This window comes from Euleptes europaea, chromosome 3, assembly GCF_029931775.1.
Source record: "Euleptes europaea isolate rEulEur1 chromosome 3, rEulEur1.hap1, whole genome shotgun sequence".
Lineage (NCBI taxonomy): Eukaryota > Metazoa > Chordata > Lepidosauria > Squamata > Sphaerodactylidae > Euleptes > Euleptes europaea.
The window spans coordinates 3890017-3961243 of NC_079314.1; the positions used below are offsets into that span (position 1 = coordinate 3890017).

General features: G+C 48.0%; 2 protein-coding genes across 2 annotated transcripts; both read right to left on the reverse strand.

Annotated features, from left to right (window-relative positions):
* Nucleotides 1-5736: 5736 nt before the first annotated feature.
* TGFB1 (transforming growth factor beta 1) lies at nt 5737-42899 on the reverse strand. Its single transcript, XM_056845735.1, has 7 exons — nt 42494-42899; nt 32417-32592; nt 31498-31633; nt 17557-17634; nt 14242-14392; nt 12874-13027; nt 5737-5912 (listed from the first exon to the last, which is right to left on the reverse strand). The coding sequence occupies exons 1-7, from the start codon at nt 42897-42899 to the stop codon at nt 5754-5756; spliced, it is 1260 nt and encodes a 419-aa protein (XP_056701713.1). The 3' UTR covers nt 5737-5753.
* Nucleotides 42900-57502: 14603 nt separating this feature from the next.
* Nucleotides 57503-67213, reverse strand: B9D2 (B9 domain containing 2). The gene is made up of 3 exons (XM_056845738.1): nt 67187-67213; nt 66744-66882; nt 57503-57816 (listed from the first exon to the last, which is right to left on the reverse strand). Exons 1-3 carry the CDS (start codon nt 67211-67213, stop codon nt 57503-57505), a joined length of 480 nt encoding a protein of 159 aa, XP_056701716.1.
* Nucleotides 67214-71227: the final 4014 nt, after the last annotated feature.

The following is a 71227-nucleotide window of genomic DNA, read 5'->3' on the forward strand; positions in this document are numbered from 1 at the left end:
TACATGGAAATGATGTAGAAGAGTTTAAAAAAGACTGGCATAAGGCCTTTGTATACTGGGCTAACACGGCAAAGATTGATTTTATGAAGATTGTGAAAGAGTTGTAAATAAAATATTGTAGTAAAGGGAAACTAAATATATAGTGGATGATATAAAGTTAAGGGGTACTTCTCCGGAAGTCACCATGAGGGAGGGAAGGGGACTTACTTTTAATTCTATATTATTTTTTGTTATTTCTGTTAACTTGTTTTAATTTTGCTTAAAATCTTCTTTCTTCCCCCCCCGCCCCCCGTAATTTCTTTATTTCAAAAAGTTAATAAAAAATTCTATTAAAAAAAGAAAAGAAAGAAAGCTGTGGGACTGAAGAAGACTCCAAAACGATCGTATCCCAGCATTCCACTTTGATCTTCTAGTGTACTCATATAATCCAGTGTTTGCTACGTTTGCCCCATTCCTGCCTTTGGGATTTTGTGCTCTGCTTTCCTGTGATACCATTAAAGTCATCCCTTTTGAACTGCTTCGTTTCCTGGCGTGACTGTGGTTTTCCTGGGAACAAGTGCCCACATCAGGCTCCACCCCGAAAACTTCCTGACGGTGGTGAAGAGGGACCTGGCAACCCTAGCGAGTGACCAGCCTAGGCAACTTCACCGCAGAGGGGGCATTTGGCTCAGTGACAGAGCTTTGGCTTCTCATACATAAGGCTGCAGGTTCAATCTGGTTAAAAATGTCTGGGAGCCAGTTTCAGATGAGAGCCTTCTCAGCCTGAGAGCCTGGAGAGCAACTGCAGGTCAGAATAGCCGGTGATCCCAGGCTAATGGCAAGACTTGTGGTCTGACAGAAGTAGTGATGCCAGCCTCCAGGTGGGACCTGGGGTTCCCCCAGAATTACAGCTCATCTCCAGACTACAGACTGCATTTTCTCCTCTAGAGAAAATAGATGCTTTGGAGGGTGGCCTCTATAGTATTGTATCCCCCCCCCCCCCCAAAGGTCCCTGTCCTCTCTAGGCTCCATCCTCAAATCTCCAGGAGTTTCCCAACCTGGATGTGGCCACCTTATCCCCCTATCCCCTACCAGTGGCCAGGGGGGACATGGCAATCCTAGACAGAGGGCAGCTTCATCCGTTCTTAAGAACCCATGTCTCCCTGCTCTATGCAGCACTCAAACCCTGACTGCCTACACGGTTACCACAAAGCTCCTCAACAAGAACACGCACAAAAAAAAGCTTCTGAATTCACCAGGCCTTCCCAGCCAAACCTCTGTTTACAGTTCAGAGACCTGAGCCGAAATCCATCCCTGGCAACAGTAGGAAACTCCCCATGTGTGTTTACAACCAGACGTGTTGGCAGGATCCACTCAGCCTGGGTCTTTCTAGCCAGCCTCAGTGCACATCAATGGATGTAAACAGCTCTTCCCTCCCCAGGAAAGAAAGAGTCCCTCTCAGGAGCTTCCCCTCCTCAGTATTTAATTGGACCCAGAACTCTGCTCTGGGTCATGTGAAATCATAAGAGAGAGGACATTGTCTCTGAGCAGGTTCAGAGTGGATTTCTCCCCACTTTCTTCCTTCAGGTCTTAAGAAAAGCTTCCTTTTAAACCTCAGGGCCTGGTGGCTTGAATACTCCTCTGCTTCCTTACCTTCTCTGGTCTGTGTCTTACGTATTTAGTTCAGTGTAGCACTTCCATTTTATCCTCACTACAACCCTGTGAGGTAGGTTGGGTTGAGCGAGAGAGAGAGTGACTGACAAATCTAAAGTCACTCAGCAAGCTTCATGGGAGCATGGAGATTTGAAACCAGATCTCCTTGCTCCTTAGCCCACTCCTATGCACCACTGCCCCTCTTGGTTCCAGCCAGGTCCACCCCCAAGCCCATTTTGTTTGGCTGCTGCTAGGCCGCTTGGAGAAACCAGGACCGGAGTAAGATCCCTCAGTTATCAAGGCGTGTTGGCAGCAGCTGGAAGCCAATGAACTCTCTTCTCTCTGTCTGGGGAGCATCCTGTGCGGGGGCTGCAGCCAACGAACATCGACTGTCTGAAGCAGCACCCAGCAGCCGTGGCTTTGGGGGCCGAGGAGAGATCCGGAGGCTAGACTCTCTCTGCTGCTCAGCACCTATCCAAACTGGTAGTTGCTGATGGAGTGCCTGTATTCATTTCTCTAACACCTTTCTCTTGGTCTGCGCATATTTTCTTTCCCCATGCTAGTCACTTTCGCTCATGTTTCCCCCTGCCTCAGCAACTGGTCACATAATCACAGTGGTTTTCAGACCAGGGAAACCTGGGGCTCTTTAAAAGTATGTCAGTCACGGGGAACCATCTTTACTGAAACTCAGCTGAGGCCCAGGGGGCAGACATCCAAGAAGCCTCCCCAGTTCCTGGGGGCTTCCTCTGCAAAAAAAGTTAATATGGAAAAAGAGTCTTTCAAAGTAAAATTTTATGCATGAAATCTCACTGAATCTGTCCTGAATACCTCAGCTCCACATCAGCAACACGGCTAGCTGTGCTCAGGAATTATACCCTCTTTTAAATGTCCCAGTTTCACCCTGCTTGCCATGTCACCCTCTGATTGTGACTCCCCCCCGCCCCGCCGGTTGACCGAAGGGCAGATCAACATGTGTGAATGGGCCATCGCTTGTCAATGCAGGTGCTTTGCACGCTGAGGCCACAAGCCCTGCCAATGTGTGCCTGTAAGAAACAAACCAAAGGAGGGACTTGTGTGTGTGGTCTAGTCTCCGCCCTGCTTCTAAAGTGTTGCCAAACCAACACAGGGTTGAGTAGATTCTCAGCCACCATTTCCTACAGTTCTTCTCAAGGGAGTCCCACCAGTATCTTACATATGGAAAGTTGCCAGGTCTAGGGTTGCTGACCTCTTGACTTCAAGGTGGTGCCTGGAGGTCTCCCGGAGAAAATGGCTGCTCTGGAGGGTGGATTCTATGCATTATACCCTGCTGAGGTCCCTCCCATCCCCAAATCTCCATGAATTGACCAACCTGGAGTTGGCAACCGTAGCTAGGTCTATAGTGAGAGACCTCCCACCTGGCAACCCCGACTCACTTTGCCACTCAGTAGGGGGGAGGGGGGAATGAAGAAAAATATGTTATCACATTGATGGCATGATGGCATTTCCAGCCCAAACCCAGAAGCAATATTACACAGCTCTAGTATACAGCAGTAGCTGTATAGTAAAACACTGGCAACTCTACCCCACCTCAGCCTAAAACTGTCATTTCAATCTTCCCATTTATCTGGCATAGGGTTGCCAGCTCCAGGTTAGGAAATGCCTGGAGATTTTTGGGGCAGAGCCTGAGGAGGGCAGGGTTTGGGGAAGGACTTCAATGCCATAGAGTCCAATTGCCAAAGCAGCCATTTTCTCCAGGGGAACTGATCTCTATTGGCTGGAGATCAGTTGTAATAGTGGGAGATCTCCAGCTACAACATGGAGGTTGGCAACCCTACTCTGGCAACTGTTCTCATGACCCCCAGTCTAGCCCTGGATGAGGCACCCATTATCCCATCCCCACCTAGGATTGCCAACCTCCAGGTACTAACTGGAGATCTCCTGCTATTACAACTGATCTCCAGTGGCTCAGTGGTAGAGCATCTGCATGCAGAAGGTCCCAGGTTCAATCCCCTGCACCTCTAGTTAAAGGGACTAGGCAGGTAGGTGATGTGAAAGACCCCTGCCTGAGACCCTGGAGAGCCGCTTCTGGTCTAAGTAGACAATACTGACTTTGATGGAACAAGGGTCTGATTCATGTGTTCACCTGGAGAATGGCCACTTTGGCAATTGGCCTCTATGGCACTGAAGTCCTTTCCCTCCCAAACCCCGTCCTCCTCAGACTCTGCCCCAGAAACCTCCCACCAATGGCAAAGAGGGTCCTGGGTTGGCAATCCTATTTCTGGTCCAGGCCAGGCCTCCCGATTGTTCCTATTTGCGCTGTCATGGTAACAAACAGGCAGCTTCTTGCAAGGTCTCCATCAAACACCTACAGCCTCCCACCCGCCCCCAAGAATCACAGCCTTCTGCCAAGAATGTGATGGTCATAAACATTTACTCTCTGGCATAAGCATTGTTGACTGGGATACCATAGGCCAGGATGGAGCCAACAAACCACTGGACTTCATGCTTGGTGGGAGGAGGCAATGTCCCCCACCTGCTTCCAAAAGCAGCCACCCCAAGGCCTCCAGGAAGCCCACAAGCATGGCAGAACGGCCAAAGTTCTCCTTGATTTTTGTCTGCAAGGTCTGGTATTTGGGGGAGGTGGGGTAAACTGCCTCTGGACCTGGGGGTTCCATTTGACTGGAAGCCATCACAATCTTGGGGCAGCAAATTCCCTAAGTTTAAATGCCGCGTAAAGATGACATTCCTTCAGCCTACTGCCAATCGACTTCATTAAGTGGCTCCCCAGCCAAGCCCCAGGATTACAAAAGAGGCAGAAAAATGTCTTTCTGCCTCCGCCCCCTTCATAACAATGAGTTATCACAAGGAGTCTAGCGAGTCTGAAAGCAAAGGAAAACCCTTGTCCTCAGCTCTGAGAAGAAACAAGCAGTTCTTACAGGTTATTGCATTTGGGGGCAGGAAAAAAAATCTTTAATGTTACAGACCAAAATGACAATAATTTCGTATTTCCCTGAGCCAGCATTGGCACAGCTTCTTATCCCTCCATTAACCCAACATTGAATGAATACAACCCCCTCCAACCCCATCCTACCCTCTTCCCTTACTTCCTTTTTTCTTTCCAGACTTTTCTGGAAGGCTAACAGTAGGTGGAGTCTCTGGTCAAGGAGGCAGGCTAAATGGCTGGCAAGCCAAGTCCAATAGTGGGACTAATCTCCTGCCCCGTAGGAGCTCATCTCTTCCATATGGCTGGGCGCACTACCGCACGTGTCACAAGAGGCCGCCACACATGTCGCAAGAGTTGGACTACAGTATACACGGCACAGGTAGTCATTGAGGAGGTGGAGTTAATCAAGATGGGTGGTGTCCTAGTTCTCACGCATGTGCAGACAGGGAACTTTCCGAATCCTCTATGTTCTTTGGGGGTAGTGTCCTTGGCACTGCCTTGGTACCAGCCAAGGTATCGTAACATCTAAGAGGTCAGCAATTTTGACCCACTGAAATCTTAACCTTGTTGCTCAAAACGCCGTTCCAATACCTTGACGTCCACCCAATCCTGCATTCCTTTCAGGTTCTTTGGCCTTAAAAAGCAGACTTTCCTGCCATTTTGCAGAAAGGGGACTTTGGTGTTCCATCACTGCTGATCTCAGCATGGGGCCATGATAAAAATTCAACTGCCAGCTTATCCTTTTGATTGGGGCCGAAAAGTGGGGAGGGGGGTTTCCATTTCCATTTCCCTCTTTTTTTTTTTTTTTTTTTTTGAAAAATTGAAAATAACTATTATTCTTGCGGGGGAAGGGAAGGAAGATAAACTCTTTAAATAACTCTTTCAATATCTGAAGCAAAATGATTAAAAAAGGACTCAATATGTGCAAAGAATATCCCCCCAAAAAAGATTTTTAAAAATCAAAATAATAATAATAATAATAATATAATAATAAAATTCACGGAAGGCTGATATTTTGTTTTTTAAAAAAGCTTTTTTCTTTTTAAAGCATGAGGTTTGGTTTTTTTAAGAAAAAAAATCAGGAGTTGCAGATAGGCACCCTGAAATGGTTTCAGTCCTGGCCCCTTCTCTGCCTAGATTCTGAAAAGATTCCAGCCTGCCCAGAGATTTGCTGGGTCCATGAATCGAGTCCTTGTCCTCAGCTGCACCGGCACGATTTGACAACCATGTTTGAGAGCTGTTCCACCTTGGCGCCACGGCCGACATAATACACGATCCCTAATGGCTCGAGTTGATCTGGAACACAGCAAGGCGAGGCGGAGGCAGACGGGTTGTGCTGGGTATAGAGAGAGAGAACCTAAAGAGGAAGGGGGGGGGAGAAGAACAGTCTATTGAGAAGAGGGACATTTTGGAAGTCTCTGGCAGCAACAGAGACTTATTTATTTACAAAATAAATCGGGCCACCAAGGCAGCCAACAAATGTAAATTGTACACAATGACACCGCATTTTAAAACCATTTAAAATCAACCGCTCCCCCACCAAAACAAACACATCAATAAAGCAATGAAAAACAGGGCTGAAATACTTACAAAGATATTAAAACAACAATTAAAATATTGGTCACGAAGGAGTGATCACTGAGGGAATGGCAAAAAAAAAAAGCCTTTACCCACTGGCGGAAGACCGGCTGTACAGAAGGGGACAGACAAATCTGAGTTTTGGTTCCACAACTGAAGAGGCCCTCTCCCAGGTTGCCACCCACCTAATCTCAGAAGGTGGGGGCACCTAAAGCAGGGCCTCCAAAGATGACTGTATCAGTTGGGCAATGTTCTTCTCTGGGCAGACCTGTCGAAGTTTATGCAGGTTTTATTCACAGGCTGGGTGTCCACAGACAGGAACAGTGGCAATCTCTTACAGGAACTCTCTGGATGTTAACGTCGGAGGATAATGATACTCGCTTAGATCTTCAAGACTTGGATCAATTACTGGACGATGCCCGGTTGGCAACTGAGGATTTACAAATATTAACTGGACTTTTGGATAATCTTATTTCTCGAGAAACTCTTTCTACCATGGCGGGAGCCCCGCCGGAGGGTTTTTCCCTGATCCCGGATGCAGCCAGCTGTCAGGCTGAGGCCAAGCGAGTCGCTATTAGCACCGCTCTTCTCCTTGTGGAATGTACAAAGGACACCCCGGTAGCCACCTTGGCTCAAGTTTTGACCTCGACTTTTGGAGCCGAGGCACCCGCACTGGCGGTTCGAGTACAACCTCTGCTGGGCGGGGAACCCGACCCCATACTCTCACTCCTGGAGACAGAACTTTTACCGCGCATTACGGCAGAGACTGCCCTAAGACTTGAGAACGCCAAAGTTCTTGCGGATCAGCAAGCCGCCGAAGTGGCTAAGGTCGCAAGAGAGAGAGAAGCTGCGGAAGCAGCCAGGGCGGCTGCAGCAAGGATTAGGGATCGAGCGAACGTGGACACGCGCCCCAAGGACAATGTACAAGGGCTATCAGGTCTGTCTTTTTCCCCGGCGTTTGTCCCGTTGCGCGCGACCCAACGCGCACGCCGTTTGGCTGACCGACGTCGAGACTCAGGAGAGTCTGAAGACGAGGATCTATATGGGGATAGCTCTCAATGGGCCACAAGCTTCCGGACCAGTAAACCTCATCTTACTGGTGGCCCAAGTGAGGAGGTTCATCTCTTACGAGCCCAGAATCGGGAGCTCTCCGACCGTGTTGATCAACTCCAGGAACTAATGGAACGTATGCTTCAGGAGAACAGGCAATTACAACAAACCCTGATAGCTCAGAGACAGCCCGTTCCGATACCGGGTCAGGGGGTACCCGTACAGCCACCCGCTAATGTGCCTGCTCCACCCTTGCCTCCTGGAGCTCCTGTTATTCCTCCGCCCGGACCACCCGTGCAACCACCCGCTAATGTGCCTGCTCCACCCTTGCCTCCTGGAGCTCCTGTTGTTCCTCCGCCCGGACCACCCGTGCAACCGGGCCAACCTGCGCCCGGCCCTTGGAAGCAACTCAAATTGAGGACTACGTATGACGGATCTCTCGAGACTTTGCCTTGTTTCTTGCATCAAGTGGACAGTTATATGCGAGAACAAGGACAACTTTTCCCCACGGAAGATAGCCGGGTGCGTTACGTAGCTTCCCTTCTGACAGGTAAAGCGGCTGACTGGATGGTCCTCCAGTTTGACACCCGCTCTCGTGCTATTCGTTCCCTCAACAACTTCATGACTGCCCTGAGAAGGAGGTTTGAGGACCCCTTCCTGGGGGAAAGAGCCAAAACGGAACTCTTACAATTAAAACAAGGCTCTGCTACAGTTCGAGAATTTGCCGATGAATTTCAACGACTGGCAAGTAAAATTGTAGGTTGGCCCGAAACCACCCTGATCCATCATTTCAGGGAAGCCTTGCATCCTGACATTCTGAACTGGTCTTACATGCGGGGCGATCCCGATACCCTCGAAGACTGGATCCTATTAGCCGAGGAAGTGGAAAGCCGCCGACGCTTTATTTCTCTCGTTCGTCAAAAGCACAAGGAAAAAGGCACCCAAAAGCCTCAACCCAAGGCACCACTGCTCGTCCCACGAAATCCCCCACGTCCCCCCCAGGAACGTGAAGCCCGATTTCAGAGGGGTGCCTGTCTTACTTGCGGAGAAATGGGCCACTTTGCAGCCGTTTGCCCGCGCCGCCAGGAATTATTTCGTCCCAGCACGACAACCCGCGCCCGAGGTCGTCCACCACGCAGAGGCACCGCGGCCACCCGCAGCGCAGCTCCGGGAAGACCCACACCCTCTGCACTCCATGCCGGGGACCCAGCCTCCCTGCCTACTACCAACGACCCCGCCGGGTCTCGGATTACAAGTGCCCCATTGGGGGACAGCTTTCCCTCTTCGGATGAGGAAAATCCTTGGATTTCTCCAGCCTTAAACCTGGAATCTCCCCTCGACTTGTCAAAAAACGGCTCCGGTCTGTGGTGAATGGAGCGTCTCCACAGACCTCTCAGGATCTTCCTATCAAACCGAATGCTCCTACCAAAATCAAAGAAGTGGACTCCACCGTCTACGTGGATGCAGTTTTACAACACCTTAACGGTGGTCCACAACTCCCCGTCAAAGCACTAATTGACTCCGGTTGCTGTCGCACTCTCATAAGCGAAGCCACTTTTGCTGCACTCAGAGCCGACTCTGAGGCTTTACCCGCCCCCGTCCAATTTGCCCAAATGGACGGAAGCCATTTCCAGGGGGGTCCAGTTGATCACCGCACCATAGGGGTGGCAATGGGAATTGGTTCCCACTGGGAACAAATAGACTTCACTATAGCCCCTATCCAATTTGAAGTGGTCTTGGGAATTAACTGGATTAAAGGACATAGTCCCAGTATTGATTGGGAAACAAACACTATCTCCTTCGCTAGTCCCACCTGCGACCAGCATCGGCAGAACTTTGCTCTGCTATATCCGCCCGTTCCAGCATTAACCTCTACTGCCCCAGCACCACCGGTTCTACCTGCTGTATACCGGGACTTTGAAGATGTCTTCGACCTTAGGGAATGTGATGCCTTACCCCCCCACCGGGCCTCAGACTGTGCGATTGAAGTGGTAAAGGACTGCACATTAACCAAGAGTAAGATTTACCCTATGAGCGCTTCCGAGCGCACTGTCCTCCGGGACTTTTTGGACAAAAACCTCGCCAGAGGGTTCATTCGCCCTTCGAATGCCCCAAACTCGGCCCCCGCGTTTTTCGTCCGGAAAAAAGAGGGCGACCTTCGCCTGTGCATTGACTTCAGAAAGCTCAATGCGGTTACCCAGACCAACGCCTATCCTATCCCATTAATATCGGATATTTTGGGACAATTACAGGAAGGCCGTGTGTTCTCTAAATTAGACTTGGTGGAAGCTTACTACCGAGTCCGTATCCGCGAAGGGGATGAGCACCTCACTGCCTTCTCTAGCTGTTTCGGAATGTATGAATTCCTAGTGATGCCGTTCGGATTAAAAGGGGCCCCGGGGGTCTTCATGCAACTCATCAATGAAATCCTACATGACCTTCTATATCGTGGGGTGGTGGTCTATTTAGATGACATTCTCATTTATTCGAAAACTATGAACGAGCATGTGGCTCTGGTCCGGGAAGTTCTGCAACGCCTGCGTGACCATCAACTTTTCGCAAAACTAGCTAAGTGCGAATTTCATCAAAGCAAACTCACGTTTTTGGGATACATCATCTCCCACCAAGGTCTTCGCATGGACCCCGCCAAAGTCCAAGCCGTCCTCGATTGGACTCCCCCCACCAACCGTAAGCAAGTACAACAATTTCTGGGATTTGCAAACTTCTATCGGGGATTCATCCCTAACTTCGCCCAGGTGGCTCTACCCATTACGGACCTACTGAAAACTAAGGGAAAAGTAAGCTCGGCTGCCTTGCCCTCCGCAAAAATCCTATGGACTGAACAATGCCAAGCCGCTTTTCTGGCCCTCAAACGCCTCTTCACTTCGGAGCCGGTGCTACGGCACCCAGACCCGAATCAAATGTTCATTGTGCAAGTCGATGCTTCTGATGTAGCCATGGGAGGGGCTCTCCTCCAGCAAGGACCGGATGGTCTTCTTCACCCTTGCGCTTACTTTTCAAAAAAATTTGCGCACGCTCAATTAAACTGGCCCATCTGGGAGAAAGAGGCCTCAGCAGTTCATCATGCACTGACTCTATGGCGACAATTCTTGGAAGGGTCTAAAGTCCCCTTTGAGGTTTGGACCGATCACAAAAATCTAGCTGCCCTCACGGGGTCCCATAAGCTATCGGCGAAACAACAACGGTGGGCGGAGTTCTTTGCTCAGTTCCGTTTCACCCTGAAGCACGTCCCTGGGAAGCAGAACGTTCTCGCGGATGCCCTCTCCCGTTTACCACAATATCCGGTAAAACTCGAGAGACCCACCAACTCTCTGTTCACCCCTATGCAACGTGGGACCCTACCTATGCTGGCTGTGCAAACTCGATCCCAGCATCAGCACGCCTCACCCAACCTACAAGCTCCGCCAGCCCAACCGGCTGCCCAGCCGCCACCGCAACAGACCGGCGTTCCCGCCCTTCCTACCCCTCCGGCCGCCCAGCCGCCTGCAGTCTGCGCGCCGCCGCACGTAAGCACTAGCCCCATAACTGTTTCTAAGATCTCCATGGCCGACGGGGGGGCCCCCTCCAAAATCCCCATCTCCGAGTCCTTTTTAAATGTCCTTCGGGACCAGTGCCTTTTAGAACGCTCCGCTCATACCCTACCCCCTGGTGTTTTGGAACAGGGAGGGTCCTGGTACAAGGACTCGAAATTGTGTGTACCCAAAGCTCTCCGGAAGGACGTTTTACATTTAGCTCATGGAGCCAAAACAGCTGGGCACTTTGGGTTTCTGAAAACCCTTCACTTATTGCGCAGACAGTTCTGGTGGGGGGGAATGCGTTCCGACATTGACTCCTTCATCCGCAGCTGTCCCGTTTGTGCCGCTGCGAAACGATCGCAGGGCAAACCCCCGGGACTGCTACAACCTCTTGAAACGCCCAGCAAACCTTGGGAAGTGATTGCTATGGACTTTATGACTGATCTCCCTCTCAGTGGGGGTAAAACTGTGTTGTGGGTTGTTACTGATTTGTTTTCTAAACAAATACATTTGATTCCATGCGCAGGGATCCCCTCTGCTCAGAAACTGGCCCGCCTCTTCGTGACGCATATCTTTCGTTTACATTCGTTTCCGCGTAAGATAATTTGTGACCGCGGAAGTGGTTTCGTTTCTAAGTTTTGGAAAGCTTTCCTCAAGTTGGTGGGAGTAGAACAAGGGTTGTCTAGTGCATACCATCCTCAAACTGATGGTCAAACTGAACGTGTCAATGCTGTACTTGAATGTTATTTACGCTGTTATGTTAACTACCACCAGGATGACTGGGTGGAACTGTTACCTTTAGCAGAATATGCCTACAATAATGCCATGCATCAATCCACAGGTTTTAGCCCATTTTTTGCTGTATATGGACAAGATTTCAGTCCTATTGCTCCTGCAGATGATGTAGAGGGGGAGGGGAACCCCGACATTGCCTCCTGGGCACACGCCCTCCGTACCACTTGGCCCTGGCTCGTTAGCAACCTCGACCGAGCCAAGCGTAAATACAAAGCGCAAGCTGACAAACATCGCTCCCCCGGGGGTGATCTGCAAGTGGGTGCTTTGGTTTACCTTTCCACCAAAAATCTCCGTTCCACCCGTCCGTGCCATAAGCTCAGTGCTAAATTCATTGGCCCTTTCCCCATCACCCGGGTCATAAACCCTGTCACGGTGGAACTGGCTCTCCCCAAGTCCTTGAGGCGTGTGCATCCTGTTTTCCACATTAGCCTCCTCAAACCCCATGTTGCTTCTCCACAGTGGCATCCGGATCCGCCTCCTGCGCAACCCATCATGGTGGGGGGGGAGGAACACTTCGAAGTCTCCAAGATCCTTGACTCCCGTGTTCACCATGGCAACCTGCAGTATTTAGTCCGTTGGAAACATTTCCCCCCTGCCTATGACGAATGGGTGCGCGCACGGGATGTCTCCGCCCCCGACCTCGTCAACGCCTTTCACATTGCTTACCCGGATAGGCCGGCCCCCTTGCGAACTGGGAGGGGGCCTTGAGGGGAGCAGAATGTCAGGCTGCTATCTCGGTTTCGTTATTGCCTCTGTCTCTGCGCTGTATTGTCTGGCCCCCAAGGTCGCATACCTAGGCCTGGGAACTCAGCTCCTGGGAAACTGTATTCAGCCTATGCTTGTAATCTCCCGCCTTTTCTGCCTTATATTATCTCCCAGCTAGTGAGTCTCTCATAGCTGTCATTTTATTCGTTTGCACTGTATGCCTATTTGACCAGTAAAAGCCATCTGTTTGGACTCTATATGACTTTGTGGTGATTTCTGGTTCTGTGGGCCAAGGGCTGACACCTGGGCTTCCTCGGTAGTCTCCCATCCAAGAACTAACCAGGACCAACCACGCTTAGCTTCTGTGAGCTGACAAGATCAGGCTATCCTGGGCCCTCCAGGTCAAAGCAGAAACAAACAGGTGCTTTGCCTTTGCCTGCCTCTGCATAGCAATCTTGGACTTTCTTGGTGGTCTCCCATCCAAATACTAACCAAGGCCAACCCTACTTAGCTTCCAAGATCTGACAACATTGGGCTAGCCTGGGCCATCCAGGTCAGGCCTAATCAACTTTATAGTGGTTACCAAAAATAAAGAAAAGGGAACAAGGAGGCAGGTGGGCCGTCGAAAAGAGAGGGGTGTGCAATCATACCCACCTTGCTGTACTGAGTGTCCGAACTCCAGAGGTAGGGGCATGGCCCCATGCAGAAGTTGGCATAGTAGCCGCTGGGCTTGTGAATCCACTTCCAGTTCAGATCCTTGCGGAAGTCGATGTAAAGAGGCTGCACGCAACAGTTCTTCTCGGCCAAACTTGAAGAGAAAAACCCCAAAGACATTGGAGAGTGAATCACCCGGTCTTTCCCCTGGGGCAACCATTCCCTATAGGATTGCCAGCTCCAGGTTGGGAAATACCTGGAGATTTTGGGGGTGGAGCCTGAGGAGGGCAGGGTTTGGAGAGGGGAGGGGCTTCAGTGCCATAGAGTCCAATTACCAGAGCAGCCATTTTCTCCAGGGGAACTGATCACAGTTGGCTGGAGATCAGTTATAATAGCAGGAGATCTCCAGCTACCACCTGGAGGCTGGCAACCCTAATTCCCTAGTTCCCCCCTCTTACAGCCAGGCAGTGAAGCCCAGGGGAGATAGCCTCCCCACAGTCATAACTCGCTAGGACCACACCCCAGTCTGATCCTTGTGGTGGGACAAAACCTAGGTGGTCCTAGCTTCTGGCTCCTACTGCCAGCCAAGTTTTTCCCAGCCTCCAAAGAGACTACCCTCTCAAACTGCACTTCTTGACTTGAACAGTGGCTCCCATTCCGTGTGTGCTTCCAATTCCATGGGGAGTCAACACAGCAGGCAGGCAGGATGGTAATTTGGGGAGAGGTCCCTTATTCTATAGCAAAACGCATCCCTTGGTCCCAGGGTCAATCTGGATCATCTCCTGTTAAATGATCTCAGCTGGCAAGTGCTGGAAAAGACCTTTCTCTGCCGATAATGTGACTCGATATAAGCTTTAAAATGTTTTAACGACACACCAAGGGCAGAGGCCATGGCTCAGCGGTAGAGCGCACACTTTGCATGCAGAAGGTCTGGGAAAAGAGCCCGTGAAGGGCCTTCCCGTGCCTGAGACCCTGCTGGTCACCACAGGCAATTCTGAGCCAGATGGACCATGATGGCTTTTTTCTGTAGTAACCTGCTGCTCTTTGATAGTGCAGGGCTGTTTCCCTTGGGGTCACGCTTCTGACGACATTGGGTCTTTGTTTTGATTATGCATGCCGCTTCTGACTGTCAGATGTTGCCTCGCTCTCCCCCTGCATTTCAGAGACCCGTTTTATCTCAAATTTCAAAACGCAGGCAAAACGCGGGGAAACACAAGGGGAGAGTGAGGCAACCTCTGATGTTTGGAAACGGCAGGCATAATCAAAATAAAGACCCAAAGACGTCGGAGGGGTGACCCAAGGGAAACAGCCATGCATAAAAGGCCACAAAACCCCCTCTTCTTGGCTCCCTCCTGCCTTGGAACTCACTCGCTGCAGTACTGGATGCCGGCCGTAGCTCGCTTGTGCCGGTGGCTTTGTAGTTGTTCAGCACGATCAGGTGGCATCGCCATCACCAGCAGGTAGGGCACCTTCTGTGTGCGGCTCAGGCTTTCCTGGTCCCCTCGCTTTGTTTTTGTGCCTGGAAAGAAACAAGCATGGGGGGGGGGAGATTGGCACCTGAAACCCACTCCCCATCACTAGTCGATGGAAACCGAACAAGAGCAAGAAGATTGCCGTCACTGGTATCTACTGCAGTGTTGGCGAGGGGATTCCAACCCCTTCTTCCCCTTCCAGTATTGCGGGGCAGATTTAGATGCATTTGCTGTGCCAACGAAGATAATGTTTCTGAAGTTAAATCAATGGGACTGATGAATTTAGCTGTGCACTGGGAGGCGCGTCCACACTAGACTTGTATATCACTTTAACAGATGTAGCTTTCCCCCCCCCCGAAGGATTCTCGAGTTTGTAGTTTGGTGAGGAAGTAAGACTTCAGCAAGTGATCAGTAGCCTCCCTTCTTCACAGAACCACAGGGGACTTTGTCAGGCGGTACGCATTTGGTAATCTGGTTGTTTGTACTCTCCTGCCAAGCAGTAAGAATAATTTCTCTCTTGGTCCATACTTAATCAGAAACCACTGAGGGAGTGCTAATATTCTCTTTTTCCCACTTTGAAGAGAAGCTTTTTGAGTGGTTACAAGTGGGCCACTTGGCAAATGGTCTGTATTCCCCCTACAAGCCCCAGGATTTCCTGTGATGACGGAATTGATCTTAGTGTTCTGGGCAGGGGTTTTAGGAGTAAGTAGAATGGGCAGAGGAAGGAAGAATGAAGGAAGAGGTTTATTGGGTGGCTCCCGCTAGGAAGAACTACGATGTCCCCACTGTTAGAGGAGCCCACACAACAAAGTACAAATGCAGACAGTGAAACACAGCTTGGCTTGCTTCCTTGAGCCCTCTGGACCGCCTATGCTTTGCTAGTTTCAGAGGGCAGCTGTGTCGGTCTGCAGTAGAAGAGCTAGATTCAAGTCCAGTAGCACCTTACAGACCAACAAGATTTTTGGGGTACGAGCTTTCGAGAGCTAAAGCTCCCTTCCTCAGATACAAGTCAGAACAGAGATCCCATAGTCCTTTATCCCAGTCTGAAGGGGGGAGGAGAGGTTGCTAAGAATGGAGTCAGAATGCAGAGGTACAATGCAAAATGTAATCAGCTTGATTAGAAATTAGAAATGCTTTGCCGGCACTTTTGTTATTATGTGCTGTGATCTGGATTGTGTAGGCTGATGTGTGTCTTTCTGGGGGGAGGGATGTGGGAGGTTCTGCCCACCCTGTGTTTCAAAAGTGGGTCAGATTATCTGACTTCTTAATTCTGCAATCTGTCATTTGGCTGAGTATGAACATCCAAGAGGATGCTGCTCAGGGCAGGAGCGGACACGTTTCAGCCACAGCAGCTCCCCAAATCCTGAAATATGTTTTGAAGTGAAGCAGCTGAAGTCTTAAGAGGGGAGTGCTGGCCAGCAGACTCCATGGAATCGGCATGTTCACCAAGACCCATTCTCTCTTATGAGCTTATTTTTAGCTGATGGATCTCAGCGAGTGTGCCAGGGAGGTGGGGCTCTACGTTGCCTCCCTCTGACAGTCCCATAATATGGATCACATGGAGTGCCATCATAGAGGGTTACTGGGATTGGCATAGTTCCCCCCCTTTCCACACTTCCATGGTTGAAAGAATGACAGGCATGTGTGTGTGTAGGAAGAAGATCCCTCGCCTTCGTTCCCAGGAACAGGCAAGTCCTGTCCTGATGGCAGGATCTGCTTGCCGGTTGTTGACACCTTGCTCTTACAGGCAACGAAGGAGAGGTATACAGGTAGGGAGATGAACCAGGCCTCTAGGGCGGAGGCCATCCTGAATCTGGGCTCAGAAGGTGTCTTCTCCAGCCCAGGATCTCTGATGGTTACTGAATGGACCATTCTGGTAAACAGGCAAGAGCAGAAAACTCTTATACTTATAACAGACATTTCAGATTGCCTGCAGGTCATAAGGGCTGAAATTACACAGATTTCTCTCCTATGCCTGAACACATATAGACCCAACAAGTTCTCTAGGTTAGAAGAGGGGTCCCCAACATGGAGCCCAGGGGTACCATGGTGCTAGGGTTGCCAGCCTCCGGAGATCAGTTTCCCTGGAGAAAATGGATGATTTAGCAATTGCACTCTATGGCATTGAAGTCCTTCCCCTCCACAAACCTTGCCCTTGTCAGGCTCCACCCCCAAAATCTCCAGGTATTTCCCAACCTGGAGTTGGCAACCCTACATGGTGCCCACTAAGTGTTCTTAGAAACTGGGCAGAGCCAGGTGGGGGTTTTACCCAGCAAGGCTTCTAATTGGTCATTGGAGATTTGTTTGGCTGTGCAGATTTTTAAAAATGGTACTTTGGCGGCAGCTGCCACCACAGCACAACGATCTTCACTGTGTGACTGAAGGTAAGCTGCAGCAGCCATTCTGTGGTTGGCTCCACCTCCTATGGCAGCCATTTTGTGGCAGCCATTTTGTAACTGTGCCCACCCTAGTATGTCAGAATCTCCAAAGTGCCTGCGGGATCAAAAACAATGGGGACCCCTGGGCTATACTCTAACCTTATCCCATAACGTTCAAGTCCCAGATTCCCTGATAGCCTCAGGCAAACTGAGTGTATCTGCTCCAAAGGCCCCTAGCAAATTTGAGCTTCGACACCTTTCCATTCAAATCCCAGCCTCTGCCACAGGTGTAATGGGTTAATCTTGGTCATCTCTTAGCCTTCCCAGCTACAAACCCCCAGAAACGAGGCAATCTTGGGAGAATCCTTGCATAAAAACGACAGATTGTAAAACAATGAGGGAACAGAAGGGCCGCTGAAGATGCCATCGTGGGGCCCGCCACCACTGAATGTTCCGGGGCCAAGAGTCGCACAAACAGCTAATGCCGTTTGAACTAGAGGCATCCAAAGATCTTCCAGCTGGAAGATCTAGGATGCCATTACAAGCAGTGAGAGGGGAGGACGCAGAGAGATCTGACCCAGCAAACCAACCTGGGGACGAGCTCCCTTCACCAAAATGAACAGCTTCACCAAAATGAGCAGAAGTTGCCAAAGAACACAACTGGGGCTGAGTTGAAAGATCGAGCCAGTGTTACCTGCCTTTCCACCCTTGCTGAGGCCCAAATTTGGCCCCTGTTTAAATGAAATTAGGACAATAGCTTGCCCCTCAGAGATGCAAAAGTAACCAAGGGTTTCCTGGCCTATTCCCACAAAAAAAGCCCCTCCAGTTTTTACCTTCTATGTCCACTTTCAGTTCTTCAGCGATTTCTCCACAGGAACACTGCGAGCTGAGGCGGAATCTGCCTAGAGGGTCTGAAACACAAACATGTGCATCATGTGAGTATTGTGCAGAAGTGAGTGGGGAATTCGAATCATACAACCCCACAGTCACACTCCTTGCAGAATCAACCCCACTGAGTGTGAAGAGAAAATGGTCATTTATGCATGGTCTCCTTTATTCCCCGTTACAGCCAGGATCAATTTTTTCAGTATGCACGTTACCTCATTCCTTGGAAGCTCAACTCTGTTTCAACGCAAAACAAACCCGGCTTTTCCCATTCCTTTTCTGGCCCGAATTAAACCGTCCATCCTGGCTCATTCTGGAGTCACAGAGCGTGCATACTCCGTTCCCAGGAGGAGCTTTTCCAAACCCCTCTTCAAGGCAGCATGCAGATAGCCAAATGGGAAGCACAGAAGATTGGCTTCTCTCACAGCCAATCATGAAGCAGTGTGTAAAGATGTGGGGATTCAAGTGCTTCCTGCTACCTCGGAGCTCTTTCTTTTTTTTATTTTTTGAAATTTTTTTATTGGTTTTTATAATATAAATTTTCCATGTTAACAAACAACAATATACGTAGTATTAAAAACTAAATCATAGGTAATGTTGTTATAATTGTTTAAGTACTAAATAAAAATAAAAAATAAAGGAAAATTTATTGACTTCCCCATCACCTCCGTCCGCCTCTTAATAAAGTATTCTATCCCATCGTGATATGGTCTGATCTTAATTATTCTTATATCTCAATTAGGTTTCAATCACATTATACTATCAATATAATTGATTACGTTTCTTTATGTTGACAATGTCATCTAGATCAGATTAAAAGGTATTCTTCCATTTTCCCCAGTCCTAGTTCATATTCACAATATTTCATCCACGCCTCCCATTCCCCCATAAATTGAACATTGTCTTTTTGATTTAAAATAGCTGTAAGTTTTGCCATTTCCACCAGTTCAAACATTTTCATAGTCCAGTCTTTTTTCCCAGGAGTGTCTGCCCCTTTCCATTTTGCTGCATAAAGCAGTCTTGCAGCTGTAGTCGCGTAAATCAAAAAAGTCCTGTGTTTTAACAAATCATCAGGTATCATACTTAATAGCATCATTTCTGGTGTTTTGGGTATGTTTTTTTGTACTATTAGTCTTAATTCGTTATAAATCATATCCCAAAAATCCTTAGCTTTGTCACAAGTCCACCACATATGATAAAAAGAACCAACTTCTTTATTACATTTCCAACATTTAGGGGATGTCACTTTGTAGATCTTTGCAATCTTCTTAGGCGTTAAATGCCATCTATACATCATTTTATAGATATTTTCTCGAATTGACTGCGCATTTATTCCTTTCAGGTCTTTCGCCCATAGTCTTTCCCATTTGTTTAGGGCAATATGTCCCACAGTTTGAGCCCAATTAATCATTGTTGGTTTGATTATTTCCTGCTCACAATAAATTGTTAAAAGAAGATTATACATTTTAGAAATCAGTTGAGTATTATTATCTAATAGCATCCTGTGAAAAGATGATTTTTCTTTAGAGAATCCATTCTTCATATCTTGTGTAAATACTGATTTAATTTGATGATATTGAAGCCATTGTAAATCGTCTTTAAGTAACTGAAAGTCTTTTAGTGAGCTTTTCTTTCCTTCCCAGTTAATTAACTCTTGGTAGGTAATAAATTTGTCCAATCTAAGTGGGCGTAATGTCAACATTTCTTGAGGTGATATCCACATCGGTGTTACTGGTTCAAGAATATGTTTATATCTCATCCATGTATGAAATAAGGAGGACCTGATTATATGGTTACGAAATGATGCTTGTATCTTAATTTTACCATACCATAAATAGCCATGCCATCCACTTATATTGTTAAAACCTTCAAGATCTAACAAACGCGAATTGGATAAGTTCATCCAGTCCTTTAGCCATACTAAAGCGGCCGCTTCAGCATAAAGTTGAAAGTTAGGTAGTGCTAAACCTCCTCTAACTTTAGAGTCCACCAGATGTTTATAAGCAATCCTCGGTTTTTTCCCTTGCCAGATGAAATTTGATACGTCTTTCCTCCAGGTATCAAAGTATTTAACATGTGATATTATAGACAAATTTTGGAATAAGAAAAGCATCCTTGGTAAAATGTTCATTTGGATTGTTGATATACGTCCCAAAAGTGACAATTTTTTATTTGACCAAATGATCATATCAGTTTTTATTTTGTCCCATAGTTTAAGATAGTTATTGGTTATCAAGTCTTTATTCTTTGCAGAGATCCAGATTCCCAAATATTTGATCTTATTAGCCTTCTCCCAACCTGTGTATGATATAAATTCCTGTTGTTCTGTTTCTGATAAATTCTTAAATATTGTCTTTGTTTTTTCTTGGTTAACTTTAAATCCCGATACATTTCCAAAATCGTCCAAAGTTTCCAACAGTATCTTCATTGATTGTGTTGGATTCTCCAAGATTAACAGAAGATCATCCGCGAATGCTCTCAATTTGAATTCATGTTTTTTAATTTTTAATCAGCGAATGTCCTCCATACTCCTTAGCTTACAGCATAGTGATTCCAACACCAACAAAAATAATAATGGAGACAGAGGACATCCTTGTCTGGTTCCTTTCTTGATTGCGCAGTTGTCGGACATCGATTCATTCACCAGAATTTTTGCCTGTTGGGATGTATATATGGCCGATATACCTCTCAAGAAACGGTCTACAAAATTTAATTTTTCCAATATCTTTTTCATAAAGTCCCATGAGACCATATCAAAGGCTTTCTCTGCATCCAAAAATACAAAGGCCGCCGTTTGTTGAATATTCTGGTCATAATATTCCAATGTATCTAATAAAACTCTTATATTATCTTTAATTTGCCTTCCTGGAACAAAACCTGCTTGGTCTTCATGTACAAGGTCCTTAATAAAATGCTTTATCCTATTCGATAAGACCGAAGCATAAATCTTATAATCCACATTTAACAGCGAGATAGGTCTATAATTTGAAGTTTTTTCTGGATCTCTTCCTTCCTTAGGTATCAACGATATAAATGCATGTGACCAAGTCTCTGGGGATGCTCCCTTATCCAAAATTGTATTACAAAGTAATACAAAAAAGTTCACTAAATTGTCACTAAATGTTTTATAAAATAGTGCAGTTATTCCATCTGGTCCTGGTGTCTTGTCCGTTTTTTGTTTCATTATTGCTTCTTGTATTTCATCCTTTGTAATTGGTGCATCTATCCATTCTTGTTGGGGCTTTGAAAGGACATTCATCTGTATTGAAAATTTGTCTATTTTCTTTTTTGAGATATTTTCTTTCTGATATAACTTAGTATAGAATGAAACAAATTCTTTTTGTATATCCGTAGTTGTATAAACTGGTCCTTTAGCGGATTGAATTTTTGTTATAATCTTCTTTTGAAATGAGTCTTTCAGTTGGGTCGCCAAAAATTTTCCAGGTTTATTAGCATGTTCAAAGTATTTTTGTTTAGCAGATTTTAAATTTTTGTTCATTTCCTCCATTATTATCAAATTTAGTTGGTGTTTAGATACAGAAATCTTCATTTGTACGTCATTTTTCTCTTCTTCATGTAAGGCCATAACCAGTTTTTGCTCCAAATTTTGTAGCTCCCAAAGTATATTATTGGTAAATTGTAGTTGAGTTTTCTTCCAGGCTGTGTGTTTCTGTATCATAAATCCTCTTAGAACAGCTTTAAATGCATCCCAAACTGTATTCAGCGAAGTTTCCCCATTAAGGTTAATTTCAAAGAAATCTTTAATTAAGTCCTGTAGTTCTTTTTGAATCTTGTTATCCTTCAAAAGTTTATCATTTAGTCGCCATCTAAATGCTTGTTTATTGTTCCATTCAAATGTAACTGGATTATGATCAGAAAAAGTTCTTGGTACAATTTGGATTTTACGTAGTTGCGTGAAAATAGATTTACTAGCCCATGTCATGTCTATTCTGGAGTGTGAGTCGTGTCTCGCTGAATAAAAAGTATATTCTTTAGCCGTTGTATTCATTGTTCTCCAGATGTCTTGTATTTCCAATTCTGAAGCCATGGTGAAGAAAGTTTTAGGTAAACATCCTTCGTTTTCATCTTTTGCTTTTGATTTTTTATCCAAAATTGGGAGAGTAACACCATTGAAATCGCCCATCAAAAGAATCTGATCCTTTGCATACTGAGAAATCAGTTCATGTAGTTGTCCATAAAATTTAGCTTTTCCTTCGTTAGGTGCATATATTCCTACTACAATCGTCTTCTACCTCGGAGCTCTTTCTGAGCAAAAGAAAGGCTTTTTTAAAACGAGGCTTGGATTCCCCCCCCCTTCTTTCAGATTGCTCAATTTTTTGTTTTTTGTTCTTAAAATGCTTTTTTATGCTGCAGTTGAGTCTGGGGGGAAGGAAATCTTCTCTCAGGGTGAGTACTGTGAAGTCAGCCAATTACAGAGCAGCATTTAAAGGGGTGGGACTTGATTTGAGCTTGTTTTTCTGTATTCATGGTTCGAGTAGCACACAGTTTTGTCCCTGATCATTCCAGCCAATGCATACGGTTTCCCCCAGCCTGGGTGACTTTGATCCTGGCTGAAATGGGAAATAAAGGAGGTTAAAGCAACCATGCGTAAATGACCAATGTGACCTTTGGCCACTCCTGAAGTGCCCAAATGAACCTTTTGGTTCTGGGGGTTAGTTCTGAAGGGTGGAAGAACCTAAACAGTTTGTGCAAGTTTGAAACCAAAGCCCACATCATGTCTCTTGGCTTCAGAAGCTCTCCTGCCTCCACCACAGGAGCAGTTTTGCAGTTTAAAAAATTATCTCCTTTTATTAATATAAACTAACAACCCCCCCCCACACACACACACACAAACATCAGAACAGGTTGTTCAGAAATAACAAAAAAGGTGGTCAGTAGAGTTGCCTGCTCTGGGTTAGGAAATACCTGGAGATTTTTGGGGTGGAGCCTGAAGAGGGCGGGGTTTGGGGAGGAGAAGGACTTCAATGCCATAGAGTCTCATTGCCATACCAGCCATTTTCTTCAGGTGAACTGATCTCTGTCAGCTGGAGATCAGTTGTAATAGCGGGAGATCTCCAGCTAGTACCTGGAGGTTCAGCAAACTAGAAACAGCACTTCACAAGCTAGACACAATGATTATAAAGTAGTGGTATTAATAACAACCTGGAGGTTGGCAACCCTAACGGTCAGTCTGCCTGAGACATTAAGGAAAGAGTGGATTTTTATACCTCACTTTTCTCTACCTTTAAGGAGCATCAATCACCTTCCCCACCAGAACAGGACCCTTGTGAGGTCGGTGAGGCTGCAAGAGCTTGAAGAGAACTGTGACTGGCCCAAGGTCGCCCAGCTGGCTTCATGTGGAGGAGCAGGGAAACAAACCCAGTTGATAGGATTTCCAGGTTCCCCCCTCCTGATCAGCAGGAGGTTTTTGGGGGCAGGGCTCGGGTAGCTGTGGGTGCGCGCACTCAATGATGGCACTTCCGGTTTTACTTCTGGAAGCGCCGCACCACCGCAGCAGATTTAACACTCAAACCCTCAATTTTTGGGAGGGGGTTTGGGCGGTTTGAGTGTTAAAGCAGCCGGGGTGATGTGATGCTTCTGGAAGTAAAACCGGAAGTGCTGTCGTCATGTGCGTGCGCCCACACATGCACACGGCCGCCGCTCCAGAGCCATCTGGAGCCACCCATCTGGCAGCCCTATCAGTTGACCAGATTAGAGTCTGCCACTCACGTGGATAAGTGGGGAATTGAACCTGGTTCTCCAGATTAGAGTCCACCACTCTTAACCACTACACCACATTGGCACAAATGCCAAGCCATCTCCAGAGCCAACACCTTGTGCTTTGGAAATTACATGCTCATCACTTGATCCTTGCCTTTCTCTTTTCCTTTTTGCCTCCAACCCAATTCCAGTAACCTCTGCAGAAAAGAGCTGAGATAGGCGTGGCGCACTCCTGCACTCCTTTTGATTCACCTCTTCCAAAACACGAAGTGGCAGCACACCCAGGGCACGGCCTGCCGACTCAGCAGGTTGCAGCATTGTGTTTTCCGCCTTTATCTCCCACCTCCGGCACAAGCAAAACCAGGGAGAGGTTGCCCTACATCTCTGAGCCCTGAAGCAATAAGTATTGCAGCACTTCTTTGGAGGAAATCTACCACATGTGGCGCCAGCGGGAGCAACGCATACAGCTGAATGAGGTGGTAAAATGGATGGTATTCACTTCCATTAGCAGACAGGGAAGATCTCATTTTTTTCTGAATCACACACACATGCACACACACAAGCTCCCCACAAGGATAAAGCTAGCTCTGCAGGGAGAAAGATTCTAATCCTGTCTGCTCTCTGCTGGGTTTGTATTCTTTTTTAGCCCTAAGATTAAACATGTCACTGCCCTATCCAGAGCCAGAGCCTTGGTCTAGTGAGGTCAGTCTTGTCTACTCTGGCAAAAAATGGCTCTCTAGGTTCTCAGGTAAAGATCCTTCACATTCCCTACCACCTGGTCCTTTTAACGGGAGATGCTAGGGGCTGAAGCTGAGATTTTCTACATGCCAAGCAGATGCTCTACCATGGAGCTGGATTCACTGTGGTGGAAACTTTCATGATAGAAGAAAAAAGAGGGGAATAAAATCCAACCTAGAAAACAGAAGCTGGGTACCCAAGGTTGGGTAGAATAATATATATATATAATTAATGAAAATATAATTTATTGGAAGCACATGCCAGACGCATGCCTGGTTTGATTTAACTGTTTGTGTATGTATATATTTCTGTAAATGTGTGCAGATTTTACATGGGTTTTAATTGACCACTGATGAAGGCCAAATAGGCCGAAATGCGTCTGGCATGTGGTTAGAGACATCAACCTCAGGAAATGCCATTGTGTTATTTTAACGTTTTTTAATAATTTTAATCTAGACATTGAGCTTCCAATAAATTATATTTTCATTAATTATATATATACACATATATTATTCTACCCAACCTTGGATACCCAGCTTCGGAAACTTTCATGAGCCACATCCCACTTCTTTAAATGTGCGGCGTTGTCCTCAGCTGGCAGAAATCGATCACTCTTCCAGAACAGACCCTTTGTAAGAACGTATCCCCACCACCACCATCCCCCCCTCTCAATTTTCTCCTTGTACTCATGCATATGTATTTCTGACAAACGAAAACACATTTCACACATCTGATGAAGTGGGGTACCTATCTATCCATTTCTAAAACCTGCCCGCCCTCCAGGAAGCTCAGAGTGGCATACCTGGTTCACCTCCTGCCAGTACTGCTCGCGCAACTACCCTGCGAGTTAGGTGCAGCTAACAGAGAGAGAAAGAGAGAATGGTTGGCCCACATAAGCTTGATGGCAGGGTGGGAATTTGAACCCAGGTCTCACAGGTTTTAGTCCAACATGCTTAGTCCAACAATAGGTCTTAGTCCACCCTGGCAGTGGCTCATTAACGCTCCTTCCGGGATCAGGGAGTTCACTTTTTAACAGCTCCACTCTGGTATTACTCTGCAAAGCTGTGAGCTCTTGGCCTAACGAGAACCACAAACCACAACAGGAGACGAAGTTGTCCAAAGAAGCTTGTTTTACTGGTCACAAAGGTTAGCAGCGCACAGGGAAACTAAGACAGCAATGGGGCAAACTGGCTTGCACTTGATAATATAAAAGCCTTGAAAAAAGCACTCAACAGCACAGTACAGCTTCAGAGATTACAAATTACAAACAGTACAAAGGCACCGTGATTCCCACGAACTACTGGCAGCATCAAAGAGTCCAAAAGAATGCAAACAATCCTTGAGGGCTAGTTGCTGGGAAAACGAAACCAACTGAGAGATACAGGCCTGACATTCTGCCCCCCTTAAGACCCCCTCCCGTCCTGCAAGGGGGACAGTTTGTCGGGGTAGGCGGTGTGGAAGGCGTGCACCAAGTGAGGGGCGGAGACATCCCGTGCACGCACCCATTCATCATAGGCAGGGGGGAAGTGTTTCCAACGAATCAGATATTGTAGAGAACCATGCTGTATACGGGAGTCCAGGATCTTTGACACTTCAAAATGCTCCTCCCCCCCACCATCACAGGTTGCTCAGGAGGCGATTCTGGGTGCCAATCCAAGGAAGCGACATGAGGCTTGAGGAGGCTGACATGGAAGACTGGGTGGATATGCCTCAAGGTTTTAGGGAGAGTCAGTTCAACAGTGACGGGGTTAATTATCCGGGCAACGGGATATGGCCCCACGTACTTGGCACTGAGTTTATGGCAAGGGCGAGTGGACCGTAGGTTTTTGGTGGAAAGATACACTAAGTCACCAATCTGAAAGTCCTTGCTGGGAGAGCGATGCTTATCTGCCTGGGCTTTATATTTGCGTTTGGCTTTGTCTAGGTTTTTCACTAACCAGGTGGTACGGAGAGTGTGAGTCCAATAGGCTATATCGGAGTCTCCCTCCCCCTCAGTTACCTCTACAGGAGCAATAGGACCGAAATCCTGACCATACACAGCATAGAAAGGGCTGAAACCTGTAGATTGGTGTACAGCATTATTGTAAGCATACTCTGCAAAGGGCAACAGTTCAACCCAATCATCTTGATGGTAATTGACATAACAACGCAAATAACATTCCAACACAGCATTGACTCGTTCAGTTTGCCCATCCGTCTGGGGGTGATAAGCGCTAGAGAGACCTGCTCCACCCCCACCAACTTGAGAAAAGTTTTCCAAAATTTAGCCACGTAGCTACTTCCACGGTCGCAAATTATCTTACGTGGGAAGGAATGCAAACGGAAAACATGTGACACAAAAAGGCGGGCCAACTTGACAGGCGGCCCGAGTGGGTCTGGTGAGGGAGCCAGCTGTTTAGTGCTCGATACTTTGCTGATTACTGCTCGGGTCTGAGATTGGGGCAGAGTTTGGGATCGAGTCTGCACGGCTAGTACGGGCAGCGCTCCTCTGTGTGCCGGGGTGAATAAAGAGTCAGTAGGACGCTCAATCTTTACTGGGTATTGAGGCAACCTGGAAAGGGCATCAGCAAGCAAGTTTTGCTTCCCGGGCACATGTTTAAGAACAAATCGGAATTGAGCAAAGAAGTCCGCCCGACGCTGCTGTTTAGCGGACAGTTTATGGGTCCCCGTGAGGGCAGCTAGACTTTTGTGATCGGTCCAGACCTCAAAGGGGACCCTGGATCCCTCCAAAAACTGCCTCCATAAAGTAAGAGCATGATGGACGGCCGATGCCTCTTTCTCCCAAATGGGCCAGTTCAGTTGGGCGTGCGCAATTTTTTTTGAAAAATAAGCACAGGGGTGAAGAAGACCGTCTGGTCCTCTTTGGAGAAGTGCCCCTCCCATGGCTACATCGAACGCATCAACTTGCACAATAAACATTTGGTTTGGGTTGGGATGCTGTAGCACAGGTTCAGAAGTGAAAAGCTGCTTGAGGGTTTCAAAAGCAGATTGGCATTGATCAGTCCACTGTATTTTGGCGGTAGGTAACGTGGCAGAGACCCCTTTACCCTTTGTTTTCAGAAGGTCTGTGATTGGTAGCGCCACTTGAGCAAAGTTGGGAATGAAACCGCGGTAAAAATTAGCAAAGCCTAGAAATTGTTGCACCTGTTTACGGGTGGTGGGAGGAGTCCAATCAAGTACTGATTGAACTTTAGCAGGGTCCATGCTGAGACCTCGATGGGAAATAATGTACCCCAAGAAGGTTACTTGTTCTTGGTGAAACTCGCATTTAGACAGCTTTGAATAGAGCTGGTGAGTGCGTAGACGTTGCAACACTTCTTTGACCAGAGCAACGTGTTCATCCATGGATTTAGAATAGATAAGGATGTCATCCAGATAAACCACCACGCCATGATATAGTAAATCATGGAGGATTTCATTAATGAGTTGCATGAAGACCCCCGGGGGCCCCTTTAACCCGAAAGGCATCACAAGAAATTCATACATCCCGAAACAGCTAGAGAAGGCTGTAAGTGGTTCGTCCCCCTCACGAATCCGGACCCGGTAATAAGCTTCAACCAAGTCTAACTTGGTGAAAATGCGCCCCTCTTGTAATTGTCCCAAAATGTCTGAGATCAATGGTATGGGATAGGCGTTGGCTTGGGTAACTGCATTGAGTTTTCGGAAGTCTATGCACAAACGTAAATCACCCTCCTTCTTTCGGACGAAGAAGGCAGGGGCTGAGTTGGGAGCATTCGATTGCCGGATGAACCCTCGAGCAAGATTTTTATCCAAAAAGTCTCGTAATACAGTACGTTCGGAAACGCTCATAGGGTAAATCTTGCTCTTTTACTACTTCTATTGCACAGTCTGTGGTACGGTGGGGAGGCAAAGCATTGCATTCTTTAATATCAAAAACATCTTCAAAGTCTCGGTACACCTCGAGCAATGGTGTCAGCAACGGGGTATCGGAGATGAAGGCTGGAGCGGGTGGAGGTACGACCGCGATTTCACGCCGGTGCTGTTCGCATTTAGGATTGGTAAACGTAATGGTGTCGGCTTCCCAGTCTATATAGGGACTGTGACCTTTTAGCCAATTAATCCCCAAAACAACCTCGTATCGGATGGGAGCTATGGTAAAGTCTATCTGCTCCCAATGGGAACCGATACCCATCGCCACTCCCTGTGTGCGACGGTCGACTGGTCCTCCTTTGAAATGGCTACCGTCCATTTGGGCGAATTGGACGGGGGCTGGTAGGTCCTCAGATTTGACGTTTAGGGCTACAAACGTGGCCTCATTGATTAAAGTGCATCCGCAGCCGGAGTCTATAAGCGCCTTAACACACAATTGGGGACCCTTTTTATAGTGTTGTAACACTATGTCCACATAAACAGTATTTTTAACTTCACTCACCATGACAGGAGCCTTGGGTTTAGCAGAAGATTCTGCAGGGGTCTGTGGGGGCTCCACTCACCACAGACCGTATCCGTTTTTTGACAGATCAAGAGGGGATTCCAGGGTCAGAGCTGGGCAATTCCATTGATTATCCTCGTCGGACGAAAGAGAGCTGTCCCCCACTGGGGCACTTGTAATCCGGGACCCTAGGGGTCGATGGGTGCAGGGAGGTTGGGCGATTCCTCGACGTGAAGTACAGAGGGTGTGGGTTGTCCCGGCGCTGTGCTGCGGGCGGCCGCGGTGCCTCTGCGTTGAGGTCGTCCTCGAGCTCAGGGCGGTATGTTCGGGCGAGTGGTTTCTGGGCGCTGAGGGCAAGCCACTGCAAAATGACCCATACCCCCGCAAACGAGACAAGCTCCTCTTTGGAAACGAGACTCGCGATCCAAAGGGAGCCGGGTTGGTCTCCGCGGGTTGGGAGTCAAAGGTTTGGTGGGTGGTTTTTGTCCACCCTTTTCCTTAGCCCTATTTCGGACTAGCGACACAAACCGCCGGCGGCTTTCAACTTCCTCAGCCAGAAAAATCCAGTCCTCAAGGGTATCTGGGTCGCCTCGCATATAAGACCAGTTCAAAATGTCTGGGTGCAATGCCTCGCGAAAGTAGTGGATAAGGGTAGCTTCAGGCCAGTCCACTACCTTACTCGCGAGTTGTTGGAATTCATCAGCAAACTCCCGAACTGGAGAGGAACCCTGCTTGAGTTGTAGAAGTTCCGCTTTGGCTCTCTCTCCCATGAAGGGATCCTCGAAGCGTCGTCACAAGGCGAACATAAAATTGTCGAGAGAACGAATGGAGCGGGACAGCGTATCAAACTGGAGGATCATCCAGTCGGCCGCTTTATCTGTCAACAGAGAGGCAACGAAGCGAACACGACTGTCTTCGGTTGGGAAGATTTGTCTGTGCTCCCTCATATAACTATCCACATGATGTAAGAAGTGGGGTAAGGTTTCTACAGAGCCGTCATAAGTAACTTTCAGTTTTGGCGGTCTCCAGGGCATTGGGGGCACAGGCGGGTATCCAGGGGCTGGAATTCCTGGTAAAGCAGGTACGACAGGCACTCTCCCGGGTGCAACGGGGCCGCCGCCCGGAGCTACGGGCCCCCCGCCAGGGGCTGCGGGACCTCCGCCTGGAACTATGGGTCCCCCACCAGGCGCGACGGGGCCCCCTCCAGGAGCTGCGGGGCAACCGCCAGGAGGAACCACCGGAGCAGCTGGTTGTTGTGGCGGTTGCTGCGGTATCACGGGAACGGGGGTAGCGGGCACAGTTTGAGCCCGTTGTAATTGGTCATTGTCCTTGAGTACTAACGCCAGTTGATCTTGCAAACGTGCCACCTGTTCCATAAGGCCCATATTTTGGTTGCGCAGTAAAAACATCTCATTGCCAGCACCGCTAGTCCGGCGGGACTGGCTGGACCACAAACCAGTGGCCCAAAGAGATTCTCCCGTATATAAGTCCTCTTTGTCGGAATTATCCGATCTCTCGGGCAAGGTCCCCGCCAGCCTGCGGGTTCGTTGAACACTACGAGACGGGACGAAAGACGGGAAGAATGGGGGTAATTCATAGCCTCCGGGCTGTCGGGGACGCGCACCGCTCCGGTCCCCTTTCGAGGGTTAAGCGCTCCCTCTCCTCCTGCTCTGCCCGAGCTTTCGCTTCAGCCTCAGCCGCCGCCCGCGCTTGCTCCTGTGCTTGCTTGCGATCAGCCAGGTCCAGGTCGGCTGCCAGCTTGGCGGCCAGGGCCGCAGTAACGAGTGGAAGGGCCTCCTGTTCCAAAGTGTAGAGGAGCTCAGCGCGTTGATCCTGCAGGTCCAGCATCGGTTGGATCTGTACCGCCAAGGCCGCTGCATTTGCACCGAAATCGGGGGCGAGGTGTTTGGTAAGTTCTGCCACTGAAATAGTGGCCGCAGTGTGGCCCTGGAAAAGGGCAGTCACTCGCGTGGCTATCGCTTTGGCCTCCATTTGGCACAGCTCGGGGGATGGTGTGACCGGGGTCGCCATGTTGACAGAGCGGATCGGGACCACGGTCAAAGTCGGGTGAGTTTCACAAGTAGTGAGACCGGCCAACAGGCTAGTCAACAATTGTAAATCCTCAGCTGCCAATCGAGCATCTTCCACCAACCAGTCAAGGGTTTGGAGATCTTGGCAGGCGCGGGTATCCGCAGTGTCAGACGTCCAAGGGACCGTTGAGGAAAGGGAACGCCACTGAGCTCGAACAAGTCCAGTCAAGCGGTTGACCTCTGCGTCGGTTCGATGTAGCTCAGCTATAACGTCCCGTACAAGTTCGGGGTCGTCAGTCGGCGTTCCCAATGGAAGGGACCACGGATGGAAACCTTCCAGGGCTCCCAGCAGGAACCCGCTACCCGGGGATCAGATCCACCGGGCCCGGGGCGAACCACACAGGGCTCCAGCCACGGTTGGATCACTCGGAGAGCACTGCCTTTGCTCCCATCCGAGTGGCAGGCAAACCCTCCGGGGCTCCAGCCTGACAGATGAAAGAAATTTTTGATTGCTGTCTTAATGTGAGCTCTTGGCCTAACGAGAACCACAAACCACAACAGGAGACGAAGTTGTCCAAAGAAGCTGGTTTTACTGGTCACAAAGGTTAGCAGCGCATAGGGAAACTAAGACAGCAATGGGGCAAACTGGCTTGCACTTGATAATATAAAAGAATTGAAAAAAGCACTCAACAGCACAGTACAGCTTCAGAGATTACAAATTACAAACAATACAAAGGCACCGAGATTCCCACGGACTACTGGCAGCATCAAAGAGTCCAAAAGAATGCAAACAATTCTTGAGGGCTAGTTGCTGAGAAAACGAAACCAACTGAGAGATACAGGCCTGACAATAGCCTATTCTGTTTGGAGAATTAGGCTACTTGATGCAGAATTATGATGATGATGATGATGATGATGAGCCAAGTACTTAAGCCTCAGAAGTACCGTAATCTCTCTATCAGACCTACCCCCACCCCCACCCCCAGTTCCGTGCCTCTTGAACTCACTGTTACTTCCGAGCCAGATCCGTAGGACAGTGGTAACGTCGAAGGAGAGCCATTCCTTCTCAGCCGTCACCCTGACTGTACGCCCATCCAGGTATTCCCAGAAGGAGTCACTGCTGTTGATAGACAGGTACTGTTGCTAAAAAGAAAAGGAAAAAAGTTGGGAGGAGACAGTCAAAGAGCAGGACTGCGTTCCCAACCTACCATACACGCCTAGAACAGTTCCTCTCTTGTGAATCCAGAGAGAATATATTATTTCATCCCTGGAAGACTGAACTTTGCGTTTCATTTTCAACGAACGTTGTTCTCATAGCAGAAACACAGGCAAAGCCTACAGAATTCTAGATCCTCGACTGACCTTCAGTTCCTTCCAACACAGCCCCTTCTCTCCCCCCACCCTTGGTTACTCACAGCACTTATGTCTCCCAAATTCTGCAAAAACTTTAAGTCCAGCCTATACTGCATGCAAACATTCTTGGAAAGAATTATCATTTGCACAGATTATCTGGGTGCAGTGAAGACTGAACATAGGTTAAGATTTTTTAAAAATCTGAATTAGAAATCTTTTGGGTCAGAAAAATCAGAAATTTAATTTTTAACCTCTCCCCGCCCCCCTTGGTATTGAATGAACGCCATTCAAACTCTCTTTGGGAGCTGAATTTGAGACAGTCTCGTTTGATATCCCCAGCTCCTGCAAGAAATCAGCCCTGGATATTTAAAAAAAAGATGGTGTCTCAGAGCATACACAGAGTACTTTCCCCCCTCTTACCAATTAATTACCGACACCAGTTCTGGCTTACCTAGAATTACATTTAAGTTTTTTGATCAGCTAGGGGAATTTCCAAGCGTGCTTGAGCCCAAGCAACATTTTATTTAGGAATTAAGTACCACACTGCCCACTTTCCTTGCCCCCCCTTCACACCTGATAAAGCTCCACCCGCTGCTGCAGAGTCACTTGTCCAGATCCGGAAGCCCGCAGCATTCTCAGCTCAGCCCGGTAGAGAAGGTCAGGAATCTGAAGGGTACCTTGGATCTGGGTCAGGTTAAATCCGAAGTAGATACTGTGGCTGTTTCTCTTGTACTGTGTCCCGTAGCTGTCTGCATACAGAGATAAGGGGTCACAGTAACTTTGGGTGCCTTCTCTTGGCCAGGTGATTCATTTCTTCCCTGCAGTGCTCTAAATGGTTGGGCAGACATTTTCCACTCCTCTGTAGAGTAACTTAAACCTTCACAAAGGGTTCAGATGTAAATCCGTTAAGATTAGAAATCTCCAGGCATAGCAGAAGACCAGATTTGGCTTCTCTCAGCTAGGCCTGCTTAGGAGGAAGTTGCTTCTCAGCAATCAATCAGACTTAGATCTACGTCATATGCTAGGATGGGAGCATTGATGTTGCTTCAGGGTTTTAAAAACACAGACATTGGAATCTGGAATAGGGTTGCCAGGTCCCTCTTCACCACTGGTGGGAGATTTTTGGGGCGGAGCCTGAGGAGGGTGGGGTTTGGGGAGGGGAGGGACTTCAATGCCATAGAGTCCAATCGCCAAAGCGGCCATTTTCTCCAGGTGAACTGATCTCTGTCGGCTGGAGATCAGTTCAGTTGTAATAGCAGATCTTCAGCTAGTACCTGGAGGATGGCAACCCTTCCATGTAAAACACACCCTGCATGTAAAAAACAAAACAAAACCCCAAACAAATCAGGGAGAGTGCTCTATTCTTTCCCTCTGCTAGTTTTCTACTTGCGGAACATTTTTTATTTTTAAATGAATATGAAATTTAAAATAATGTGACACGTCCTCCCCAGAACCTCTCCAGGCGTCTACCACTTTGTTCTCATGCCCCTCTGCTGCGTGAAGTTGGCTTTTGCTGGCTCGGCTCCCACTCCAGTGGCCTTTAGCATCCTCCCAGTGGGCCTTCCGCCGCCGCCTCCTCTCCCATTCCACTGATGCATCTCGGATTCAGCCCAGCCGGCTGCTCTTCTCCAGGCCGGGCTGTTCTCCAGATCGGGATAGGGGAGAGTGGCCCGGCTTGCTTTGTGCGGAAATCGGCAGGCAAAGTTTTTCATGGTGTAGAGAGAAGCTTCATCGCCTGCCTAGTCAGCTTCAAAGGCAGAGGAGACAGGAGCCAGGGGGAAAAAATTGGCAATCCTCTGCTCTGCTCTGCCACTATGCTAAGCCCTACCCTGGGTTTCCTGGCAGAAGCCCTCAGCCACTGGGTAATGTTCCGGAAGTCTGTATTAAGTCAATTAATAGTGACTGGTAATCCTAAAGGCAGGAGTTTCAGATCTGCCAAGAGGGCTTGGATCCTTCCCAGATTTCTGCAATCTCAGAAGGAGCTGAACAGTGAAGCCAGAATTGTTAACAGAACCCAGCTGTGCCCAGGAACATTGGAAACCTGATGACAGAGACATCTCAGATACAGATGTATCACCTCTATTCCCCTGGGGGTCACACAACTCACAAAAATTCTGGGTCTGATCTTATACCCATTTTCCAGATCAAGCTGAAACGGAGAGAGCATTGGGCTTCCAATTTGCAGCTCAAACAGCACTCTATGGTGAAATTATGCATTTTCAATGCACTTTCAGTGCACTTTGCGGCTGGATTTTACTGTGGCCTTTTATGCAGGGATGTTTCCCCGTGGTCACTGCCGCCGACTGCTTTGGAGCTTCCTTTTGATTATGAATGCCTTTTCCACCCGTCAGAGGTTACTTCGCTCTCCCCATGCGTTTTGCCCACATTTTTCAGATTAAATAAGCATCTGGGAAACACAGGCAAATTGTGCGAGGAGAGCGAGGCAACCTCTGACAGGTGGAAAAGGCATGCATAATCCAAAGGAAGCCCCGAAGCAGTCACATAAAAGGCCTGTGTGAAATGGCAAAATCCACTTGCAAACAATCATTAAAGTGTATTGAAAGTGGATTATAAGTGCATTATTCAGCATGTGTGCAAGTGCCCATATATGTCTCCATGTCTTTGGAGCTCACAGGCAGCAGGCAAGAATGCAGCCTCCAGAAAGCAGGACAGGCATACAAAGGGTTTATTCTGTTTCTCCCATCCCAACAACCCTGTAAGGTAGGTTAGACAGAGGCAAAGGCCTGATTGGAACCTCACAGCAGTGATGCAAACACGCATAGCAACTCTGGGCCACAAAATTCCTGGAGTTTTGGGGGTGGAGCCTGGGGAGGGACCTCAGCAGGGTACAATGCCATACAGTCCACATTCCAAAGCAGCCATTTTCCCCAGGGGAACTAAAATGATCCCTTGGAGATCAGATGCACTTTTGGGGGTTCTGCAGGCCCCACCTGGAGGTTGGCAGCCCTACCCTGAGCCCATGGCAGCGTTTGCCTTGCATTTGGAGGGGCCAGAAGAATACCTCATCTGGGGACTTTCCCAGTTGATTTGAACCCAGAAAGTCTACGGTTGCCAACCTCCATGTGATGGCTGGAGATCTCCTGCTATTACTACTGATCTCCAGTCGATATAAATCAGTTCCCCTGGAGAAAATGGCTGCTTTGGCAATTGGACTCTGACATTGAAGTTCCTCCCCCGTCCTCCTCAGACTCCACCCCAAAAATCTCCAGGTATTTCCCAACCCAGAGTTGGCAACCCTAAGAAAGTCCCTTGTCCAAACCTGACCATCCAACCACTATCCCTAGGGTTGCAAACGCTGGAGATTTTGGGGGTGGAGTCTGAGGAGGGCTGGGTTTGGAGAGGGGAGGGACTTCAGTGCCATAGAGTCCAATTGCCAAAGTGGCCATCTCCTCCAGGGGAACTGATCTCTGTTGCCTGGAGATCAGTTGTAATAGCAGGAGATTTCCAGCCAGCCCCTGGAGATTGACAACCCTAACTATCCCACAGCAGCTTTCCTAAAGCTGCCTGATGTAAACACTACCACCATCATTGACACCCTCTTTTTACCCATATCACGCAGTCCCGGCGTCTATTTATACTACAGGAAGTGTCTATTTTTTGAGCTTCTCTTCCTTGCAAGATCAAAGAGTCTTGGGGGGCCAGTTTCTCATCCCATCTTGCCTCTGATCAACACCCCTGCAAGTTCTTCCCTGCCATGTTCAGGGAATGGTCCTATAGGTTCCCCCCCCCCCCGTTTGTTTTGCTATCATGCTGAATGCAGGAAGCCCGGGTGGGGTGCAGCCGTTTTTAGATGCATACGGAGTTCAGACAGAGAGCCAAAGGAAAGAGGGAGCATGTGACAAGCAGCAACAGCAGTCTTTCAAAAGCTGTTTAGGAATGCTTTCACAAGTCCTGGCCCACAGCTGGCGACCCTATGCACTCTTCATCACCACCCCCATACATACCCGCTAAGGACTGCTTCCCTATCAGTGTTAGGAAAAGGACTGAGGAACTCTGGCCCCCAATCCCTCCCCTCCCCCAGTTCCCTTATTTAGGGCTCGGTGCGGTCAACTGTTTGGTTTCTACTTGACTGAGGGGGACCTTATTACAATATCTTCAAAACCGATGGTTTTGGTTTTACAGCTGCGAAGATGGAGATAACAGTGTCTCTCTTAAACAGACTCTCCTCTTCCCCCCCCCCCCCCGGAAATTCCCAAGCTATTTTGAGGCTTCTAACCACCACCACCCCAAGATAACAGGACAAGGTTGTTTTTGTGACTTCGAGCATGCATCATGAGATCTGTTATTCCAGCTTCCGTTTCCTTCAGCTGTAAAATGGGGATAAACTGAGAGGTGGAAAAGTTTCCTCATATCCCCTGGCTCTGGATGCTCTGGGTTCTTCTACAGTTGGGAGGGAGGCTCTGGTAATGGCCAGTGAGCCTCATAACTTTTCTTGGAGGGGGAAACTAACCTGCCATATCTATTGGTGCTGAAGTTATGGCATAGGCTCCCAAACCTCAAAGTCTCTCCAACTTGGGATGCTCAAGAATCTTGGGACCCTCAAGAAACAACCTTTAGTATCCACTTTTGTGCAGGCAATAGACCTTATGGGTATGGTTGCCAGCTCCAGGTTGGGCAATACCTGGAGATTTTGGGGTTGGAGCCTGAGGAGGGTGGGGTTTGGAGAGGGGAGGGACTTTAATGTAATAGAGTCCAATTGCCAAAGCAGCCATTTTCTCCTGGTGAACTGATCTCTATCAGCTGGAGATCAGTTGTAATAGTGGGAGATCTCCAGCCACCACCTGGAAGTTGGCAACCCTACCCCCTAGGCTTTTCATCGTACTTCACAGGCCTTTAACTTCACTGTGGCCCACAAAAATTCTGCAGTTTTTCTTACTCCTTACTGGCGAAAAGCTTTTGACATCCCTCTGTGTGTCAGAGTCACTGAATCCTGGGCCGATAACAAACCGGAGCAATTCCAACCACCAACCTTGGTGGAAGTTGGGTTAAGGGCCCCTCGTTGAACACTGCCAGGGTGCGTGGTCATCTAGACAGTTGTGTACTCATCCGTTTCACATGGACTGACCCTAATGTCTCCATGCTGGAACAACGTTACAGAATTCCTGTTGTAGCAGCCACCGAAACAAGGAAGTGACTGGGTGGCAAAGGGTAGATATCACCATTCTGGGGTCACTGCATGTTTCCACAGCCCTCCCACCCACTCATGCTGCCCCGTCCATCACTAACTGGTTTCATGGTTTGGAAGACTGAAATTACTCTTTGAAAAGAGAAAGGTACTCTGTGCAGGCCAAAAGACATGAAGAAGAAGAGTTTTTATACCCCACTTTTCTATAGTGAATGTAGTCTCATAGCAGCTTACAATCTCCTTCCTTTCCCCTCCCCAGAACTGAAGTGCCTGGTTGTCTTATAGAGTCCAATAAAGACAACTAGGAGGAGGTTAAAAGCAACAGTTCTTTATTTAGCTAAACACAGACCTGGGGTGAAATAACCCACAAATAAGATGCAGTTACTCACCAGAGAAACAAAGGAAGCTTAGTATCATTTATGCATTTGCATGGGGCAGGCCCATGGGTGCTGACAAGCAGATTGATACACAAAAGCACCAATGCACAATAGGTGTCTACTTCACTCTAATTAGCACAGCCTATAGATATTGCCCGGAGGCGTCTCTAAGCAAGTGCTAGGTCTTGTGATCTTAATAACTAGAAACCACATTTTAAAGATGAAGGTAATTCAAAGACACTGTTTTCTCTACTGGTGAAAGGCCGTACCAGGCAAGCAATGTAATCTGTTGGCCTCTTATAGTTGTGGATGCCAACGTTCCCAAAGCTTCCATGTGTGTGCGTATTAATACATAGTGTTCTAAACCAGCCCTTATATCTGGGCATTTCAGAACAGACACCCTGTGAGGCAGGTGGAGCTGAGAGACTTCGGAGAGAACTGTGGCCAAGGTCATCCAGCAGGCTTCATGTGGAGGAGTGGGGAAACGAACCCAGTTCTCCAGATTAGAGACCACCGCTCTTAACCACTACACCATGCTAGCTAATGCCTGTGTGTGCCCTGGCCCCTAGGAGCAGTAGGCAGGTCCTGTGTTACGGGTCAGCAGTAAAGGATGCCGAGTAGGGTTGCCAGCTCCAGGTTGGGAAATACCTGGAGATTTTGTGGTTGGAGCCTGAGGAGGGTGGGGTTTGGAGAGGGAAGGGACTTCAATGCCATACAGTCCAATGGCCAAAGCAACCATTTTCTCCAGGGGAACTGATTTCTGTCGCTTGGAGATCAGTTGAAATAGCAACCCTATCCAGCCACTACCTGGAGGTTGGCAATCGTAGTGCTGAGCCACTTACAGGGTATTAAGGGACACCGGCCAGGCACTATGGTTGCCAAGCTGGGGCACATCTTGGTAACAGGGCTTTGGGAGGAAGGTGACTGGGTTTGCCCTCCGTGATAAATTGCTGCTGACAAGCAGTTGGAATTTTGGAAAAATCTGCTTTCTGTTTTGGTGTAGGCCTGGCTACTTCACAGGCTTTCCCCCCACTGCCTTTATTTGTGGAAACAGGTTCTGGGGGCTACAGGCCTGCTGAACTCTGCCCGGCTCAGGATAGTATCTGAATAGGACTTAAAAACATCCGTAGCACATTATTGATATTGTAACCATGGTTTTAAAAGAAAAATCATGCAACTGAACCAAACTAGGGTCACTGCTCCATATCCTGAAAAGACTCCTGACCGTGTAAAAATGGCATAGGACTAAGGCTGCCAACCTCCAGGTGGGGCCTGGAGAGCTCCTGCAGATACAACTAATCTCTAGACTGCAAAGATCAGTTTCCCTTCAAAAGAATGGCTGCTTTGGATGGTGGACACTGTGTCATTATACCAGCTGAGGTCTCTCACCTGTCTAAACCCTGCCCTCCCCAGGCTAAACCCTGCCCTCCCCAGGCATCCCAAATATCCAGGAATCTCCCAACCAGGAGGTGGCAACTCTACAGGGGACACAGCCTGGGTAGCTTTTCCCATCACTGCAACCCTGTCATGGGAAAAGCCCACACTGGGTTCCATTTGTCCCTTCTACAAAAGCCTTGAAACTCTTCAGGGCCACTAAATTTTATCAAGGCTGTTAGCTGTGAAAGTTGAATAGAACCTCCATGTGCAGATGAAGTATACCACAAAGGAAAGCCATTGTTTCTCTGTATTTCTTCTGCAGTACAGAATGCAGGATTGGGTGGCTCTTGGTCTGATCCAGCGAAGGACTGGCTCCCTTGAAACTTGCCCCAAGTGGAATTTGCTGAGTGCTCCAAATGCATAATTCTTATTTGCCTGCTAAGTGCTAGGAATAAAGCGGCCAACTTTTATTTTTAAATAACTGATCCTGCTCCTATGCCACTAACAGAAGTCTGGTCTGCAGAAACAAAGCAAGGAAAACTTTCCTGACACACATTGCATGGCGGGAAAACTTTCACCTACTTGCAGCCCACTCTGGGGTTAAAAGGCATAGGAACAGGCCCAGCTTTAAAAAGTTGGCATATCTAATGAGCAACTTTCAAGAGGGTTGTTCACATTTCCACTTGCCTGCCCCAGGGCCTTTAAAAGCAGTTTGTTTGACATCTCTCAAGAGCCTACCTGCTGTTCCTCCAAGGAGCATGACGTTCTCCTAGTCCCCCATCTCATCTTTACAACAACCTTGCCAGGTAGGTTAGACCAGAAGAGACCAACTGGCCCAAGGTCACGTAGCGAGCTTGACAATTAACCTGGGCTTTGAATCCACATCTCTCCAGACCTAGTCCAACAACCTAGACCATACTGGCTCTCCACAGGGCAGATCAGGCAAATGAGGGGGCGAAGAGGTGAGTGGGATCAGGGGGTGGTTAATTAACCCCCCCCCGCAGAAGAGACCTTGTACACACAGCTCAAGCCAAGCCCTCTTTTCAGTCTCCCTGAGTGGCACGTGCCAATGCTATCCGGGATGCCATCTGATCTCCGAGAGACCACATGAATGCTACAAGCCCCCGCCCCTGCCTAGGGGTCTGAGTTCTGCTTGGGCTGGTTGCCAGACTGGCCACACCCAGTCAGGTAATTACACCCCAAATCAGCTCGACAGCTGCAGACTGGTCGGGATCTTCCGATCCAAGAGTTACAGCTGGATCTTTTAACAGCCCAGATGGTGGGGTGGTGCTGACCCTCCTTTTCTGCACCCCCAATCCCATTCAGAGACTCCGCTACCCACTTGTAAGATGGCAACCCCCAACTGTTGCTTGGGAGGGGGGGCTGTTTTTGAGAAGCGCCAACCAGCCTGCAGAGCAGGCAGAAGGAAAATATCTGAGGGTCGTGTTCAGACAGCCAATTATCGTGCTAATGTTTTAGCCTTTGGGGAACATCTCAGGGGTTGCCAAGGGGTTGTTGCTGTTGTTAATCAGCCCTGCTCCTGTGCTGTTTACAACAGCTTCGATAGGCAGGATTTGAGCCTGAGTTACTTTTTGTGGCACAGCGAGGTGGTGAATTAAATTTGTATGTGTCAGTTTCCACGGGCTCCACACCCAGCAGCTGGGTCAGTAAAAAAACCCCAAAGTTGGCATCCCCACATGAGTAAAGGAATACTTGTTTGAATCTGGAAAAGTGAGGGGGAACCCTGGTTTGGTCTGCTCTGTTTGAATGAATCAAACCATGCGGGCTAGCTAGAGCCGCCACGGAGGTTCCCCGCGAATTGGGGCCTGCTGAGGCTAGTGGTTTCCCCGGAAACAGGAAGATCTCTAAACCAACCAATCTATCTCATTTCTCTCTGCCCCGCCTTCCTTGGTGGGGAGCTGAATTTCCAAAAAAAAAAAAAAAAAGGTCACCCATCAGAAGAAGAGGCCTTCCTTTGGGAGCCTGGCTTGATGGCTCAGCCAGTTGCACAACCAAAATACCTTCACCCTGGCTTCGTGCAGACAGAAAGGAAATGGAAGTGGAAGTGGGTGTGTGGGTGTGGAATGGGAAGGTCTTTCTCTTTCTCTCAGCGGAGACTGCACAGGTCTTACAACTGCAATCAGGTACCCTTTGCATTTCTCACATGCATCTTATGAACTTGCTAAGTGGGTCTTAAAACTTTGGAGCCGGAGATCAGTGCTGGCAGCCATTTTTTTTAATCCCCAAACTGAGACTGAATGGAGCCCTCTGAGCAAGTACAGAGTGCAGTTTTGAATGCCTGTTCCCTCCCTGAAATGTCTGCCGTTGAAAGTTGGTATTTCATTGCTGTAACTGGTCACAGCCTTTGCCTGGATGGCCCCAGGCTAGCCTGATCCTGTCAGCTCGGAAGCTAAGCAGGGTCAGCCCTGGTTAGTACTTGGATGGGAGACCACTAAGGAAGTCCACGGTTGTTACGCAGAGGCAGGCAATGGCAAACCACCTCTGAACGTCTCTTGCCTTGAAAACCCTACTGGGTCGCCATAAGTCAGCTGCGACTTGACAGCACACAACTGGTCGTGTCAGGCAAGAGCTGCGAAGGACAGGGCAAAATGCTTTGGGTTTGGCAAACCTAGCCTCTGACCTACAGACTCCTGCCCCCCCCCCCCAGTTCTGCCTGCCCCTCCAATGTTTCTGACCCCAGAAGCCAGCCAGGGAGGACCCTTTTCTTACAGGTGCCTCAGGCTCTGGTCTGAATGGGGCAACTGGCCTATGGCAAGGCAGCTGTCAGCAGCTTCACCCATGCGCTATGTTCAGATGTTACTACTCTGCCCTTTCCATCCATTGCATTTTATAGAAGAACATTGTGGTGCCATGTGCCCATCAGGTTGTTGTGGCTGGCTACCTTGATGATCAGGTTGTAACCTGTGCCTTTAACTGCATCCCCACATGAAAAAAATAAGCAAGGAAGGAAGGCACAGGAGCGGGGATGGGAAAAAAAGGTGACAACCCTAGCTGGAGCCCCCTTGCTACGAACCATGGGTGTAAATTCCAGGATAAGTTCACAAAGTGTGAAGGAAACTGTCTACTGTTTTATCAGCGGGAGGAATCCTACAGAGGCCTGAGCAAAGTTTGCAGCTCCAATTTCCTGTTTGCATTAACATTTTAGAAGCCATCCTTCCTCTAAACCCTTCTCTAATTCACCGCCCGTGGCTAAATGTATTGCTCTCTGCCCTGTTCGTGCAGAAAGTTCAAAAATAAAGTGACTAAAATAGTAGACACAGTTCCCATCGCACCATTTTGATACTTTCCCTGTCTTTTAAGCAACCCCTGAAAGATCGATGAATAGTATTCCCATTTCACAGATGGAAAGTCTGAGTCTGGGGATGAGCCAGCTTCTCCCAAGCCACACGTGGAAGCCAACCATGTGCCTAAATCCCCCCAAGGCAGGCATGGGGGGAATGATGCGCCAAGCCCTCACGGGGCCCACCATGCACAAATATTGAGCTGAAAGGAGGTAACCAACTTTTTAACCGGTCCTGCTCCTGTGCTTGTTATTTGGATTGTAGAAACATGCAAATAAAGTTTGTAGGAAAAAACACACGCTACCCTCTTAATTTCTGTAGGTATTACCACAACCGCAGCCTAAAAAGCCCCCCCAAAAGAGTGACTTCAAAGTCCTGTTCCTAAAGCTCCTCTAACTACGAGATATTGTCACCTGCCTCCACCCCCCCTCCTCGGGAGCTATCTCACCATGATTGGAAGGCAGCATCTTGAACATGTGAACCTCCTTCGCGTAATACTCTTCCTGGGGAGTTTCCTGAGGCATTTCCGTCACCTTCTCCTTGATCAGATCCGTGGTGATGTTGTAAAGTGCCACTATCTCCTCTGGTAAAGTCACGGTCGCTTCCCCCTCAGGTGGGCTGGAGAGCTTCAGCTTGCTGAGGATCTGGCCCCGGATGGCCTCGATCCGCTTGCGCTTCATCAGGTCCATGTCCACAGTCTTGCAAGTGGAGAGGGCGAAGGCGGAGCAGAGGCACTCCAGAGCCAGGAGGAGGAGAAAAAGCCAGCCCGTGGCTTGCCGCATGCCAAGGCTCCGGGCTACACACGGAGAGCTGCCACCACCCCGCCGGGTGCAGCTTTTCAAAACTGACAACATGACGACGGCCACCCACCTTCTGGCTCTGCGCTCGGCTCCAAAAAAGAAAAACCCGAAGCTGGAATTTCTTGATGCTCTTTTCTCAGTTCTCTTTCAAGCTGCCTCCCACATCTGGCGAAGTGGGTTGTTTCCCACAGAAGTTCTGCAGCCGCTGCCTGCTGAGCCTGAAAAAAGCAACTTTTCTGGATCCTGCCGTCAGAAGCAGCTCTGCCAGTGTTCGAAGGCAACCGGAACTCACTTTAGGCTTCAGAGAGAGCCTGGCATCGGGCTGCTGCCCACAAGTCCAGAGAGACCAAGATTTTGGGGTGCCAGCTTCAGCCTTGGCACTGGGCCACAGCAGCCCAAATGGCCATTGCCTGGGGATGCTGACACACTGCCCCAGCTGGATTCCACAGATCCCTTCTTGGCAGGGTGAAGGGTCTCAAAAGCTGGCCAAACCAGGAGGCACCCAGACCTCTCCGGAAAGTAGCACGGTGGCTTGGGCCAAATTGGGCGTCAGGGTTGGGCCATCCCGCCACGGCTGCTGCGGCACTCAGATGGCTGCTTCTTCCCTCGGAGCCAGCTGGCCGTGCTTTCTTCCTCGGCAAAGGAAGGTTGTAATTTCACCACTCCTGTTGGGACTTGCTGACTGCAAGCTGAGAGGTTTTTAAAGCAGGGGTTTTTTTTATGCCTCTCCCCAGCGCCAGCTCCACCCAGGAAGTGAAGGAGGGGGAGAGCAGAGCGCTGCTCTATATAACTCCTTCGCCAGCTAGTGGGACAGGACAGGACAGGCCGCTGGACAGCTCTCTGGCCAAGGCAGGCCGGTCTTTTTTCGCTCGGATCCATGCTCCTGTATTCTTCACCTCTTTCAGTTTTCTTTTTCTTCTTCTCTGCTCTCCTTTCTACATGTTTTCTTCATCCTTCTTTCCTTCCTCATACACTGAACCAGTTTCCTACCTGGAAGAGGGTTAAAAAAGACAGCCATTTCCAGCAAGAATTAACCCCCACACACACGTCATAGGGCTGCCACCCATCAGCTGGAGGCAGGAGATCTCCTGGAATTACAGATGATCTCCCCTACCCAAACTTCACCTTCCCCAGGCTCCACTTCCAGACTCCAGGAATTTCCCAGTCTGGAGATGGCAATCCTACAGCACATATTCTGCCATTTCCAGGGGCATTTCTTTCTCTTTTTTATTGAAAAGATGGCTTTTACGACATCTTAGTCATCATTCTGGGCCATTTCAAAGGCAGCAGGACACAAAACCTTCTGTGATCTACACCACCAAACTTGGGACAAGTTCCTCTCATTGCTGTGGGCAGGGGTAAGACACTTCTGCATGCTCTCACAGGCACTTTACTCAGTGAGCCTTCATTAGTCAGTTGGCAAGAGAACTTGGAGGCCTGGGTTCAAGTTCTGCCTCATGGCTGGGCCTGGAGACTAGGCAAAGTGTCTGTTCTGGTGCCAAAATAATGCTGGCCTCAGGCTAGTTGGGAGATGGCTAAGGAACCCCCTTTGGGTCTCCTGGCGGTAGAAACCTGTCAGCCTCGCTTGCCTGTGCCCCAGAGGGGGTTAACAGTAACCTACCTTGCAGGAACATTGTGTGGAGCACTGTAAAATGTGTAGAATACACTCATATTATATAATCGTCACTAGTGCTACATAGTACAATGCACTTCATATATGTTGTCTCAACAGAACAGCCATGTGAGGTAGGCTGAAAGAACTGTGTCATATCTGGGGGGGACTGAAGCAGAGAGAAGAGTGAATTTGTGGTTGAAGCAAAATGGACACCAGGGTCATCCCACGTGCACAACACGAGCAATAGATAAATGTCAAGGAATAGGTTCAGGGCCCAGCCCAGGGACAATAAATGCTGCTCCCCCTCCACCCCATCTGTGATCCTAATTTTTGCATGTAGCCCACGTGAAATCTGATCCCAGAGGGTTGGCTCCTCTGCCGAGCCCTCCTGTGGTGTGAGAAGGCCTAACATCCAAATCCCCCCCCCCCCCGCCCCGGCCCGCCTGCAAGACTCCCCACTGCATGCCAAGCAAGCGGGCAATTCCAGCCGGAGCAACGTCTAAGCTATTTTGGAGCAGCTGCCTTGGGCAAAGCAGCAGGGCATTGTGTTACACCCAAAATGAACCTGGCCCCGTTATATGCAGCAAGAGCCAATTTGGAGTCGCGGAGTCATGACCCTTTTTGTGGGGCATCCAGCTATGAAAGGATAGCTCTTCCTGCCCCATCTTTTCTTGCCCTGTTTCTAGCCTGGTCTCTTTTTACTCATGCACCCTTTCTCCTCCTTGCTTTAGAAACGGAATAAATATCCCTAGCAGACTGGCTCAGAAAAGATTCCTTTAGTGTCCCCCCACACATACCTAGTACATTATATGCTTGTTTCTCCCTTTGTGAATCCCACTTGACTTTCCTCCATTAAACTGGGACATGGTGAGGAGCTGCTTGAGAATTGCACATTTCACTACATTTGTAGTAGTGTTGTCAGTGCAGCCTTTTTTTTAAATTAAGAGTTCCACAAGCTGTGCTTAACAAGCCTGTTGAGCTGCTCTTCCAAGCATAAGCAATAATGCTCCTCAATTTCTAAGAGAACGCTGAGAAGGTGGACTAATTTGGCTTCATGAGAACACAGGGACCATAGGGAGACACGCACGGAACGTGGTGTGGGAGTCAAGACTCTTGGAAAGTGGGTCAGAAGAGAATCTGGAGGGAAGGTCTTGGGACCAGAACCCATGTTTGGCAGGGCTCAGCTCTTATGCTTAATAACATCCCAACAAGCAAGAATATCAATGGTGAAGTTTTTTCCCAGCATGGGGTGGAGAGAACCAGACACTGCAGGTGCAGAAGCAAGGCCAGTTAAAAATATAATGTTTTAACCGTACTTAGGAGGTAGTTATTATAATGTCAGGGTGAATGTCAGAACTCCTGGGTTCTTTTCCTGGCTTTGAGAAGGCAGAAGGTAGCTGGCAGCCACGATTCCTGGGAAGGAGTAAAGGAGTGCCGTCTAGACCAGAGTGAGTGGGAGTCAGAGCTCCTGTACCCACGTACAAGTTGGGGTGGGGGAGGCTAGTGGTTAGCGTGGGTGGGCAAGAATTAAGTTTTTATTCCTTACCTGCTTCCAAACCTGCAGTTTTGGTGTCCCCTGCTGGCGATCCCAAGAACTGCAACATGTTGACAAAACTCCCAACTTTTCACAGAAGAATTTTGGAATTTAACAAAATTTATTTACTTTATTTATAGTCCCCATTTCTCACAAGGACTCAAGGCAGATTACACAAAACAATCCTTAGAACTCATAAAACATTTCCAGGGTTCAAAACTCTGTCATTCTGCAGTAATCCTTAACAACGGTCCTGTAAAGTAGGCCATTACTGTTTATCCATGTGTTGCGAGATGTAGAAGCTGAGTGTGACTTATAGACTGTCACATGAGTTTGTGGCAGAATATAGGTGACCTAGTTTAAAATGGAATCCAAAGAATTTAATGCTATTGTTTGCACTTACAAGCAGAATCAAGAAAACCTGCCAAGTGGATAAAAGCAGCCTTTATATTTAAAAAGAACAAATGGGTACAGGGAAAATTCCAGCATCTGCTGGAAAATTCCAGCATTATAAAAGATACAGTAAGTCGTTTACCATCTTCGGTCCTCAGACTTCCAGAGGCACCAGAATCTTAGAGCTGGATCTTGCATCCTGGATCTTGGAAGGATTGTCAATTCTTATGGTTCTGTGCTCTTAGTTTTATTAACCTGCTGGCTAGACCATGCTCAGTGATGTGTACAATACTCAATATCTAGGAATCTACTCACCAGACATTATGGATATTTATTGCCCGTTTCATTGAGAAATACTGTTTTGTCCAGTAATGTTACTGAAGTGCCTGGTTGTCTTATAGCAGTGATGGTGAACCTTTTAGAGACCAAGTGCCCAAACTGCAACCCAAAACCCACTTATGTATCGCCGAGTGCCAATGTGGCAATTTAACCTGAATACTGAGGTTTTCGTTTAGAAAAAACAACTCATAACGTTAACATCTTTTGCCTTAAAAGAAAAACACAATAACAGAGCTTTCAATGATACAAACAACTTTTTATTGAAAGGTAAAAGTTTGCATTTGGTATGCTTTTGAACAATTAATGTGATTTTTGCTGTTGTGTGCATGCTGATAATTTGTCCACCCTTGGCTCATACTTTGTAAGTTTGAGAGCAACACATGCAGCACTCAGGTCATCTGTTAGTCTGTTTCTGGTGTCAGATTTGATATAATTCAAAGCTGAAAACAGCTGCTCACAAGCATAAGATGATCCAAACAAAGTAAGGAAAGCAATCCCAAGTGCTTTCATTGACTTAAAATTATTTGGCAGAGAATTCCACACTTTAAGGATTTCATTTTCAGAACTAACTGTGCTGTCCTTTGGCATCCCTTCTATCTTCTCAAGTGTTTCACGCAGGTCATAGAATTTATTTTTCCAGATAGAGCTTTCTTGAAATTCTATTAGCTCCATTTCCAGATTTTCTAAATCTAACCAGTGTAGGCAGGAAAGATCAAGTTCTTCAAATGTGGCTTTATCTGGAGAAGTAAGAAAACACAGGGTTGTCTCCATTTTACGGAACTGTAAAAATCTGTTGCTAAAATTCACCTGTGCAGCTGCTACAATACTAGAAAATTCCTTGTAGATTTCCTGATGGCTTGTAGGATTGTCTGCAAATGTTGCAGAATTTTCTAAATGCATTTTTAGTTTTGGAAAATATTTCAGCTGCCCACTTTCAAGGTCTCTTTCAAAAACCTGCAGTTTTCTCTCAAATGTTTTGATATCACAAAACATCCTTTCTGCTGTTTTCCTTACACCTTGTAGTTGTTTGTTCAGTACATTGAAGTGTTGTGTAAAATCTGTAAAAAACATGAGGTTGGTAAGCCAGGCCATATCAGTGAGCTGTGGATATTTCCTGAGTTGGAAATTTCTAGAAATGAGGCTTGCGGAAGCTAGGTAGACAGACAGATACATCCTGGCATGACAGGAGGGTCAAAGATATGGCCCAAAGATATGGACACCTGAAGCTTGATGGACCTTTGTCTATCAAGGTCAGTACTGTCTACTCACTGCAAAGCAGGTGTTCTACTGTTGAACCATGTCCCCCACCCCCAGCTCCTCAAGTACTTCTGAATTCCATAGATTTCAAGGGGAGAAAAGTATTTTCTTCTATTTAGCTCTCAGACTGAAACCAAGAGGACTAAAGGCCAAACCACACATTAGGTTGAAGATCCATTACTAGATCTCCACATGGTTTTTTCACCCTAAAATTCACCCCATTCCAACTGCCTTTTCAAACATCAACGTTGTTTTTTTCCCCCTTACAGAATGTTAAGCGCTGTGCTGACTCACCTATACATCTAATTCTGAACTTGGTCCCAGGTGCAGCTGTTTTAAAAAGGCCCTTTACAGAGACAACAAGGTACTAACTTCTCAGTTGAACCCTCCCTTCCACACCAGGTACAATGATCTCCTAGCAAGGAAAGAAGACAGAAAAAGATTTGTCTACCAGGAACAATAGCCACCCAGTTGGGGAGGACATTTTTAATTGGGAAAATGAAGAAAGTTAATATCCTCCCAGTCCAGTGTGGTCTGTCCCTATGGCTGAGTTTTAGGCTGAAAAAACCATTTGGAAATCTAGTTGGATGGTAAGGGATGATGAGAAGCTGACAGAGTAAGCAGGGATAAAAAGAAAAAAGGCAGAGCAATCAGTGTGGTAATACCTACCTAGGAAAGCAGAATGGAAGAAACTGAAGATGGGCGGGGGCCCCAAACTGAAGACAGGCGGGGCCCCAACAAACAGCTGAGCTGTCCTGCAGCTCAGCTGAGAGGGGGGCGTGGCAAGGTGCTCCACAGCCTCCCCGGTCCAAAGTAAAGATGGGTGGGGCCCCCAAACTGAAGACGGGCGGCCCCCAAACTGAAGACGGGCGGGGCCCTGGCAAACAGCTGAGCTGCAGCTCAGCTGAGAGGAGGGAGCTGAGAGGAGGGGGCATGGCAAGGTGTTCGGCCACAGCCTCCCCGTCCAAACTGAAGACAGGGGGGCCCCAACAAACAGCTGAGCTGCAGCTGACAAACAGCTGAGCTGCAGCCCGCAGCTCAGCTGAGAGAGAGGGAGGGGCTTGCCCCGGTGCAAGGAGAGGGGGGGCGCCAGCGCAGGCTTGGGAGCATGGGCTTGGGGAGAAGGAGCACCACACCACGGCAACACGGCACAGCCCTAGGCAGACGCAACGGCTCTGCACGTGCCCACAGAGAGGGCTCAGCATGCCGCTTGTGGCACACGTGCCATACGTTCGCCAACACGGACTTATAGAGTCCAATGATAGACAACAAGGAGGAGGTTAAAAGCAACAGTTCTTTATTTAGCTAAACACAGCTGGGGTGAGTTAACCACAGATAAAGCACAGGGTTACTCACCAAGGAACAAAGGAAGGTCAGCATCATTTATGCATTAGAATGGGGCAGGCCCATAGCTGCTTACAAGCAGATTCATACACAAAAGCACCAATACACATTAGGTATCTACTCTATGTTAATTAGCATAGCCTATAGATATTGCCCGAAGGCATCACTTAGGAAAGTGCTTGATCTTGTGAGCTAGGAAACAGAAACTACATTCCTAAGGCTAGAGGTAATTCAAAGACAGCTTTCTCTCTACTGGTGAGAGGCAGTACCAGGCACACAAGTGTAATCTGTTGGCATCTTATAGTTGTGGATGCCAATGTTCCCAAACATATCTATGTGTATATATGTGTGCATATAGTATAGTTTTATACTAGCCCTTATATATTTGGGCACTACATTTTTTTCTTCAAAGTTCTAGGTGTTTAGCTTTTAAATACGTGCATTTCTTATCTATCCTTGCATGTGTACACAGAGCCAAACAGAAACCTGTCTTGTTAAACACACAGGCTTTATGTTGGTTAAGTTTCTAAGTTTAGATAAAGGCTTAATTTAGATACAAGCCAATATGTTTTAATTGGTACAGTGACCAGCTAGCATACATGCTTGTTCATGAAGTATATTATTTTTAAAATGCAAAACGTGAGTATTTAAATCAGCTATCCCCCCTCCTCCATTGCCTTAAAGCCATCCATGTTGCTTATCAGAAAAGCCAGAAGTTTCGGATTATGCTGCTACATTGACTGAAGTCTCTTAATTGTATTAGTAAACATTTTCGTTGCTGTAGCACTCAGGAAATAGATGGCATGCAAAAAAGGAAACTTGATTTTTACATGATGGACATCTGTGTTGCTAAATACCCCTACTTGGGAGAGAGAAAGATAGGAGATAGGAAAGATAGGCTCACAGCTAAAGTTGTTTGTTTTCAAGTAATTAAGGATCATTCAAATAATCTATTACCTGATTTAACTGAATATACGATTGGAACCCACCAAAGGCCTTTTGACTCAATATAATTAGGGTTGCCAACCTCCAGGTATTAGCTGGAGATCTCCTGCTATTGTAGTGCCCAAATATATAAGGGCTAATATAAAACTATACTATATGCACACATATATACACATAGATATGTTTGGGAACGTTGGCATCCACAGCTATATGATGCCAACAGATTACACTTGCCTGCCTGGTACTGCCTCTCACCAGTAGAGAGAAAGCTGTCTTTGAATTACCTCTAACCTTATGAATGGTTTCTGTTTCCTAGCTCACAAGATCAAGCACTTTCCTAAGTGACGCCTTCGGGCAATATCTATAGGCTATGCTAATTAACATAGAGTAGATACCTAACGTGTATTGTTGCTTTTGTGTATGAATCTGCTTGTAAGCAGCTATGGGCCTGCCCCATTCTAATGCATAAATGATGCTGACCTTCCTTTGTTCCTTGGTGAGTAACCCTGTGCTTTATCTGTGGTTAACTCACCCCAGCTCTGTGTTTAGCTAAATAAAGAACTGTTGCTTTTAACTTAACCTCCTCCTTGTTGTCTGTCATTGGACTCTAAGACAACCAGGCACTTCATTATTACAACTGATCTCCAGCCGATAGAAATCAGTTCACCTAGAGAAAATGGCCGCTTTGGCAATTGGACTGTATGACCTTAAGTCGCTCCCCTCCCCAAACCCCACCCTCCTCAGGCTCCGCCCCAAAAACCTCCAGCTGGTGGTGAAGAGGGACATGGCAACCCTAAATATAACCACTAGATTGACTGAATAACCCCTAATTGTATCAATTCTCTATTTTTTCGCCAGATAATAGGACAAGATATTTAAATACATATACTAGCAACAGCCACTGAGGGCATCTGTTTCAAAGAATCATGGAATCATAGAGTTGGAAGGGACCACCAGGGCCATCTAGTCCAACCCCCTGCACAATGCAGGAAATTCACATTACCTCCCCCACACACCCCCAGTGACTCCATGACCAGAAGATGGCCAAGATTCCCTCCCTCTCATGAACTGCCTACGGTCATAGAATCAGCATTGCTGACAGATGGCCATCTAGCCTCTGCTTAAAAGCCTCCAGGGAAGGAGCACTTACTGAGGAAGCCTGTTCCACTGAGGAACTTCTCTGACTGTTAGAAAATTCTTCCTAATGTCTAGACGGAAACACTTTTGATTTAATTTCAACCCGTTGGTTCTGGTCCGACCTTCTGGGGCAACAGAAAACAACTCGGCAGCATCCTCTCTATGACAGCACTTCAAGTACTTGACAATGGTTATCATATCCCCTCTCAGTCTTCTCCTCTTCAGGCTAAACATACCCAGCTCCTGCAACCTTTCCTCATAGGACTTGGTCTCCAGACCCCTCACCATCTTTGTTGCCCTCCTCTGGACATGTTCCAGCTTGTCTACATCCTTCTTACACTGCGGTGCCCAAAACTGAACACAATACTCTAGGTGAGGTCTAACCAGAGCAGAGTAAACTGATACCATCACTTCACGTGATCTGGACACCATACTTGTGTTGATGAATCCCAAGATCGCATTTGCCTTTTTAGCTACCGCATCACACTGCTGACTCATGTTCAGCGTTGGGTCTACTAAGACTCCAAGATCCTTTTCGCACACACTACTGCTCAGATAAGTCTCCCCCATCCTATAATTATGCATTTCATTTTCCTACCTAAATGCAGAACTTTACATTTACATGTGACTTTACATTTACTGATGCCATAGAGTCTGCATCTGACTCTTGACATTTTCTCCAGGGGAACGGATATCTGTAGTCTGGAATATACTAGAACACGGCCCACCTGGAGGTTGGCAAACCTTCACACCCCACCCCACCCTGGACCAAGTCACACCACACAGAAGCTAGGCCCATTACCCCAGTGACCTCCCCTACAGGATCTTGCTGGTAATCTTGACAATCCTACACAAAAAGCTTTAATGTTATAAAAATGTCCTGCAACAGCTGCCCAGAAAGGGGGATGGGATGGACAAGTTGACGTGACAGAAAAGGACACGGTACAGACTATCCAATGGAATTGGAGATGCCACAGGGATGCTGAGTTTTCAGCAGCAGGCATGCACTCTCTTGTACTGCATATGCCTTGACATGACAAAAAGGGATAAGTTACAGGCCATCTAGCAATCGGAGGTGACACAGGGATGCCGAGTTTTCAGCGACAGGTTTGCACTCTCTTGTACCCTGTGGCTCCAAAAATGACAGGTCACATGTTGGTTTATAACAGGGGTGGGGAACGTCAGGCCCGGGGGCCGTTTAAGGCCCGCGAAATCATTTGGTCTGGCCCTTCGTGGGTCCTGGCAGACCTCTAGCTCAGAAGGATCTAAGACTGGCGATTCTCCCCCTCCCGTGGACAGGAATAGCCTCTATTCAAGGCAGATGTGAGTTTGTTTTGCCAAGCAAAGGAACCTTCCCCCCCCCCTTGCAGAAGAGTCGTTAGCTATGGAGCTGCTAGTACCGCCCAAGAAACTGTGTTATCCCTTTCCCACCAGGGCCATGGAGAAACGTATTCCCTCTGTACTACAAGAGGGCTGGGGGCGGAAGTGGCAACAATGGAGGGGTTAAAGGAGGCAGGGCCAGAATGTGCGGGGGTGGTGGTGAAGTTCTTAGCCAGTGTGTCCTCATTTCATCCCTGCGAAGGTAGCAGGAGCTGGCTGTAGAATCCGTCCCCGACCATGCAGAGCAGGAGCAACTCCGGTGTGCGGCTGGACGGCTACGCCCAGCTGGTGCAACAGTCCATCCTGTGCCACTGGTTGGATGCCTACCTGCTTGCCCATGTGGGGGAGTGGGGTCATCTGGGGCAGCTGCCTGCTTGGGGCTTGGTCGTCTAATTTTTAAGTTGATATTTTTGTATGGCCCGCGAATGATGTTATAAATATCCAAATGGCCCTTGGCAGAAAAAAGGTTCCCCACCCCTGGTTTATAAGAAGGGGAGGAAGCCTGCCAGGATTAGAGTTTTGGGAAACACCAGTTCCTGGACACATTGATTCATCCAAGCATGGTAGCCTTTCCTGTATTTTCACCCTTGATTAGGCCCAGCAGCACCTTGGGAGGCCCAGTTAAACGAGACGGGCACTTCAGGGAAGGGAAGGCAGTGGTCTGGAAAAGACCTTGCAGGTGACATCCGGCAGCCAAGCCAAGTGTGGTGTAGAAGAAGAGTTGGTTTTTATATGCTGACTTTCTCTACAACTTAAGGAAGAATCAAACCGGCTTACAATCATAGAATCACAGAGTTGGAAGGGACCACCAGGGTCATCTAGTCCAACCCCCTGCACAATGCAGGAAATTCACAACTACCTCCCACCCACCCCCCAGTGACCCCTACTCCATGCCCAGAAGATGGGCAAGATGCCCTCCCTCTCATGAACTGCCCAAGTTCATAGAATCAGCATTGCTGACAGATGGCCATCTAGCCTCTGCTTAAAAACCTCCAGGGAAGGAGAGCTTACCATTTCCCGAGGAAGCCTGTTCCACTGAGGAACCGCTCTGTTAGAAAATTCTTCCTAATGTCTAGATGGAAACTCTTCTGATTTAATTTTAACCCGCTGGTCACCTTCCCTTCCCCTCCCCACACAGACACCCTGTGAGGTAGGTGGGGCTGAGAGAGCTCTAAGAGAGCTGTGACTAGCCCAAGGTCACCCAGCAGGCTTCATGTGGAGGAGTGGGGAATCAAACCTGGCTCTCCAGATTAGAGTCCACCGCTCCAAACCACCACTCTTAACCACTACACCACACTGGCTCTCAATGTAGTGGTTAAGAGGGATGGACTCTAATCTGGTGAACCGGGTGGGTTTCCCCACTCCTACACCTGTAGCCAGCTGGGTGACCTTGAGCTAATCACAGTTCTTTCCTAACTCTCTCAGCCTCACCTACCTCACAAGGTGTCTGTTGTGGGGAGAGGAAGGGAAGGCGATTGTAATCTGGTTTGATTCCCCTTAAAAGGTAGAAAAAATTGGCATATAAAAACCAACTCTTCTTGTTCAAGGGGAACAGCAACAGCCCTGGAGCTGGAAAAGGTAGAAGGAGAAGGTCTGGATCAACTACATTGTAAGGAGAGGTTTTTTGGGAGGGGGGACGGACTCAGTGAATAATAAAGAGAATGGTGGTGGAAAGTGCCATCAAGTCACAGCCAATTTATGGCAACCCCCGTAGGGTTTTCAAGGCACCATACAAACAGAGGTGCGTATTTCCTTGGTGGTCTCCCATCAAAGTACTAACCTGGGCTGGCCCTGCTTAGCTTCTGAGACCTGATGAGATCGAGCTAGCCTGGGCCATCTACATCAGGGCATAAAGGGAAGGGGGCTGTCACTGATGGCACTGTTCACTGTATTACCAGGAAAAGTGTTTGAACAAATCAAACAGTCCATCCTTGAGCATTTAGAAAGGATGGATCTGATCACTAAGAGCCAGCATGGGTTTCTCAAGAATAAGTCATGTCAGACTAATCTTATCTCCTTTTTTGAGAAAGTTACTACCTTGCTGGATCAGGGGAATGCTGTAGACATAGTTTATCTAGATTTCAGTAAGGCTTTTGATAAGGTTCCACATAGTATTCTAGTTGACAAATTGGGAAAATGTGGGTTAGATCCTATTATTGTTAGATGGATCTGCAATTGGTTGACAGATCGTACCCAAAGAGTGCTAGTTAATAGTTCCTCGTCCACTTAGAGAGAAGTGACTAGAAGAGTTCCTCAGGGATCTGTGCTGGGCCCTGTGTTGTTCAACATCTTTATAAATGATTTGGATGAAGGAATAGAGGAGATGCTTATTAAATTTGCAGATGATACTAAATTGGGAGGGGTAGCAAATACGGTAGAAGACAGAGCCAAGATGCAGGATGATCTTGACAGGCTGGAGAAGTGGGCTAGAACTAATAAAATGCACTTCAACAAAGACAAATGTAAAGTTCTGCATTTAGGTAGGAAAAATCAAATGCATAATTATAGGATGGGGGAGACTTGTCTGAGCAGTAGTGTGTGTGAAAAGGATCTTGGGGTCTTAGTAGACCAAACACTGAACATGAGTCAGCAGTGCGATGCTGTAACTAAAAAGGCAAATGCAGTCGTGTTCTGCATCAACAGAAGTATAGTGTCCAGATCACGCAAAGCGATGGTATCTCTTTACTCTGCTCTGGTTAGACCTCAGCTAGAGTACTGTGTTCAGTTATGGGCACAATTTAAGAAAGATGTAGACAAGCTGGAACGGGTCCAGAGGAGGGCAACAAAGATGGTGAGGGGTCTGGAGACCAAGTCCTATGAGGAAAGGTTGAAGGAGCTGGGTATGTTTAGCCTGAAGAGGAGAAGACTGAGAGGGGATATGATAACCATGTTCAAGTACTTGAAGGGCTGTCATATAGAGGAGGGTGCCGAGTTGCTTTCTGTTGCTCAAGAAGGTCGGACCAGAGCCAACGGGTTGAAATTAAATCAGAAGAGTTTCCGTCTAGACATTAGGAAGAATTTTCTAGCAGTTAGAGCAGTTTCTCAGTGGAACAGGCTTCCTCGAGAGGTGGTAAGCTCTCCTTCCCTGGAGGTTTTTAAGAAGACTTTAGATGGCCATCTGTCAGCAATGCTGATTCTGTGACCTTAGGCAAATGATGAGAGGGAGGACATCTTGGCCATCTTCTGGTCACTAGGGGTGTGGAGGGAGGAGGTAGTTGTGAATTTCCTGCATTGTGCAGGGGGTTGGACTTGATGGCCCTGGTGATCCCTTCCAACTCTATGATTCTATTATCTTCTTGTCTTTACTTCATTGTCCTCTGATGCATGCATCCCAGTTCTTGCACTGTTTGTTTGGGGTATGCCTTCTACTTTTTTATTGCATCATTTTCTAATTTTGGAGTCTCACTGAGAAAGGAGGACTATAAATAAATAAATAAGCAAACAGAGGTTGATAAAGTTATGACACACAGAAAGAGAGGACATCTCTTTCCCTCCTTCTGATAGTATGTGAGTTGAGGGTTACCTGGTGAAATGGTTTGGAAGCAGACATGGCAAAAGAGAAGTTTGCAGGAAATTTATAATAAAGAGAATTACATTCCAAACTTCCAATCCCCCGCCCCCCTCAATCAGATGAGGCAGAACAGACTGCGCTGTCAGTAAGCAGGGAAATGACCCACAGTCACACTCTAGCAGAGGGGAAAACTTCAAATCCCAACCTCCCATGTGCAAATGGATCTAATCCTTCCTTTTGGCTGTGGTTTTTAGAGGCTCTCTGCAGCCAAATGTCCAGCAGAGGCCCGGAACAAAAGTGGTAGGGGAAACATCCCATTTAACAGCAGGTGGACATTTTTACATGCAGCCAACCCCCATAAAGTTCCGCAACAATCACTAGCTCCTAGAACGTTGTTACAAGCCCACCTGCCTGGTTTAATTCTTCTATGACCACCAGCTTTTCCTAAAGCTCCTCTGCCTAGTTGCCAGAAGACAATCCTCACTTTCCGCTGGCAACCACGGGGTGGGCTGGATTAAATGAACGGCCTCCAACTGTATTCTGGGACCAACACACAGAGTGTTCAGGAGTGGGGTAAGCCCCCCCCCGAGTATTCCCTCTCCCCACAAGCACCACATAGAGGCCCTTGAAGAAAACCCATTTAATTCACATACAGAAAATAATTATTTAGGGGCAACTTTGCAGAGCAGAGAACATCAGTAACAAGCACAGGGCAGAGAAAACCTCATCAAAAAGACCACAGCTTTGCTCTCTGTTTCTCAGAGCTGAATATCCAGCCACGCTTTGTTCCCTGAAACTGTAAGCCCACCTGGAATGAATTCCTTCAGGCCCCAAAGGGCACAAGAGGATGCCTGACTAAAGGATGAAACATATATTGCTCGCACCATCAAGAAGAGAACCCAGGAGTCCTAGCCCTCCCTGATTTAGAGCCATGCATTAGACCCCCACTTTCTGCCTCGAAGTAGAGGGCAGAACCCAGAATGTCTGCAACTTAACAACTAACAGAAGGAAGTTGCCACACCCTGGGTAGGCTCTAGCGAGGTCCCATTGGCCTGTACACCTGCCAATCAACCCATGCCAGAGCAGATGTCCTGGCAGCAGAAGTCTTTCTTTCCCAAAATGACAATGAAGGAGCACTGAAAGGAACGAAAGGGAGAAGCCACATCACCGCCCCCCCCAACAAGGCACAGCACAGCCCATGCTCATGCCTCGATGCCATAGCGGTCAAAGTTCCGCAGGAGAACGGCTAGCTGCAAGTGGACAGTGCCCATAGCGCATGTCTGCAGGCGATAGCGGTCGGCCCCCGTGTAGATCAGGTCGCTATTGAGCAACTGAGGGCCACCACCCATGAAGCACTGGGAGAGCTGCTCCTGCCAGGAGCCCAGGGGGCGCCAAGTCATGCAGTCCAGCTGGTGGAAGCCGGGGCGCGAGGGTACGTGGCAGAAGCTATAGTCATAGAGCTCGCAGTGCCCAAAGGAGTCTTGGTGCCACACCTGGATGTGGAATTTGGGCCAGCCTGTCGCGGAAAAAGAGAGAACGACACAGAGTGATTCGTGAGCCTTCCGGAGCGCTCGGCACAATTCTTGCCTTATGACGGCACTGCAAGGTAGGCCGTTAAGACGACAGCCAAAGAATTCCAGGTTCTGCCACTCTCAACCTCGCAGTACGAGGTGGCCTACGCTGCAGGGTTGTTGTAAGCACGAATGAAACAAGAAGTCAAGCACAGTGCTCAAAATAATCAAAACACACGATGTAATTATTGTCACTTGTCACGATGTAATTATTGTCATCCTGCTCCCCAAACCCCTTCCCCCTCTTCCTTCCTTGAACATCCCTCCTTGTCCAAGCCTGAACCTGGGAAGGAAGAAAGAAAGAGAGGCAGTGGGAGACTTTCAGCAGCCCCCCCGCATATCAGCCTGCCCCCTCCTTCCCCTTCCTTTCCCCCATAGCTCTACTCTGGCTCAGCTTAGCTGAAGTGTTGTATGAAAAGAAGTGGGCACTTAGCCACTGCTGGCAATTAATCCTCCATGCAAAGCTCTTTGTCTGACAGAGCGTACAACAAACATGGATTCATTTCCTTTGATACAGCCAGTTACCTGGGGGGGGGGGGTAGGGGAAACAGAATCCCAAATGCATTATTTCTCCAAGGCTGGGGCTAGGGTTGCTAGGTCCCTCTTTGCCATTGGCGGGAGGTTTTGGGGGCGGAGCCTGAGGAGGGCGGGGTTTGGGGAGGGAAGGGACTGTCAGGAGCGGGCCCGTTCGGCTCCTCGGCTCCTCTGAGGTGTTATGACTTTCTCGCGGCTTCTCGCAGCTGCCTCGCTTTGTTGTTCTAACGGACACTTTATCTCGTGCATTCCCCCCACTGTGCTATTGAAGTAGTGGGGTACGGTAAATTGCCTAAAAGTAAAATATATCCCATGAGCACTGCCGAACGTACTGTATTGCGAGACTTTTTGGATAAAAACCTTGCTCGTGGTTTCATTCGACCATCTTCAGCTCCTTGCTCGGCTCCTGCCTTTTTTGTCCGCAAAAAGACAGGCGATTTGCGCCTCTGCATTGACTTTTGGAAGCTCAATGCTGTCACTCAGACTAATGCCTACCCCATCCCTCTAATTTCAGATATCTTGGGACAGCTAAAGGAGGGGCGCATTTTCACCAAACTGGACTTAGTTGAAGCCTATTACAGAGTCCGCATTCGTGACGGGGATGAGCCCCTCACAGCCTTTTCCAGCTGTTTTGGTATGTTTGAATTCCTTGTCATGCCCTTCAGATTAAAGGGGGCTCCGGGGGTCTTCATGCAATTCATAAATGAAATTCTCCATGATTTGTTATACCGGGGCGTGGTGGTTTATCTAGATGACATCCTCATTTATTCTAACTCCATGGAAGAGCATGTAGCTTTGGTGTGAGAAGTTCTACAACGGCTCCGGGACAATCAGCTCTATGCTAAAGTATCCAAATGCGAATTGACATTTCTGGGTTATATTGTTTCACACCAAGGTCTCACCATGGACCCCGCCAAGGTCCAGTCGGTCGTTGATTGGGCTCCCCCTTCAACTCGTAAGCAAGTGCAACAATTTCTTGGCTTTGCGAACTTTTATCGGGGGTTTATTCCCAACTTTGCCCAAATTGCTCTGCCTATCACTGATCTCCTCAAAACTAAAGGCAAGGCGGCTTCCGCCTCTCTGCCCACAGCCAAAATTCTATGGACTCTCCAATGTCAAACTGCTTTTGATACCCTTAAGCGTTTGTTCACCTCTGAACCAGTTTTAAAACATCCTGATCCTGATCGTATGTTTATATTAAGGTAGATGCTTCGGATGTAGCCATGGGAGGTGCCCTTCTGCAGCAGGGAAATGATGGTCTACTTTACCCCTGCGCTTATTTTTCTAAAACGTTTGCGCACTCCCAACTCAACTGGCCCATTTGGGAAAAAGAAGCAGCCGCCGTCTACCATGCTCTGACTACATGGCGACAATTCCTTGAGGGTCCCCGGGTCCCCTTTGAAGTCTGGAAAGAGACAAAAATCTGGAGGCACTAACTGGGACCCATAAACTGTCCGCAAAGCAACTTCGTTGGGCTGACTTCTTTTCCAAATTCCGTTTTGTACTCAAACATGTCCCGGGCAAGCAAAACGTACTGGCGGACGCTCTCTCCAGGCTCCCCCAGTATCCTACCAAAGTTGACCGTCCCACGGTCTCCTTATTCACCCCAGCGCAAAGAAGTCTCTTGCCCACCCTCGCCGTCCAGACCAGATCATAGACCCTACGACAGCCCCGCGTGGGTGTGTGTGTCCAGAACTCGAACCTGACTCCCTCGCTCTCCACAGTCACCCACCTGGCGCCCGTACGTTCGGACGTACCACCCAGTCTAAAAACCTTGAGTTTGCTAGGTAAGGAGGATGTCACCTTAAATAAATGCAGTAAGTTTTTAGACTGCACTGTCTGCAAGTCAGTTAAGAGCAGACGTCACCCAGTGGCCAAAGAAAGCAAAAGAGTGACAAATAGACCCCTAGAAGTGGTCCATTTGGATCTCTGCGGTCCTTTCCCAGAGAGTGTGTCCAAGAACCGATGGGCATTGTCCATAACATATGATTACACTCGGTTTGGATGGCTTTATGTTCTGAAGCAGAAAAGTGAAACTGCAAAGACCATAAAGTACTGGATAAGGAAGGTGGAGAGACAGTTAGGTCTCCAGGTGGCAAGTTTACAAACTGACAGGGGGGTGAAAATCTATCCCATGAACTAACCAGGTGGTTAGAGAGTAAGGGCATAGAGCACAGGTTGGCTAACCCATGCGTCCCCCAAGAAAATTCCATAGCAGAGAGGAGGATCCAGTATCTCAAAACAATGACTCAGGCGTTGCTAGAGGATGCCAATTTAAAGCCGAGGTACTGGGCAGAAGCTATGAAGGTGTCCAATTATCTCATTAACCGTCTATGGACTTCTAGCATAGACAACATCCCATACAGAGCCCTATACAAAAGGAATCCGTGTCTAAAGCACTTGAGAGTGTTTGGTGTGAAGGCATGGGTTAATATCCCTTTAAAGCACAGAAGGGCGGGAGGACACATCAAAGCCTTTAACTTTTGTGGGATACCAGAATGCGGCAAAATCCTATCGGTTTGCAGATCAGTTCAATCGCATAACTCTCAGTAGATCTGCTACCTTTGGGGAGTCTTTTAACTGGAACCGGCTTCATGGCTCAGAGGAGCCTGACCTAATCACTTTACCAATTAGTGAGCAGCTGGATTCCAGAGCTGATAACAGCAGTTCTCCTGAAAGAAGCCCAGGGAGGGTGGCATTGCAGCCAGAACCTCCAGCAACAGAAGAAGAAGAAGGGGCAGAGGGGGAAATGGTTAGAGTATCAAGCCGCAGCACAAAAGGTGTCAAACCTGTGATATTTGGGTTTGAAGACTGTGAACTTGTGTTTAATGTGCAAGCTGTGGAACCAAGCAGCTATGAGGAGGTTTTATCACTGGGAGAGTCTAAAAGGAACTTATGGCTAGGTGCCATGGACAGTGAAATTGCTTCCTTGAAAGAGCACAAGGTCGTTACACCCACACAGCTACCTCAAGGTGCAAAGGTAATAGGTTGCAGGTGGGTTTACAAACTGAAGCCATTGGCAAATGGCAACATTAAAAGAAAAGCAAGGCTGGTGTGTAAAGGTTTCAATCAGCAGAAACATGTTAATTACGATGAAGTTTTTAGCCCAGCTGCTCTAAATGAATCTGTGAAGTCTTTGCTAGCAGCGGCAGGTCTAAAGGGTCTATGACATAGAGACAGCCTACTTAAACGCCCCATTAAAAGAAACAATCTTTATGCAGCAAATACCTGGTTATGAGCTACAACAGGAGAGCATGGTTTTAAAGCTGAACAGAGCTTTATATGGGCTGCATCAGTCAGCAAGGGAATGGAATATTTGCTTGACTGAGGCTATTAAGCAAATGGGTTTTGAACAGTGTGAAGCTGATGCCTGTTTGTTCAAAAGGTGTTCTGGAACAAAGGAAACGTATTTATTGGCGTATATAGATGATCTTTGTTTAGGCACCAATAATCAAAGTGAGAAGGCATACTTTGAAGAGAAACTAAGCAGCCGGTTTAAGCTGAAGTTTATGGGGCCAATAAAACACAACTTAGATGTGACAGCAGAGACTCAGATGGCATGTATTCTTTGTCTCAAACTGATAAAATAGAACAGCTACTGGTGAAGTTCAGTATGCTAGATGCCAACACAGTAGAAACCCCTATGGTGCCAGGTTTTGAAAGCAGTACAGCAGAGTCACAGGGTTGTGACAGGACAAAATATCAGTCCCTGGTGTGAAGCCTGTTGTACCTGTCATGTTGGACCAGGCTGGACATATTTCAGGCAGTGCATTGCCTGAGCAAGAAAAATATAAATCCAACACAAGGTGATTGGAAGGTGGCAAAAACGGTCCTAAGGTACCTTAAGGGGACAGCAAATAAACAACTGTGCCTAGATGCAAGTGGTGGGAACTTGTTTGGTTTCGCGGAAACTTCATGGAGCGATGAAGAAGGTGCAAAATCCATTTCAGGTTTCATAATATATCTAGGCAAAGCTCCAATTCATTGAAGGTCGCAGAAACAAACATTTGTGGCACTAAGTACATGTGAAGCCGAGTTTAGTGCGTTAAGTGAAGTTGTAACACAAATGGAATGGTTCAAATGTATATTGACAGAACTGAATGTAACTGTGGAAAAGCCAATAATAATATATACAGACAATGCAGCAGCCGTGCAGCTTGGAACAGAGCAAAGTTTCAAGAATAGAAGCAAGCATATCAGAATAAGATATGGGAATGTGGTAGATGCTGTTAACAGAAATGATGTATGTATTATGAAATGTAAAGGTGAAGACAACGTGGCAGATCTGTTCACTAAGATTGTGACCTGTGACAGATTTAAACAACTGGTAAAAATAATATAGATGCTTGAGAAGGAGTGTCAAGAATATACAAGCATGCTATATTATTTTGACAGTACAGCTGAGAAGGAGCTGTCAGATCCATTTGATCTTGCTGATGCAAGCTTGTAGTAATGACTTGCCCCAGAGTGGACTGGAGAGAACTGGATGGAACCGGTGGTGTGATGCAATACACCAGGTGGCCAGGCAATTAACTATACCTGAGATGTGTATATCAGGAGCACAGCCACTAGGGTTTGCTGTTGGACTGAATATACTTCTAAGCCGGAGACTCTGCTGGAATTTGTATATAGAGCATACTAACTGCACTGTGAATAAAGGAGCACTTTTGCATAAGCTGCTGTCTGGAGGAATTTCTTGGGCATCTGATTAAATCCGCTGAACTCGCGATACTGACCAAACGCTACAGTCTTAGCAAAAGAGTAAAGACACAAATCAGACATTAAAAAACACTCAGAAACCATCTGTGGGGGGCCATGGACATTTGACAACCCAAGGCTGAGGTCATTCTGCAGAAGAGTTTCAAAGGAAGAGTCCAGGAGAATCACTGTCAAAGAGCTCTAGCCAGCCTCCACCAGCTGGGCTGCTTTGGTTAGGTATTAGGGTGGTCAAAAGTTTCCCAAAAAGCAAAACATTAAACTCCGGGCTTCCACCCCAAGTTCAATGAGTAGCTGCCACCAACTCTGGACCAAAAGTTAAACCTCCAGGTAAGGGTCCAGAGTAACCCCTGCCAAGCTTCAAATTCAGTGCGACACTTTTCCTGCCAGGCTGTGACCTAGCCAGGACTGTTCACATTTCCCAAAAGAGTTTGCACAATTATAGCGTGGTCAAAACACATACAAGGCACTTGGATTTAGGCTTGGAATCCCAAGGTCAAAAGACACAATCCATTTAAAGGCTAACAATTTATTTATCAGATTTATGCTGGTTTACAGGAAAGAAAAAGGGTTTCATGAAGTGATAGGCAATAAAATAATAAACCATTTAGCATAGCTAACTAATACATTCAAAAGCCTTTTTGATTCAAAAGGATTGGCAAAGATTTCTTGCATCAGGTTTATAGTTACCAACTTCCAAAGATGCTTCCACATTCAAGAGTTTCACAAATTGTCCAAAGTTTCTCCAAGCAGGTCAAGTTGACCAGAGTTTCCCCTTAGGGCCAAAATCAGAATGGGTTGTGATGCCGCCTGCACAGCCTTCTTGCTGTGCCCCCAACGAGCATAATTAGGCTCAGAACTGATCTGGTTTTATGATCGTTTTCTCAATGGCGTGAGCTCAAGAGCCAATGAGAAAATGAAAGTAATTTAATGGTTGATTAATTGCTTGGTCAGAATGCTGACTCACTAATTGACGTGTTCAGGTGATGAAGCCTGCAGAACTCCCTGCACCCGGACATCGTCATGATGGCTGACCAATTAGTTACCATGACAACATACGGCCTTGCATTCCAGAAAGGGGAGAGAAAGGTTTAACGAGAAGCAGCTGGTTGCCTATCTTGTTCCCTCCCCAGAAGCAGCTTTCAAAATGGAACTATTTTGCTGGTCTAAAATCCCAATAGCACAAAATTGGCCTGAACCAAGAAAACCATGAAATCCAGGGACCTCAACTTCTTGACAATCACCAACTTGGAATCCATCCATGGTTTTGACATTGAGCTTAGGCTCAATAAGGACTGGAAGCGGCCAGCTCCTGACGTTCAGCCAGCTCTTCAGCAGTTGGGCGTGGTTGATACCTACTTGGACGGGATCAACAACTTTTCTGACTGGCTTGTTTTCATGTGAGCACTGCAATGTAATGTAACATGTGCCTATCTTGGAATATTGGCCTTCCAGCCCCCCTTAGTAGCCTTCAGATTGTCCCCTGGTGTATACTTGGAAGCAAACTTTTCAGCCTCTGATGAAGTGGGGTGGGGCCCACAGAAGAGTATGCAGCCACATCAATTTGCTAGCCTTTGGGTACCACAAGATTTGTGATTTGTGTGTGTGTCATGGAGAAGCCAAAGCACTGCCCCCCATAATTGGAAGGGTTCTTCTTTCCACTTTCACCAGGCTTTGCCTACCCATGTTCTTAAGGACTAGAAACCTGAGGGGAGGAAAAAAGAACAAAGATTCTGAGGGTACTGAATTCTGCACTCAGCTTTCCCCACCTTTCTGTTGTCGCTTTGCGGCAAAGACCCTGGGTACCCTACGTTTCGGTAGACTCCTCCTCCCTAGCAGCAAACAAGGGGTGGCTGAATCAGAATGGGGAGGCAACCGCAGGTGCAAATTGGGAAGATCATAAGAACATAAGAAAGGCCCTGCTGGATCAGACCAAGGCCCATCAAGTCCAGCAGTCTGTTCACACAGTGGCCAACCAGGTGCCTCTAGGAAGCCCCCAAACAAGACGACTGCAGCAGAACCATCCTACATGTGTTCCACCGAACCCAAAATAATAGGCATGCTCCAGATTAAAAATGGGCAATTTTGTGCCCATGGCGACAGGTTTGGATGGTTCTCAATGCCCACAAATGGGGAAGTCACAGACCAAATCCCCCTCCCCCCCTGAAATCACGTCACATTTCCCAACACTCTAGGTTTGCTTTTGTTTTCCCCCCAGAAGTCTGAACCTTCAGCACAAATTAGCAGGGTCTGGGGCACAAAAATTAAAATAAAACGGAGCTTAACCAACCAAACAGGAATGCGAGACACACTTTGCTCACAGTGACAGGTTGGGTCCTCTCCAGCAAGTGGTCTGTGAAGCATGAAAAACAGTTCAGGTGCCTTCTTGTCTATCAGGAGCTATGGCAAAAAGATCTGCCACACGTTCAGGATGATGCACCCCGTCAAAGACCGGGCAAGCAGGCTGCCCTCTCTGCAACCCCCCTGCAATTCCCTCTCTCGATCACAGCCCAACTCCACTGCAACCATCACTTAAGAGCTGGTCTACCAGCTGAGGGCAGAATACCCTTGTGGGACCCACAAGCAGGTCGCAACATCTCAACCCCAAATGGATCATTGAAATGGCTTTACTCTCCTTTTCTTGTGGAGCAGCGCTTGTAAGAACACCTTACACCACAATTGGGTTTTTATACTTGTCACCTGCCTTGAGTCTCAGTGAGAAAGGTGGGCTATAAATGAAGCAAACATGCTTGGCATGCAGAAGGTCCCAGGTTCAATCCCCAGAATCTCCATTTAAAAGGACCAGGAAGCAGGTGATGTGAAAGACCTCCACCTGAGACCCTGGAAAGCCGCTGCCAGCCGGAGTAGGCAATACTAACATTGCTGAACCAATGGTCCAGTTCGGTGAAAGTTTGGTTCCTTTCCTTGTAACCAGATGCAGAGGTAGGCAGGCCTCCCTGTAAATTCTTGCAATGGCATAGCAGGAGAATTCAGACAGATGCAGCTTTTCTCACCCCACCCAAGAAGGTACATCTACCAGAATCCCAGAGGCAGATTAGTCTGTGGCAGCCAAAGAAAGTGGAGCAGGCAGGAGGAGAAACACATGTAAGGAGGGGCAGCCCTATAAAAGGGAAGCCAGAAGGTTAAGGAGAGCAGAGTGTTCTGTTGCAGAGCACAGATGAAAACAAGATCCAGAAAACAGCAAAAGGGTCCAAACGACCAGGGTGCGGATCCCTCTCAGCTGCTGATTCCAATCTCTTCCTTTCTGACTGTGGAGGGCACCAGAGCTCAGCTCTCCTCCCACTTAGATCTGTGCAAAGGCAGCAAGGGATAAATCTTATTGAGCTCTTATTACAGAATCTATACTGAAAGGCAGGTCCCTACTCTGCAAAATTTGTTAAATGTTAAACGAGCAGCCAGCGTTCTGTATCCAGCAGTGGTCAGCCAAAGGAAAGGACACCCCCCCCCTTCAAATTCAGAGACAGGCTGCCACTGGACATGGAAATTCCACTTCACAGTCCAAGGAATGCAATGCCAAAACCCTTTGCAAACTCACTCTTGTTGCACGCTTACTCCATGCGTCCTCAGCCTTCTTCACGTTTCACTTTGCAACAATTCGCACGTGCAACCCACACGCGGGAACCTACTGCTGCCCACTGGACAACCCACTCGTTTTCCTTCAACCCCCTCCCCCATGGAATCTTGGGAACCTCCTCTTCGCTATCCTCAGGCGCTTCCCAGGCCCAGTTGCCGTGGGAATCCTAGCCAAGCCAAGCCAAGAACATGATTGGAGGGCAGTGAGATGACATTTTTCCTCCCTCTCACGAAAAGGCGTCTGGGAAACAGCGAAACGCCGAGGCCGCCATGCTGGGTGAGGCAAAAAAGCAGTCCTGGTGTTTAAAAATAACACCACACACGTGCCAAGCGGTGCCACGTGGGAGCTATAAACATAGGTGATCTTCCGATTTTACCGGAAGTTTAGATTAATACTCTAGTTTTTTCATCTCTATGATCTGGTGCAGGTGGCCAAAGAAAGCGAGGCGGAAGAGACACAGAGACACTCACCACACTTCGGCCGAGCGTTTCCGCCATCTTGGTGAGGGCTCCTGAAGTGTCTATGAATAAGTTCCCAGCATTCACATGGACACGGGAATGAGCAGACACGCAAGCACCAAGCTAAGCCCCTCCCCCTCCCCCTCCCTTGAAGTGCCTGAAAGCAGTACACACACACAAGCATCGCCCGCTCAGACCCCCCCCCTCCAAGGCTGAAGCTCTCCCCTCCTTTCAGTAGCAGGGGAATACAGTCTACTTTCCCCTGTGGGTGCGCGGAACTCGCTGATCGCAGGTGAAAGTACACTGTATTCCCCTGCTAGTGAAACTGACAAGCTAAGACGCGCCTGCGGGTGCAAAGACTCCTGCCATTATGACACGCCGCGTTGGCTACATCGCGAGGAGCCGCGGTCAGGAAGGGCTGGGCCCCTTGGTTGCCATGGCTCCAAAATCAACGGGACAGGGTAAAAGCCGGAACGGGCCAGAACCGCCCAGAACGGGCATGAAACAAATCATACCACAACAAAAAGCAGTGGCATGCCTTGCAGGGGCTCCAGAACAATATTTTAGAAATCAAAACGCCGAGAGAGCGCACATTTATTAGCCCTTTCCAGGCAAAATGCCTCTGGAATGGCACAAAATGCCTCCGGAACTGCACAAAATGGCCCGGAACGGGCATGAAACAAATCATACCACAGCAAAAAACAGTGGCATGCCTTGCAGGGGCTCAAGAACAATATTTTAGAAATCAAAACATGGAAAGAGAGCGCACATTTTTTAGTCCTTTCCAGGCCAAAATGCTTCCGGAACGGCACAAAATGCCTCCGGAACGGCACAAAATGGCCCGGAACGGGCATGAAACAAATAATACCACAGCAGGAAACAGTGGCATGCCTTGCAGGGGCTCAAGAACAATATTTTAGAAATCAAAACATGGAAAGAGAGCACACATTTTTTAGTCCTTTCCAGGCCAAAATGCCTCCGCAACTGCACAAAATGGCCCGGAACGGGCATGAAACAAATCATACCACAGCAAAAAACCATGGCATGCCTTGCGGGAGCTCCAGAACAATATTTTAGAAATTAAAACGCAGAGAGAGTGCACATTTATTAACCCTTTCCAAACCAAAATGCCTCCGGAACGGAACAAAATGGCCCGGAACGGGCATGAAACAAATCATACCACAGCAAAAAACAGTGGCATGCCTTGCAGGAGCTCCAGAACAATATTTTAGAAATCAAAACGCCGAGAGAGCGCACATTTATTAACCCTTTCCAGGCCAAAAAGCCTCCGGAACGGCACAAAATGGCCCAGAACGGGCATGAAACAAATCATACCACAGCAAAAAAAAAACAAAAAAAAAAAAACAGTGGCATGCCTTGCAGGGGCTCCAGAACAATATTTTAGAAATTGAAACGCCAAGAGAGCACACATTTATTAGTCCTTTCCAGGCCAAAATGCCTCCGGAATGTCCCAAAATGTCCCAGAACGGGCATGAAACAAATAATACCACAGCAGAAAACAGTGGCATGCCTTGCAGGGGCTCAAGAACAATATTTCAGAAATCAAAACGCTGAGAGAGCGCACATTTTTTAGCTCTTTCCAGGCCAAAATGCCTCTGGAACGGCACAAAATGCCTCCGGAACTGCAGAAAATGGCCCGGAACGGGCATGAAACAAATCATACTACAGCAAAAAAACAGTGGCATGACTTGCAGGAGCTCCAGAACAATATTTTAGAAATCAAAACGCCGAGAGAGCGCACATTTATTAACCCTTTCCAGGCCAAAATGCCTCTGGAACGGCACAAAATGGCCCGGAATGGGCATTAAACAAATCATACCACAGCAAAAAACAGTGGCATGCCCTGCAGGGGCTCCAGAACAATATTTTAGAAATCAAAACGCAGAGAAAGCGCACATTTATTAACCCTTCCCAGGCCAAAATGCCTCCAGAACGGCCCAAAATGGCCCGGAACGGGCATTAAACAAATCATACCACAGTAAAAAATGGTGGCCTTTCTTGCAGGGCCTCCAGAACAATATTTTGGAAATCAAAACGGGGAGATAACATGCATTACCCTTCTGAAGTGTCTGTAAGGCTTACAGTGGCATGCCTTATAGACACTTCAGAACTATATTTCGGAAACCAAAAGGACAGCGGATCCTCTATGCGAATGTCCGCGAAGGTGTCTGGGAGTTGCCAGTGCAGCGACGCTGGCCCTTGCCCTCGCGACCTCTTTTCTGGCTCTGTGGCCAATGTGGGAGCTGTCCAGCCACTGAATCTCTGTCTCACAAGAGTACAGCCACCAAGAGGTGGCTGCCATGGAGATGGCAGCAGAAGCACCCCTTCAATGGGCTCCCACATCCCTCCCCGGGGTCTGGGATTGCCATGGCAGCCCCCAATCCATCCGCTGCTCCCCCGCCACCAAGACAAGAGTCAGGAGGCGGTGCCTTCAGCGACAGCAGTTTTATTGGGAGGCAACAGGCCTTGGGGAGTGGGAGCACAGACAGGAGGGGGAAGGGGTAGATGGTGGGGAATGAGGTGCCCTTCCCATGGATCCGTGGCTACCCGCCCTACATTTGAATAACCAGTCGCAGTGAGGTATCAGTCCTCAGTGCTGGTAAGTACAACTGCCATGCAGCCACCCATCTGAACACGTCGTGCCTTCCCTGATGTCCAGCGTGTCCTCCGTCATCCCCACATAGTCCTGCCACCCCCCTGTGCCTATACAGGTGGGAGCCCTCAATGGCTGCATGGCAGCACCCCCTGGGCCACCACCTGGAAGCCACCTCACACACCGGCTGCTTCCAGCACTGGAGGCCACAGATTGGCAAAGGGGGCAATGGCCACTCACGGCAAGAGGGTGGCCTCAAGCTTTGCCTTTAACCAAGGGAAAGGTGGTCCCCCTAAAGAGGGGGATTGGTCTGCCAGCGTCCACACATAAGCCAATGCACTTCTGCTAGGGGCAGGGGCTGACAGATAGTTCCGTCGGCCCCATTTTTTACTTGGGTCTGCCTTCGAGACTCTCTAGCCAATGGTGTGAGACACAGGAACTGAATGTCAGGCTTTTGCTGGTTTGTCAGGCCTTTGCTGCTTGCTTGACATGAGTAGGCCAACCTCTGGCTCCGTGTCAAGACCTTGGTTCTCATGCATGTAAACTCTGTGTATAATTTCGTCCATCCTGTTTTCCACAGCTGCGGCCGCGAGCATCCCTGCACCAAAGGACACCTCCAGCTCCATACAAATGTCCACAAGGATGGCTGGGAGCTGCCAGCACTGCAATGCCAACCCATGCCCTCTGCAGCTTCTCTAGGGCTTGCCAGCCACTGTTGGAGCTGCCCAGGCGCTGAACCTCAGCCTCCCCGGAGAGCCCTTAGCAGGCGCTGTCCAATATGCATAGACACCCCCAGAGGACCCCCGTTCATGGCTGCGGCCAGCATTAAAGTGCGGTTCTGCATGGACAGAGTGCTGTGGTGGCCCCCAGCCCTCCCACCACTCCCCTGCCAACAAGGCACCACCAAGAAGATGCGGTCAGACAGGAAAGCTTGTGGATTGGGAGGCCAAGACAATGGAAGAAGCCACAGGGGTGCGTGGTGGTTTGATAAGGGCTGTCAGCCACCATGACCTCAGGGCCAACATCCCACTTCTCCCGGCAATGCAAAACACCGACCCATGGACCCTCGGCCACTCTGCTCCCCATGGGGAGTCCGCTGCCCCCCTTAAGCCAATAGGTTGCATGACCACACGGGGATGGGCTGCGGTGGGGAGTAAGTGGCCATGGGCTCTCAGTGGAAGCACTTTCGGCTCCAAAGCTCAGGAATGCACAGTTTGTGTGTTACATTGTATGTTCATACTTCTTTCTATTAATATGCCACATATGTGGACTTTTTGGTAGCATGGTACACTTCGCCGCTGACTTATTTCCAACTGAGATCTCATTTAAAGACAGACTGCCTACAATTCGGTCCACTTCGAGAATTAACGGAATTTGAATCACTTGTAACCAAAAATCATCTATTATGAAGAATTTATAAACTACTCTTGAAATATGAT

Bases quoted from the DNA above. Each gene is read 5' to 3' on its own strand.
- TGFB1 (XM_056845735.1), bottom strand. From the start codon at position 42,899: ATGTTGTCAGTTTTGAAAAGCTGCACCCGGCGGGGTGGTGGCAGCTCT. The intron at 31,634-32,416 runs GTGTGAAGGGGG...TTTTCTTTTTAG, and splicing joins AGCGGGTGGAGCTTTATCAG to CAACAGTACCTGTCTATCAA. The intron at 5,913-12,873 runs GTGGGTATGATT...CTTCCTCTTTAG, and splicing joins CGGACACTCAGTACAGCAAG to GTTCTCTCTCTCTATACCCA.
- B9D2 (XM_056845738.1), bottom strand. From the start codon at position 67,213: ATGGCGGAAACGCTCGGCCGAAGTGTG. The intron at 66,883-67,186 runs GTGAGTGTCTCT...TGGCTTGGCTAG, and splicing joins AAACGCTCGGCCGAAGTGTG to GATTCCCACGGCAACTGGGC. The intron at 57,817-66,743 runs GTGCGAATTGTT...TTTCCGCGACAG, and splicing joins TTCCCGCGTGTGGGTTGCAC to GCTGGCCCAAATTCCACATC.